Source organism: Typha latifolia, chromosome 6, assembly GCF_019914945.1.
Source record: "Typha latifolia isolate L0001 chromosome 6, TyphaL0001v2, whole genome shotgun sequence".
Lineage (NCBI taxonomy): Eukaryota > Viridiplantae > Streptophyta > Magnoliopsida > Poales > Typhaceae > Typha > Typha latifolia.
In genome coordinates, this window is record NC_133091.1 from 14,219,825 (window position 1) to 14,285,849 (window position 66,025).

Here is a 66,025-nt window from a genome sequence, read left to right on the forward strand (position 1 = left end):
ATGAGAGGTTGAGTAGAGCTTATGTCTTTTATACCATAAAAGAAGAGTTATGCTGACCACTATCACAATGAGATCACCTTTTTATATGCGACCTTCTAAAACAATTCATTTGAACAGAAAGCAAGAGACTTAACTAAAGTTGCTCAAGTTGACTGTAGAGAGTACAAAATTGCCACAGAACTTGCCACTTAAGGATGGAAAGTTGAGAGAAAATGTGTGGATGTGCAATGCTGTGGGCGCCCATGAGATAAGAATTGACATGTCTTCTGATGTTTCTGATTCAGCTTGCATATATATATATATATTCCTATTCTAATGAAAACTTTCAACAACTCTACTGTCTGCCTTCCACTTTGAGTGGATGAAGGTTAATTCTCCTATTAAAGAACTTGTTCATCATCTAGAAGATGCTCTCTTCTACAGCTGTCGAGTGGAGGAATGCTTTCTCCTTTTCTCTTCAGCAATTGTGGTCCTTTTTTCGATTTAGTTTTTTCTCAGATGTTAGCTCAGAGTAGATACTTCAGAAACCTATTCATCTAAGCTTTCCTCATTGCAACGTTCTTTCATAATTTAAACTGAAACCAGCTTTCCTTCAGACTTTGGATATCCTTTGTAAATTAATATACCCTTTTCTATTACACTGGTGATCACTCAGTTGGAATAATAAGTTTTTCCTTTTCCTTAGTTTCCTTTATGCTGGTTAATTAGCAGTCGGTCTATTTTAATGTCTTCTTTGTTACTTCCTTAATGGCCATTCTCTTTTTTTAATTTCAGCAATAGAAAGGTAAAAGTAACTACATACCAGAATCTCTTTCTCACCAAAAAGGAAAGAGAAAAAAACAAAGTAGATCTTGGGCCTTGTAACTATTAGATTGTTCGAAATCCTTTTGCTACTCACACACACAGAGTATCCTAGACTTGCATCTGGCCCACATCAATGAGTACCAATTTGTTAAACTTATCAATTGGGTGAAACCTATTATTTCTCAGGAATGAAAGAGCTTTTATTAAGTACTAGAAAGTGCCCTGTCTCATGATTTGTGGTATGCTTCACTGGCACACCTAGTTGAGATTGAAAGTGATGGGCCATTCTTTAAAGAAAACATGAACTCAAAGAATCCCCAAAGAATCATTCAAGGCAAATAGCAGGCAGAAATGACAGGAAGAGAGACAAAGTAAGACATAAGCAATAACAATGGAAACTAATGTTGGTCTTAGAAGCAATACAAGGGATTCAATTCTGACTCCAGTACTAGAATCCAGTTCCATTAAAAAAATTTGGCCAATATGTGGAGTTATGGACCCATTATCATATAAAACTTCTTCACCTTATCTTATATTCCAAATGTCCAATAATTGGCTTTTAGATTTCGAAATGCTCTAATGATATCTGTTAGCAATGTTTAGATTTTAGAATATGCTGAAAAATGAAAAATGTTTTTGGGCATATATGTCTCTCAATAGATATTCTAATCTCTTTTCTGACTGGGCTGTCTCATTGACTTGCCAAAAATTCTTCTTCTGAATTAATATCTAAAGCAAAACAAATGGAGTTTGGTGACAACACCTATGTGCTGGTTTTAACTGCCCCTTGATAAAGTTTGCACTAGAGTTATGGAGTTGTATTACCTCACATTGTTATCACGTTTCGCATGAGGGCTTAAATCTATTCTCTAGTCTTTCATATAAAAATTGTTCACAATCAAGTTTAGGTGGCGTGGAGTGTGTGACATGCTAAACAAAAGAAAACTCACAACCTATGTGATTAAGATAATAATAGAATAACAGTCATGAATGTGATTAAAGCAATGCTTCTTGTCTGTTTACTGAGGTGTAATTACATCTAGTGTTTCAATAAGCTTATAAATATCTCTATTAACCAAGAGTTCTTTGTCAGAGTGTGAACTTGTCAAGCAGTTGAAGCTTGGAAGGAAAAAATAATTGGACCAATAATTTCGTCCTATGGAATACTGTGGTAGCTATTTTAAAAGTGGCCGAATCTTGAAAGGGATAGATGGAAGGTAAGAAATTAGAGGCCATGAAGGGCCAGAGACTAACTCAACATTTTCAATTCTGAAACGCAAATCCATGGTAAGCGAGACCACAGCAAAACCTTTACGTTACGTTCCAATTGACAAAGCGCTTATGATACGGAACGCAACAAGGTATCATTTAAGAAATTTCCACTCCTTGGACAACTGTTTCCATAAATGGATTAAAAAAAAAAACTCATGTCTGATCTGACAGGTGATTTAGATGATGCTGTAAGTGTTGGTTCACAAATTTGTGTGCCTAATGTCAAAGTTGTCTACTATTCAAACTCAATAGACACTAAAAAGATAGGACTCGAAGAGAAGCAAGATTTTTATTTCTCCTAATTTACAAGCATATCTGAGTGATGAGATGGGGGCATCCTGAAAGGATGATCTCCTATCCTCCTCCCTAATTTTGACATCTCAGCAGTACAGATGGACATGAGGATGAAACTGCCTATGTGATTCTTGTATCAAAGAATAGATACATGGAAGAACTAAGCAGTCACAGAAGTCTCTATCGCAACCTTGCCCGAGTAGAGGACATCCTCAGATTTCTCAGCCTTCTCCCATAGCTCAGGCAATGCTTCCCTAATGTTGTGGATACTTTCCAATGCATAGTCTGCACCTTTGACTCTGTGTGACGTACCCACCTGGATCATCAAATCAAGTAGGCGAATGTGCATGTTATCATGTTCAGATTAATCAGAATAAGGGAAAGTTGGAAGCCAATGGCAAATCTTAGTAGTAGAAGGATTTACCAATACTGTGTGTAGGCCGATGTGTTTTCCTGACTGTACGTTGCGGACACTGTCCTCGAAGAAAATCTGTCAAACAATATGATCCATAAAACAAAAATTATTAAAAAGTCACAAGGTATAAATATTGAATTAAGCAGGTAAATATTAAAGTTAGAATGAAGGAATCCTCACTGTTCTTTGAGGGTCAATATTAGCAATTTTCAAAGCATGCTCCATTGCTTCTACATACGGTTTGCATATAATTGGTGTCTTTGGGAGCTCAAGACCAACATCTGGCCTAGAGAAGTGTCCAATGATATCAAAGATTTCAGTTTCCGTGCGCGTCTCACAGGAGGAAGGAGGATTAAGAGTCTCAAAGCAAATAATTCCTTCAAAACAGTCTTCTAAGCCAAGCCTCTTAAGGACTACAGCAGCATGGACCTTGTCAGCATTTGTGAATATCTGCATGATAGCAATAGCACATCAATCAACTATATCAAAACTGGGATAGAACTGTTTATCAGTCCACGCTATAGAACCAAAACAACTTACAACTTTGCGAACTGGCAGGCTCAAAAGAATGTTCCTGAGAACAGGATCAGGCTTTAAATTCTCATAAGGTAATCTCCCATGAACAAAGCTGTTAAAACGGACAAGAAGTCAGAATACATGCATTTTGTAGAATTATGAAGAATGACATTAGAAAAGCTGAGGAAAATACCTGTGGTAATCATCGTAATCAAACTCGTAGCCAATAGCCTGGATAATTAGCAGAAACAATATAGCATATGAAAATGATTCTTCAAAACAAATAAAAACATAAGCACAAATTTCAGAACTCTGAAAGAGAGAATCAGCAAACTCTGTACCCTTAAGCCAGCCATTGTCGTCCCGTAGTTCTTATACAGTAGATTGCATAAGGTATCAATCTTGCTCTCCTCAATGCCAAGCTTCTCAACCATATAATCTGAAACACAAGTTATATGGACTTAGCCAACACTTCCTATATATGATTATAACAACATCAAAAGAAGAGAACCAAAAAGATTTTGTATACCTCCAATATTCTTCCGGCAGTTGGTTGCGATGCCAGAACTCAAAGGATATAGAGTATCATCAAGGTCTACATAATAAGAAACATGAACAAGATTAAAACTTCCCCTAAACTTGCTGAATATTAGGGATAAAACTTTTATAAGAACTGTACAATAATGCATACCAAAGAGAAGGCAATCATATTTTGGCCTCTGAACTTGTTGGTATTCCATCTTGGTCTATAAAACCTTCACAAAACAAAAACACCCAAATGTCAAAAATTAAGATAAAAGAAAGTTACAAAATCTATTAACAATCAAATCAATTATGCACTCATAACCCTTTTGGGATCGGATGTATTATTTGAGAATAACCCAAATCCCAAAATCTAAAAAAGTTTGAATCTTTAAGCTTCTACCACCAAAATCCCAAGAAATTTATCAACAAGTCCAAGCAAATTTATCAACTTTGTAAAACTTCCACGGCCATGGAATGATGGAAGCTAAACGTACCGGATTCAAACAGCCGAGAGATCTCAATGCAATGCCGAAGCAACCGAGAGAGATCTCCGGCGAAATCTAGCGTTTTCTAAATAGGACGAGAGGAATAGATTATAGAGGCGATCAAAGGCGAAGGCGAAGGGAAGGGGGAAGAGGAGTGGAAGCAGAGCAGGGGTTTAAATAGGCAAGCCGTTGCCCCCTACTAACCCCAATTTGGCCAATTAATTAATCACACATTAGTTTAATCTTATCGTTATATTAATGGATATTTAATTAATTTAGGGACGAGTTGGCAGGAGGAGCTGTTCGGATCCAACATTGCCAGCTGTCAGCTTGTCATTAGCTGGATGATAGCTTCTCGATGCCCCAATCAGCACGCCCTTCCGATTCACATTTCCCGAAATACCCCTCTCGTGTGAACGCATTCTAACGGTTTCACCGCCGTTACAAAATTCGTCCACGGAGTTTATAATTGACCATTAAACCAAGTCATGTTTATTAAGCACTACCAAACCATTAGCTGTTTATTAATTAGCCTAACGTTTGATTTAGGAACGAGTCAAATGCACCATGCAATTGACTATCCTTGTTATTATTATCTTTTGGAATCAATTTTGTATGCAAATAAAAATAAAAATTATTAATGATAATAAAATTTATCCAAAAGCCTAAAAGCCCAAAAGCTAGATATGGACTAAATAAAGGTTCAACCTCTGATACTTGTTTTAAGCGATTGCGCTGTCGAGCTATTCCTCTAATCTAACTGCATTGTCGAGTTATTAATCGAATCGAGTCAAGCCACCAAACCACCAAATAATTTCTTCACAGTATTATGTGGGGTTGGAGTTAAAAAATTTTTTTTAATAGAATGGTAAAATTAGATCGTATTAGAGGCAATAATTGAGGAATTATTCAGGCTGTGGATTTTGTACAAATCGGGGTGTAGGAAATTAGGTACATGCCGGATTGTAATTAATTCTAAAATTGGGATAAGAAATGGTTCCTAATGATTTGGGATGTGGTTCTTGGTTGTACAAAGTTCCAATCATCTGGGTTCCCAGAATATGTACCAATAATTGATGCATAAAGTCTAGGTTGTCATATATTTAATGGAAGACAACGTGGCAGATGGGTGTTGGCCGTGGTGATCAAAGTGGAGAACTACACGTGGCATGCATGGCTAGTAGTAGTGAATAAGTGGACTCAAATTCCATGTCGCTGGCCACTATCACCTCTCATCTTTTAATAGGTGGTTTGAATTCTCTTGCAATAATCCATGGCTATCAAAGAAAGCACTACAAGTGGCTCTAAATATCCCCCAATAATAAATCTAAATTTTGGACACGAATGTATCATAAAGTTTTGGGATTACCAGAGCTTCACATGATTCATAATCTTAAGGGTTTAAGCTCAAAGCTTAAGATGATAGGGATGTTTATGATCACTAATTAGAGTCCATTGCATGACGACACGTGGTTGCCCTTTTCCACACTTCACTTGTGCTTACGTGTGGGCTGACGTCAATACGAAGTATGGCTTAATGACAACCCCCTCATAATATTTTACTAATTACTTTGGAAGTAGTAGTAAAAGAAAAATATTTGGAGTCAAAATTTGCTTACTCGAAATTTTTCATTATATATATGCATTATGTATATTTTTATTGATTTATTGAGGTGTTGGTGGTTGTGGAGTTGTATGATTGATGAGATAAGATCGAGTTATTATTAAGAAATAGTTAGATGACAAAAAAAAATTATTGCCACTAAGTGTGCTCCTATAATTAAAGATAAGGATCACAATTATTATAATAGTGTAATTAGCAATCATTGCATAGTAGTAACTAATTTGGAAAACACTAGATTTCCACAGTATTGGGGAAGCTTATGGAAGAAGTACAAGAATTAAAAATTAATATTTTACAAAGATATGATCTAACATTAGTCCTTCACAGTTAAATTAACTCATATATATATATATATATATATATGAGTTAATTTCCACCATCAAATGAGCTGTTTCAGATGCAACAAAGGCTGCTACATGATGATGATGGCCCATTAATTCTAACAACTTCTGAGACACTTATCCTTGCTGTTGAGAAACTAAAGCTAGCAAAGCTCCGCAGAATGGAGAACATAGGATTGATCATAGGAATGAATTAGAGAGGACCAGTGAGCAATTCCAGACATCATAATAGTGATGCCATCCTCTAAAGGCTTATGTGAATATGTGATACTTAGTCTTCATTGGGAGGAGATGGGCAATCATGCACTAATTGTGTGCACATATATATATATATTAATATATATATGGTCACATTCTCTTTGGACAACAACTCGTTTTCCTGGTTGATTTGTCTGAAGAATGGAGATGAAAAGATTCAGGTTGGTGAGAAAGGTCTATCAGATTCATAGGCAATCATATGGATGGCATAAAATTATAAGCTTGACTGCTATGTGCTGTCTTAAAGCTGGCTAGGCTTATGATTAATAAGATGCAATACTATTCGGATCCAAATAAACCAAACCCGACTATTCCCCGCTTTCCTCTCTCTCTCTCTCTCTCTCTCTCGGACCCGAAAACAAACACCTTGGCCGCAAATCATGCCCTTCTCCCTCGTCTCAATCCTCTTTCCCTCGCAATCTTTTTGGGTTAATTAATTGTAGGCGGAATGCGGAATTGATGGTGGTGGGCTTTGAGGCAGACTACGTGAATAAGGTCAGGGAAAAGCTGACTCCTTTTTAAAGTAATTTTTAGATGTTTACTCCAATTGAGAATAACGTGTAGCATTGCTGAATGCGTGATGATTGATGAATGTGGAATTAAGTTAGTGTACTAATACCACAAAATTCTCCTCTTTAAGAGAGTGTCTTGGGATATAGATATATGCTAAATTCTCCTCTTTATTCTGATGAGAGATTAGATAGAAATAGGTATGTGCAATCTACTTCGCTTTCAGATAGAAGAAGTGGTGTTCTCTGTCACTAGATCCTTTTCTTTAGGAGATTTAGAGCTCGGAGTTCTTTGTTGTTCCCTTCTCAATTTTCCTTCCTTTGTTTCCTTCTTTCATATGCTTTTGCTTGTAGATATTCAAGGTACTTTGCCAGAGGAACTTTCTCCTGGACCATAACCTTATCTAATAGACATCATTGTGTAGTATGTGATTGTGAAATTGTGTTGGTCGAGCTTTCTCGGTTGTGTGATTTAAATCCTGCCTAGGAGTTCTACATTTAGTCACTGAATGCGATGTCGTAACAGAAAGATTAGGTCAACCATGGCTGTAAAGCTGGTAGATTGGTAATAGTATCATTTAGTCATTGAATGTAGGAGGATCATATAGCTCCCCCTCGCTTGAGCTTACAGTTTTGGAGGCTAGAACTCTGAAATCTAGAAAAGAAAGCCAAACTGAAGGTGCCCAGAAGTCACAAAATACCAGCTTCTAGTAATGTACATATGATAATAATGAACATATGTACATACAGATTACAGCACTCTGTACTCATACATCCTTACGTATACTTTTATCTTCCTCATGGTCTCATGGTGTAATAAAGATGGAGGGGGGGGGGGGGGTTTATCCTTCTTTTATCGTTGCAATTCTGACTCGCTACTTCTGTAGTGTAGAATTGCTATTGTTTCTGCTAGTCTTCAACTTGTATAGTTCTAGTGCTAGCCCTTGTTCCTAGAATGTGTCCTCTCAGATAATGTTTGACAGAATGCTCAAATCTATGTAAGGAGTGCTGGGCCATGAGAATGAGGAATAGGAAGGAGAGGATGCTTGAGACGACGAGTAAGGATCAAGCGAAGAGGTTGTCGAGCTGCATGGTTTTCTGACCAGCAAGGGCACAATATCTTCTAAAAGCCCTTGTGGGCTATGGCTATTGTCTTCAAGAAGCTCATACTGCATAGTGTCCAAGGTGTCATCTCTGTTAACTGGATTTAGAACAACCTCCTCCAGGAGGTAATTCCCTTGTGGGCTTCCCTCTCCGCCAAGTTTTGGCTGTGACTGGTTCAACATTATAGTTGGTGAGCTCTGCATTGAGGGTTCCTTAGGCAGGCAATCAGAAATTTGATCCTCATGGCCTATCGGGTTGATTCTGGGTTTCTTAGGCAGATTAAATCCTGTGTTAGAGTTCTCGTGGGGCTTCGACAGAAGGAAATGGGAGTAGGTATAATGTAGATGGAGGCCTTCATAAGTGACGATGAGTGTCTCTGGATCTTCCGTCGATCTCTCCACTTGTTTCTTGGCGTTGCAGCGTGGATTGGTGCATCTGTAATAACTCCTATACCCAGACAAGAAAAACATCAGATAAGATGAAGAGTTGAAGGTATGCTCGTTCTTGCTATGAAAGTTAATTCGATTGGGATTAACTATAAGAAATCAGAAGATGGTTTTTGTTCCACTGGAAATATTCTGATGTGCTCTATAAATATTAACTTCTAGGTTTCAGTAAGTTTACAGAAATAGAAGGTGGGAGCATTAATTCTTCTTTAGTTGCCATCTTCATGCACAACAACATATTTGTATAGAGTGGAATTGAGAGCACGCATTTAGAAGTTAGAACAGACTGGAGTATTAATTCAGGAGGATGGTGGGGTGCACCTTATTGATTGTTTTACCCACATGAAGGAAGTATTTGAGAGGAAGTTATGCATTCAACGGGAAGAAGAGTCATTTCATTCTTGTTGCACCTACCTGTGCATTTCTACCATGGAACTTTAGATGCAACCTTTAATGCTCATAGTATCTCTGAGAATACGAGGTGCTGAAGAAGGAAAAGCTAAGCAACACAGAGGGGATGGGATTCTTTTTATAGTTCACTGACAGTTGCAATTATAGCCTTTCTTCTCCTTGTGACTCTTAATGGGTGAATTGGGACATCTAAGTTGTTTGAAATCTGAAACAACCTCACAAGATGATAGTACTGAGAAGTGAGAATTGAAATTATTTGAAGAGTAATCATGTAGTTATGTTGATTTAAAACCCAATTAGTCAGGTATGTTGTAATCTACCGTGTTTCCCTTTCCACTCTAGGATCATTAAAGAAAATCAAGCGTCACATCTTTTAGCTGAACGAAAGCATAGAAAGAATATGCATTAGTGACTTATACAACTGTAGATGATTTGAACATAGTAAAAGAGAGTTTGTATGACATGTCAGATGAAAGTCTTAAATTAACATGTATGAAGAAAATGACCTTGGATTAGGGCTGTTCTTGATCGATTTCTGCCCATACTTTCTCCACTTATAGCCATCATCAGTGAGCCCATTACCACTGGTCTTGATCTTTAGTGTATATTTATTGTCAATCTTGGTCAATCCCTTCTCCGGTAAAGATACTCTGCAAACAGAAACAATTAGAACTACGGCAATCAATGTATTAATTGTCTTCGTCGCAATCAGAGGATGCTCAAACAAGAAAGTTTCACAAACTTACGAGGGTCGAGAACCGGGCTGGCCGTCTGAGTCATTGATCTGCCATGTAAATGATAGTGCACTCTCTATATCACCTATAGTTGGACCTGAGTAGACGGTGGAGATAAGCTTGTTCATTAAAGATTCGCGATCTGCAACCTCTGGTGAGAGGAAGAGAGATGTCGTATCATCGTCGAGGAACTCTCTCATGAGTTCTTCCTCCAACCCCTCCAGCCAAATTGATCTCTGACTCATCCAACTTTCTCAATAAACTTGATACAGAGAAGAAGGTTTAGGAAGAGTAGATTGGAGCACAAGGGAGGAGACAAAGGGATAAGAGTAGTTTCTGAATACTTCATGCAATTCGGAGCATTTTATAGCATCAGTCCAAGAAAGAGAAAAATTTTCACCATCTCAGTTACCAACATACCCTCGTGATAATTAATGTGTGACCTCTATCAGAGAATCATATATAGCTATCTATTTTTTTTTTACCAAAGTGTGATTCTTTATTATGGCCGGTTTACCTCTAGTAGACCAAAACCACCTGGAAACACCACCTGTTCAACTAAGGCAATTGTCAACCACTAAAGTGTGTGTGTGTGTGTGTGTGTGTGTGTGTGTGTTAGCCTCTGCATCAACTAAGGATAGACCCTTTCAACTAATGCATGTACTCTTCCATTGTTAATCTCTGCATCAACTAACTGCTATCCAGATTTAGTGCAATAGCTTGTAGTGTGGACTAAGATGCATTTCTTAGGAACATTCTCTAAACTCGGTATGTGTCTCTTTCCAATCAAGCAACCACCACACTAGCCCTCTTAATATTAATTGAGCGGCCTCATTACCTAACCATCTATCTTCCTTTTACTATTACATTGGGGTTGACTTTGAGGTAGAGGGGGGTAAAGAACAAGGATGGAAAATGTTGAGGGAAAAAACAAAAGTAATTAAAGAGGAGAAGAGAGAGGGGGGAAGAGGACAAGGGGTTGACCAGCAGTAATGGTGGGGATGAGATGAGATGAGATGAGGGTTTAGGGGTTGTGGAGGAAGCGGAGATAAAAAGGAAAAGAGTCAGCGGGTGTTGGATTCGGTACGAGCAATGGGTGATTGGAAGGATAGGAGGTCAACGAAGAGGTGGGTCCTGGCGTGCTGTTTGCTTTAGGTGGCAATTGCATGCAGCTTGTCGGCTCGTGTCACGAGTTACTTATGAAGCAGTTGGCCATGTCTGATGTCTACTACCCACAAAGATCCATTCCCTTGTAGTCTGCGTGTGCATGAGACATTACTAATAGATTTCTTCTACTTACTTTGGCTTATACAAAGCAACTAGGGAACATAAGAGAAGAGAAGAGAAGAGATAGAGAGATCTGTATCGCATTTCTTCATTTTTAATCCTCTTTTAATTTCCCGTGATTTGAGACCAACCAATACCATCAATCAATAGGTACTCTATAATTTGGCATCACGAGTCACAAATTTCCTATTTTCTTCCCTTTAATCTGCATGAGGTAACGCATGCCATTGGATTCTTGGACACATCTCACCGACATGCATGCGGTAGAATAATCCTTTTTTTTTAAAAAAAAAGTTTGAATCATTTGCCCAATTTTTGCTTCCACATCCTCCGTAAAGCTTTTTGGGGCCATTTAGTGAGAGGCCCCACTGTGATGCACGTGAATGAGGAGTAGACTAGATTTAATGGTGAACGATCATTACAATGGGTGTGGACTGTGGACTTAGTCAACTAAAGTAAACATAAGCCGGCCTAATTCGGTTTGTTGGACTCCAAAAAAAGCCCATTAATTGAGAGATGGAGCTATGGATCTAGTAGTATCCCAGCCCAACCCAGCCCAGCCCAGCCCAGCCCAAAGGATATGCATGGCACGTACGATTCAGGTAACCCCATTTTACACAACGGACAGACATCGTCGTTGTGGCCAGTGGCCGCCTTGGAATTATCAGGTAGCCTCCATCTGATATTAAAGTAGATATCTAGAAATCTCTGTCTTGATGTGTCTGAGCTGGAAGGTGAGGTAAGCAAAGGTACCCCCTCGGGCTTTACTTTTGTTTCTAGTACTGAGAGAGGGATTAGAGAGGGGGTGGTAATGATGTCCGCTTGGACGACGTGGCTCTAAAAGTGTTGCAGCCAAGACACCCAGAAAATAAGTGCTGACTTGACATGTTGGCATCGACGTCGAACAGACGGATGGATGGATGGATGGATGGATGACTCATCACTACAGCGAATCCTACCCACGAACTAGCTTCAAACTATATTATATATAATTTATAGATTTAGTTTTGATAGAAATATGCTATTCTATGCTTGTAGAGGAGAATAGAGATAACAAATCAAAGCTAAAGCGTAGCTTTGAGTTTTGGCGGTTTGGGTTGTCAACTCCTCGCAGGTTAGAATGCTTGTAGGAAACGCAACAGTTACCATATATTTTATTTACAAACAGTAGGGGTCTTGGAGACTGGAGTGCCCTATACCTTGTTCACTTTCTCCTTCTTCAACTCTCACCTTTCCCTCAACGGAAAGTTCTCTTACGCATACATTTATGTGTATATCGCCGGCCCACTATACAATTTAATTCTCTCTCTCTCTCTCTCTAATTTATATATGAATAATATGTGTCTTTGTTTCTCTCGTTTTCTGCATTTAAATTTTTGGTGATCCTTGGACGTCTCTAGCAAGTGGCCGAGGTCAGCAAGAAGTAAAAGTCTTTGATTTTTTTGGGTACCATGGATTGCGATGTATAACTGTTGCTGTTGAGTGTACTATATTTCTCTGACAACCCCTCCCTCCCCCCCCCCTCTCTCTCTCTCTCTCTCTCTCTCTAGAAAGTTATCCCCACCACCTTATATTGGCCTTAACACCTACCTATATTTATACCCTGCTCTCCTCCCTCTTAAGTTCAAACCCACCATTCTCATGCATGCCTTCTCCTTCTAGTTCATGCTCTCCTATGAGAAACGTGTATTTTTTTTTAACCATCTTCTTTCTTTACCCACATGACCGAGCTATCTTTGCTCTCCACCACTTATCATTGTTTGCCTACACGTAATGTTGGTCCTCTTTCCTTAGTCTGGTCAGTTTTCCAGTACTTTAGTTGTCGTTGATGGAAGAACAAGCCACAAGCCACAAGCCACAAGCCAGTCATTGTTTTCTGCTGCGGCAGCATCAAGATTCACAAGCTCTTGCCGAAGAAAGTCTCACATTCTATCTGATCTTATCCGGCACTCAGTCAGAGATGGATACTGAGAAAAGAAATTTGAGAATCTTGATGATGCTGCATCAGCAATAAATGACTATATAATATAGAAAGATACATTTCTAACGCATGCTTATGGAGCTATCCAAGGAACACATAAAAGATGCGCACAGGTGAGGAAATACCCTCAACTCCTCGCATTCTTCTCTTTCTCTCATGCTAATTTACCTCAGATGATCTCTTTTTTTAGTACCGCACGATTATTAAAGCACCTGTACTGACTCGGCTAGCTCTTGAGCAGTGTGGCCCGTCGCGCTAAGCTGTACGTAATGGAATATCCGAGCAAAACGAGGCAAATGTTTTCTTATTATTGTTGTTTATAATAATATTATTTTGGAGGCATCTTTTTTATTTTATTCTATTTGACACTTGGATGCATGCATATAGCCCATATAGGAATAAAGAAGGATCTAATTCCGTAGATCTCTTTGTAGACGGCAGCTTTTCTCTTCTCTGGGTCGCACGTTGCAGGAAAAGCAATCATCATGGCTCAAATTTTTTTTCCCCGTACCCTGGATTCATGGGCTTGTCTGCTTGTTTCCTGGGTGCTTTTCTGATTTATTTTTATTATGATTATTTTTTGTGAGTCCCTTTGTGCTATCTCTTCTTGGCATTTTATTTGTGCTTCATTGTTGCGATGTGGATGTAAGTTGGATAAGTAATGCTGCTGCAGAAAAATAAATGAAAAAGTTTTGGCTTTTCTACAATCTAAATATCTTTCTAAGTCGAAGAAGCAGCATTGCTGTGAGCATGAACTGAACTCTTAGCTGGGCCGAAATATGTGATGCTTCCTCTAAACCATATTACTCGGCTCTCTACTAGAGAGCCCAAAGCAGAGGATTAATTTGACTTTATAAGAATAAAAAGTAGCTGCCACCTAATAAGGTTGGTACTCCTGATACTAATCATATACTTTGTCTTTCTCGTGTACGGGCACAATTATCACGTGGGGAGTTACGCCATGATAATTAGATGGCACCTTTTCCTACCAATTAATGTTAATTAGCCCCTAATTGTCCTTAACGTACTATTGCATGATTGGAAATCGTGTCATCCTGTCGAGATTTTGACTGGTCAACCAATCCAATCCAATCCAACCCTCTTTTCTTTTTTTTTCTTAATTTTCTCCATCAACCCGTTTGCATGGTAAAGGACACGTGGTGGTAGGGACAGCGACCAGTGGCCTTTTCCCACCGTCTGATTACGACACCACGTGGAACTATCCCTGTACAGGCTTCACACCCCCACCCCCCCTCTCTAGAATACACAGATGGAAAGCAGACGTCTCTTCGAGTCGCGATCTGCCACGTTCAGATCTCCTCATCCGTTGACGGTTGACCGATGCGGTCCAACTTGGGCCCACGTCGCTCAGCTTATGGGTGGGCCCCCATGCACAGTGAGATTGATATAATTGTGTACGACTCCCGTCGTTTTAACACGGCAACAATCATGCATGCATATATGTATATATACTTGGACGGTTCGTCTTTGAACACCTTGATACCGTATTCGTCATACCTTCACTCTAGTTATCATCTTTTCTTCAGATTTTTATTTCTTTATTTTATTCCTCTCTCTTTTTTTTTTTCTTCTGTTTTTTGTTGCAGGGAAAAAAAATGTCATTCTGTTATTATTTATTTATTTTCGAAATTTAGTTTATGAAAATTTCACATGGGCTGTGTGTTTGTGGTCCATTTTGATGGATTCATGAAGGAAATAAAACGTGAAGCTTTGTTGGGGGGATCCATTTGGGCTGAGGCACGTGGCGCGGCGCGAAGGCCCACCATCGATGGCCCATTTGAATAATGCTTGCATAATTAATAATATTGCTTCGTTGCAAAACAACCACAAGTACGATTCCAGTATTAATTCTCCACCTCCAATTTCATCTTATAAATACCAAACCCCCTCCACTTCCCCATCTCATATCTTCTCTTCTCATCTCATCTCTTCTCATCTTAATCGCCTAGCTATCTCCAATCCACCCAAACCCAAACATCTCTATATATCTCAGATGGAGGTGTACACGGATGAGAAGTGGAAGCTATCGAAGAAGGGGAGCAGGAGAGAAATGAAGAGTAGTAGGATTAGTACGAGTCCAAGGCCTTTCTCTAGGAGATGCTCATGCCTTATTAAGGAGCAGAAGGCTCGGTTTTATATCATGCGACGCTGCGTTACCATGCTAATTTGTTGGAGAGATTACCCTTAATTTGCATTTTTTTATATATTAGTTTCTTGTATATTTTTAACTTTTAATTTTACCTTCTTTGACTCTCTCTTGTAACTTGTAGGGGAGGAGTATATATATATATATATATGGAGATGGATATTTTATGTCTTATTTTAGGTCAATTTTATCTACATTGGTGGGCATAGTGAAATGGTGATGATGATAGTATTCAGCATTACAAGCTACATTATTGCTTTTTTGTTATTTATTAAAGTGTACGATGTAATAGCCTCGGTCACTGTACAATATGCATTATGGAATCAAAACAGCGTGAGGGTTGCAGTGGTATCGAGAAGATATATGGATTAAAAAAAAAAAAGAGTTATTGTCTTTGTTACGATTAGTACTTTGGATCTCGGTAAACATCTCCTAAAATAATAATTAGTAGAATTGACGTGGGATAAAGGCCTCAAGGGGGACCAGTACAGTAATACATTAATTCAGTCATGGAACCACGCCTCCTAAAGTTATCTTTTGGAGAGCAAAGTGCATTACTTGCATCATTCTCTTCATACAAATGTCAAAAAAAGGAGAGGGAAAAAAGAAGAGGGGGACAAATATTACTGCGTAAAACTCTCCCAAAGTATACACCATAAAGATATGCCTGAAAATTTATCAGCAAAAATTAAACATTCCAGTCTATGACATCCTGATAGTGCTCAATAGTATTTACTATTCCACACAAGATTCTTGCTTCTCATTCTGTTTTGCAATATAAATACTACATTAAAAATTCCTACAATTGATAAGAAAGACATGGGGGGGCAACCAAGTAAGAATCAGATGCTTTTGGGTCCAGAAGGAGATAATTCGTATCCGCAAACTGTTCTCCGGAACTTGTCATTGACTAAATAGTATTGATAGGTAGCTAAACCATGTAGCAAGCATCTATTTCGCCATTACCGTTTCCCTGCCACACAGTTGCTGCCCTATGTTTACAGACGGGGCATGTACCTCGCTGGCGCAACCATGGATCGATGCAATTGGTGTGAAACTGGAAAGGAATGCAGAAAATCTTATTATTAATTAATCCATCAAGAATGAAAGCAATAGAGGGTAAGTCGAATAAAACATGATTTTAGCCATCAACTTATATTTCCGAAATCAAAACCTCAAAACTGAAAAGATAATCCTCACTTATTATTTTTTTTTTTTTGTGGTATAAGTTCATAAGTTATAGAACATAGGAGTATCTCACAAAAAGTAAAAGTTGAAACAGAGTTACTACCAATGCAAAGGTAAAGATGACCTACACATAAGGGAGATTCAGAATACTGAACAGGAAATACAATTTGATATATCTAAGATGACAGAATTGTGGTGAAATACTCTCCTACTAATGTATCAAATGAACATCTTATTGTTGAACTTATGCCGATGTGCTTTGCATGCACTGCCGTAGATCATGATCAACAATGTGTTTTCTCCTGAACAATAATTACCTGGTGCAAGCATGGTAAACTTCTTATTAGTTCTCCCACATTGACTTGCTCCAAGCAAACGCTGCATGTCAGCTCATCTTCTGAGGTTTTGCTAGTCCCATCTGCTCTGCTACTATCTTGCCTTTTCTGCTCAGCAGAAATGGAACAGATAAGAGAAGTGCTTCACTAAAAAATAAGGACTACACTGGATTCACCTTGCTGAGTTGACGACAGCCAATTTATACATAGGTGCCACATTAAAAAGCAAGTGAATAACCAAAGGATAAGTTCCATAAAATAATAGTTATACAATTGGAAAGACAAAATAATCAGGGAACAGGAAAAGAACAACAATAAAGATTCTTCTCTCTATTTATACAGTACTATTTTTTTTTATTAAAAAAAAAAACAAAAGTTTCCAAAGATCTCTACATATTTGGTACTAAGAGAACCATAATGATTTCCAAGCCCCATGTTATACACATCCACAAGGAACAAGGAAAAAAAATATATTCGTAGAGTCTTTTGAGGAACTTATCAGTCACTGCAAGAGAAACCGCCACATTTAAGAAATTCAGGATAGAGTGCTAAATGCTACCTCATTTGCAGATCCAGAAGATGATGATGATTGTGCCAGAGATGATCCACTGCTGCTGAAACAACAAATTCAAATGGAACTCTTATACAAACTACTAATTTCTTCAGTAAAATCCCAAGATTATATACAACTTTTGAAGGAAAAGAGTAAGTCAATTTCATTGCTCAACATGCTAAAGCAAGGAAATAAGTCAATAACATTAGAAAAAATGCTAAAGCAAGAAAGAGAGTTCTATCGTGCCTTTGTCGGGTAGAGGCAATTCCTTGGAGTGGCTGAACTTTGTATTTATGAACAGGCAAAGCATTTATCTCTTCCTCACTCATAGAAGGAGCACATGGACTGTTGTCAGAGTCTAAGGCTCTCAAGGCATCATAATCTGCAAGAAAATAAGGCAAGTGAAGGGGTTAATCCAATAGAAGAAATCCAATCCATGTTGATGCAAATAGTGAAAATCTATAGAACACCATAACCTAAATCATCAAACTCCCGGTCTAAAAGTGCGAGTTGGAGTCTAAGGCTTTGTAACCGCCCTCTTGTTGCGAAGGATATAGATGGCGGCACATGCAACCGAAGCTCAGTATGCCCAAGCAAACCGCTAGCAGCATGAGCTTGAGCTTGTGCTTGAAGTTGCTGACACGTAGCATACATCCTAAGGCTAGTCGCCAGTAGAAACACACCCAAAACTAGCCAAAGCTACAAGAACATATATCTTAATCACAATTTTAGAACATAAAAATTGAGCAACATCTGAAATCTGCTGTGACAAATAAGTACCAGAAAGTTTGGCGACATCTGATGAGAGTTCAGAATCATGAATAGCATGAGAACTGCCAAAAGGTAATGTTCAACAACAGTAACCAGAAAAATTTAAGCAGAGGTTAGAGGGAAAAAGAAAAGGCGATCATTTATATTTCATAGCTCAGAGATTTCACCTGTGACAAGAAACGCCATAGAATTGGAATTCACTGGCCGACCTCCTGCATGTATTCGCTATGTACCCAGAAAGAAAATTACTCATAATTCATATAATCTAGCATCAAAATGGCAACTTTGTAAGTATGCAGAAGAATTAAATACCATGGTGCGCCTCTCCGGGATAAACCCCGGGAACCCACTTTCGATATCAGCCCTGCTTCCCCGGAAAACGAAGCTCATGGTGACAAATGGTACCTACCAAAATAAAAATACTTTTTGCTCTTTGCGGTAGGTGAGAATCCAACAGCCATGGAGAAATTTCATTAAGATTACGATAGAAGGAACTTAAAAAGAAGGCATCTTTCAGCGAATTTTACCATGCAAAACGAATCCTCTAACTAAAATTCTAATTAGAAATCAGACGATTCCAGGCAACTCCAAAGTATGTCTAGCTCCCACTATTCAGAATTTTCCAGCAAAAACCCAGAAACATCGGTTATCAGGGGAAAACAATAACATCCCATTCGAATTCGATCAACCACGGAAACATAAGATTTACGAGAATTCGAAATATCAGAGAGACTTACCAATTGCGAGGCAACAGACGACTTCTCAGAGGAACATTTTCACCTTTACGTTCCAAAAATAAAAGGAAAAGTCTTCGTATGGTCACGAGAGAGAGAGAGAGAGAGAGAGAGAGAGAGGTGAAAAGGAAAATAAAAGAGGTTGTGCAGGTGTCCCTACGGTACAATCTAAGGTTTCAGATTCGGAAACATGAGGTGGAAGTTATCCAGATAATTCAAAACCGTTAATAATAACGAGAATTAGAATGAGTAGTTGGATGTGGTTTAACCGCCGCACCTGTCACTTCCATTAGCATCAACCAACCAAAATTTGCATCACTTGTTGGAATTAAAGACTTAGGATTAAACCACAATTAAATCCTACTATAAGCTTGTAACGAATTGTAGCCAACCAGCCATATGCTTGTAATACACAAATATTAATTATGTTGTTAGCCTTGTGGCAACCCATAATGCCACTAGTACTATACTCGTAAAATTTACAAAAAACTATAATCCTAGATTAGTAGTAGTCCAATTACAAGGTAATGACACAAGACTAGTGGCATTTAGAGATGGAGACCGAGTCGTTGGGTGGCCAAATCGCACCTAGCGGGTGCGAACCCGACCCGACCATTCTCGAGATCGTACTCGACCCAAACGTTTTGCTGGTGGTGGTGCCCGATAATGTACGCCGAGAGGGGCACCAGATCCGAGTTCCCGAACGTGAAGCACCATACCGCGTCCCCGCCTCTCCTCTCGCCTTCTACCCGATATAGTAACCGGTCGCTGGTGACTATCACCTCTGCCCCGCGGAGCACGAGAACCACCTCCGGCAACCTCAACGTGGGCGGCTCCTTGTCGTTTGGTACTTTGAAGCATAGGTCAAAGGCGCCCTGGAAGACGAAGTCAGGCTCGTCGAGAACGGGAAGGATTCCTTTCGTCTGTTTTAAAAATTCGATTTTGAGAGCGGTGTAGGCTTCCCCAAGGAGGAAGGTGAACTGGGTCCCGGAGTCAACCATGGTCTGGCCGGCGCCGGTGTGGTCGGGGACGAGGACGGACTTGGGGATGGGGAGGAGGGTGGAGGAGACGCGGATGCCTTCCAATTGGATGGAGTAGGCGACGCGATCGAAGTAAGGGAGGGGGAGAGAGATCTGGATGAGCGGGGTGTAGTTTAGGCTCAGTCTTAGACCGCCGGCGGCGGTGGTAACGCCGCCGAGGACGAGGACGCCGGAGTCGTCGCGGTCGGAGATGCAGTAGGAGAAACGGGTGGTTCGAGTCTGGGTGACGAAGGAGAGGGCCCCGCGGTTCATGCCCAATAGCCCAGAGGTGGAGGCGGAGGCGGAGGCGGAGGTGGAGTCGAAGGCGGAGGAGACGCAGGCGAAGAGGGCGGATGGAACCGAAAGGGAACCGCCGAGGCGGAACGAGTCGGCGGCGAGGGAGCCGTCGTAGGAGGAGGCGTCGGCGTAGGAGAGGGACACGTGGCACGCGCCGCTGGTGGACGGGTCGCAGGAAGGCGGGATTGGGAGGTCGCGCGCTTGGGATTGGCAAGTTGGGGAGGAGCAGGGGAGAGGGCGGTAGGAGTAAGAGGCGTTCGGTTTGAAGGAGGAAGGAGAGGAGCCATTGCAGAGGAGCCATGAGAGCTCGCTTCCGGTGTCAAGGACCATGGATACGTTCTGAGGCGGCGTGCCCACGGAGATTGAGACCATGAGAGTGACATTGTGGTGGAAGAGGAGCTTGTTGGGTTGGCGTGGGATGGGCAAAGATTGCACCTTTTTGCTTCTTAGAGGCAAGATCAGGGGCTTAGCTTCTACCCCTAATTCAACAGAGGCGAGGAGGAGGAGGAGGAGGAGGAGGAGGTATCGAAGAGTAGGAGAAGAGAGACGAAGTGCCATCTGGGTCTTGCTTGTTTGGAGTAATGGGGTTGAATGGAAGGGTAAAGATTTGAACTTGGAAAGGAGATGAAGTGAGATACCAGCATAGGACGAGGGGAGAAGAAAGAATAATAATAATGATAATAACAGCATAGGGAAGAGTGATGTGATGTGATCTTTGGCAGGGCGGTTTGGTGGAGGTGAGTGAGGATCCAGAGGAAGAGAAGGGAAGAGAAGGGGTTGGTGGTGAACTCTAGAGAGAGAGAGAGAGAGAGAGAGAGAGAGAGAGAGAGAGCTATCTCAGTTTACTGTGTGTGTCTGTGACTATTTAAGTATTGACGTGTATTGAATATGTGGAAACAGATACTTATAATATATATAGCAGACTAGTGCTAGATTTGATGATCTTTGTGTTAGGCAATGGTCTCGTTTGGATTAAGACCTTGCAATAAATACCAAGTGATGACCTTGCAGTGAAAAATAAAATAAAAATAATAATAATAAAAAGAAGAAGAAGAAGATTGGATGGTGATGGGCATCAAAAATCTCCATGCCAGAAGCAAGGCATCCTTAACAACAACAACAACAACAACAACAAGGCATATGACTGATGACTCCCCATTACTCCCATGTACACTCATGTGCCATGCCAAACCTTAATTGTACGAAGCTATAAAAACCATGTGTCAAAGTCCCATTCGTGGCTCCACTGTCTGGTGTTACTAGTGCAACTCGAGATCACGGTAAAGCTGTCTCGCACTGCATCTGAATCTGGGCAAGGCTTCCATTTTCCAGTTTAGCGACATTGGCAATCTCAGTGGGCCATTTTTAGACGATAAAAACATATGCCCCTTAATCTAAAACCCTAAACCCTAAACCCAATCAATCTCCAACAGAGTCCTCATTATCGATATTGTCAACCATCCCTCCAAGGGACCCACGTTTCTACCAACGATATATTATAATCAATTGTACATGCATTGCAGCTGGCTCTATTAGATTTGGGAAAACACAACGTTACCATTAATAATCCCAAAATTTTGAACAGAGAGAGAGATAGCTAATTCTTCAATGTATGTACAAACGAGAGAGTGGCATAATACAACTCCGGAAAACACGGAGAATCGTGGAGCATTCACAAAATATAATAAAATCAATTAAAGTTGGAACAGACGCCACATTCCAGTCCTCTGTAAGTGGACTATAAAACATCACCTCCCATGTGGAGTTAGTTTAGAGATGTTCGCTGTATTGGATGCACCATGCGATGGGCATTCAAGAGTTGCGTTAATTCCTACGGACTTGTATCTTTGTGGGGGCTGAAACGATAACTTTTATTAACTCCTTTTGTAATAACTAAGCTTTGTCTCATTACAAGGTTAAAAAGGTTCACTTCGAGGATGTCGGTTGCCTGTCTTCTGCTACATAGAGCAAAAGAAACTACTTTTCTCGAGTGTTTTGAGATCTGCCACATACTTTCAACATTCTTAACTATGTAAGAATTATATATTATATAAAGTTGCCACTACTTCAATATATACTGCAGTTGGCCTTCAGCATTGGCAAGAATGTGATGGGATGGATTGATATCCCCACACAGCACGTTGAAACAGAAGAAAAGTGAAAAAGTTTTCTTTTTTTTCCTTCCAATGAATGATGATCAGACACAACCGAAGCTGAAAGGGAGGGGAAAAAAAAAAAGAATCTCAGTTGTCTACCTCATTGATGATGTGTGCATGCATAGTTGCACCAATTGGTGGTTAACACGTCTGTGATCGCTTTGCCACCAAAAAGAGAGTCGAGAGCTCGGATCCATGCAATGCAATGCATTGGGACATATGGTATCTATCATTTCAAATCCACGAGAGGGAGATGAGTTTGGTCCAAGTCTAGATTCTTCAGACATGGATTTCAGACCTATCTAATTGATTTAAGAGTAGGTATTTAAGTAGACTCATAGAATAAAGTCCTTGCCTTTTATTCTGATGACATCCACAAGTTACATTCTGGTGAATTATAGCTCTCAAGGAGTGAAGACAGAGAGAGAGAAAAAAATCATCTGATGGTTTACTCTAAAGCCCAAAAAACCAGAGACAGAAACAATTAATTCAGATGGTCAGATGGTAAACTGTAACACAAAATACTTCTTAATTTGAGTACTATAACTGCCACTACCATTTTTCATCACATTCCAAGAAGCTAAATCCACTTCTTCTGCTTGTGTAGGTACCTTTAAAACAACAAGGATAGGAAATGACTCCTCCTGAGATCATAGAAGATTTAGACAAAACAAAGTGTCTTCCAGCTTGTCAAAGTGAGTAATAAAGAGATCAACCAAACTGAAGGGCACAAGAAATTAATAAATTTTGGAGCTACAAGGCATCAGATCATATGCAGAATCAGGTACTTCATTAAGGCCATGGCAGGACCACTGCAACCTCGGTTCACTGATAGAGTACCGCAGAAACTATTATTACAATCACACATTGAGACTTCTAATGTTTATGATTTGCGCAATCCATCCAGAATCTGTTAAGCAACCATCAGCAACATATAATTTTTGAAGCACTGGAGTTTCCAACTTCCAAGTAATGGATAATGAAGCTGCTGGGATTTAGTTGCATTAAGTTTTCGTCAGATCCTTCCTGATTTGTCTTCAGATAATCCAGAGCTTAGGACTACTCCACCAGCAATAATAATGAATAGTACATCCATAAACCAACAAGCATGTCTGTGCATAACCATTTAAGAAGTTGGACCACCTCTTTGTCGGTAATATCCTCCCGCTACAGTGCTACCGATTCTGTAACCGTCCTATGGGCATCAGAAGAATAAGATAAAACTGTTAGAGATTATGAAAGATACGCTATTTGTAAGAGTAAGAAGAGAGTATTAGCAAAACAATTAAATTGAGATACAAAGCCCAGAATAAAGAGCATGTGGGCGAATTCGCAAAGTTGCATTTAGTAATATTCACTTTGGTTGGAATCACCTAAATCTTTCTAACAGAAAGTGATTCACTACCAACTTATTAGCCCAATGGTAGCCTTTCTATACTGACCATTGATCTAGAATTTTACAAGAATCAACTCGCCTTTTTGGAACACAAATATAAGTGAACTTGCACATGATGGAAAGGATCAAGTCTGAACCTACTTCCCTAGGTGTCTTGATGCATGTTCAACTGAACTTTGCTGCATAAAGTAATTTCTTTCAACTAAAGATTGTTGGTAGATATTAATTTTATCACATGGTAGATCCAATGAATAGATTGGATTTCTAGTTATGCAGCAGATTACACAGGATAGGCATGAGTACCACTATGAACTTTTCTCAGTCATATGAAATTTCTAACTCAAATTATTTTGTAAGTTTACCTATATTTTGTGAAAAGAATACTTCCACATACATGGTATGGTTTTATGTTGCTTTATTGCTAAGGCAAGAAAAATGCCAATAAGGCAGTCACAACACATATATTAGACAAACCAAATCTATACAGAAATTATAAGAATAAGTTGTCTGTACTGAATTGATGGTACCACAAACAGGAAAAAAAACATTCTGAAAATTATAACTCCTACAACATTTATAAGTTAAACTGGTATTATAGAAGGCAATAATTGATCATTACCAGGGTGGAAAACAAATTCTTAATATCTTGAACCAGACATCCAAAGTAACTAGGAACAAGAATGCTAAAATAACATTCCAACTAAACAAGAAAATATAAAACAACTCCTAAATGATTAATGCAGTTGGCTGATGTAGTTCAACCACCTGACAGGAAAACACACTATCTACCAGCAAAAAAGAGAAATGATCAGATAACTCCAATACCCAACAGAACATTGAAGTTATCCTACAGAGAAATAGGAGCTAGATATGATTAAGTAGAAGAAAAATCAATGAACATAACCATGAGATAATCATGTCAAGAATGATATTTTAGATGGTCCCGTTTAATTGTACGTGCTATATATTTTGAGATCGAAATCATATTGCAGACTTCCATGAGTTATGGATTTGGTGATCAAGAATTCTCTTAAACACAAAGTGATGTAGGAACTTTATTTATATCTGTGACTGGTTGAAAAATCTAGCTATGTGGTATTTATGCACCTCTTATCTAACTCTGAGACACTTGAAGTTTGTGTTCCCACCAATGTACATGGCTAAGCTATGCAAGTATTTCACGAATACCAACAACAATGGCAAACAGAACAAAATCGCCAAGATTCCTGGCATGGTTGAGAATCTCTATGCCCCAACTCTATTACAGCACGTGTAATAAGTGATCCGTTATAGTGATTAACAAAATCACCAAGATTCCTGGCATGGATGAAGGAAATCTATGTACATGCAAAGGGAGAAAAGAAGTCTGTTCATCTAAATTGATCCATAGATAGAACACAAGTAGTGGAAATAAGAGAAACTTCAGTAAATATGAGAAGGATTGCATGAAATGTATAACACAATCTGAATGGGCACATAAGTATACGATGAATCATATGAAACTCTGAAAGAAAAAAAGAACTTACAATAAGACAAGTATCATCCTAAACAAAAGGTCCATTGCAGAACTAAAGCTTCATCATTATCTTTCACAAGTAACTTGAAAAGGTTCCTAAAGAAGTTCTTATTAATGAATACAATTTGGGATAATGCCTCTTCTTTTCGGGTCTGTTCTATTTACAGTAGAAATTCAGGAAATGAACAAAAAAGAGATTCATCTTGTACACAGCCTCCATTTTCCTTTCTTACATGAGATAAAAGAACAGTAACAAGTCAAGGACTGATAGAGACCTGAACATAAAATGGAAATGGAATTTTCATTTTTCGCCTAATCCACGTTTCACCTTCGTGAAGTCCTGCTAAAAACTGAACTTATCAAGGGCCTGAGTGAAGATGCCGACCTGGATAACGATCTCGACCTAGAAGAAGAGGAAGAAGATGGCAACTGCCTAAAACAAGCAAATAGATGGCGAAAAACACCACCAATCCCACCCCTCTCCCTTGATCGACTCCCTCTAGATGTCCACGAGATCCTCCTCGGCACACCGCTATCGTTAAACCCACCATCCATCTCTGTGTAAACAACCGGAAGCTCCCTTTCCCCTGCTCTCCTCCCTCCCGAGAACCTCCCAACTGCAAATCCACCGCCGGGAAGCCTCCAAATAGTTAATCCCACGGTCTCCTCCTCGTTCCCATCCACAGCTCCCTGCCCATCAACGTCCAATTCCGCTGCACCTCTCCGACCTTCGTCTGTTGGCATCTCGTGGCGGCAAACTGGACATGAGTTCCTGAGTGAGAGCCATGGCAAAATGCAATCTTGGTGGTATAAGTGTTTGCAGGGCATCTCCCTGGTCTCCATCCCGAGCATGAAAGGCTCCTTGCAGACGGCACAGTGGAAGTCCATGCCGATGTGGTCGGCAGCGATCTCTATAGTCGGCATCGACTCAATAGCGGCCTTTGAAGCCGGGGGCTGCTCACATCCTCTTGCTGCCCCGAGTCCGTTGATCTCGAACTGCGCGAGTTGGTCGAGAAGCCGTTCGAATCCCGACCCCATCAAGAATTCCGACATGCTCTCAGGCAAAGGGCGGAGACCCGATCCGGCGCCGTCGTCGTAGTAGAGCTCAAAGCTACCTGCGGCGTCGCGATCCGCGGCACGTCCACCACCGCCATTAGAGGGGCTGCGGAGGACGATGACCGGATTGAAAGGCGATCGCTCGCCAGCAGCGGTCCGGTTTCGGCTAAGCCTGAGGCCGGTGGTGTAAGGGGCCAGAGGAGAGGTGGCTCCACCTGCGGTGACAGGAATACGGCGGCGACGGAGGTCGGTGGAGACCGTGGTTGGGCGAGGGGTGACGTCCACCTCCTCGAGGAAGCCGCCATCGCATTCGGGGCACACGATGACGTCCCGGGGCGAAACCCTAACGAAACGGCTGCAGTTGTAGCACCAGTACGACGACGCCGTCGCCATCGGTGGAGAAGACGACGACATCGAGACCCTAAAAACTCAAGCTTTCTTCCCACCCAAATTGGCGAATAGATCTGGAAAAGGTACAGAAAACTCCGATTTTTCTTGCCCGATTTGTTCGAACAATCCGATCACCGACAAAGATCTTTCCAAAATTTCCAACGAATTCCTTTTCCCCCTATCGAAGAAGAGACGAAACCCCAAGATCCGGTGAGAAATTTGGGGCGACGATGGATGGAGAGGGAGGCGAGATGGGGAAGGGGGTCTTAATCCACAGCGGCTGAACCGCGTGCGCAAGCATGGCGTATTTTAGACGCGAATGGCGTTAACGATGCGTCCACGTGGAGGGTTCGCATTGGTTGAAGTAAACGGCGTTAGCTTTGGCGGCGCGAACTAGTCCAAGTGCGGTCAAACTGGAGTACTAGAATCTAAGCCGAGCCGCATCGGCGGCGGGTTGATCTTGTGCCGGTCTTCGCCCTAAGACGGCGAAGTCCTCATTTCGAATTACCGTAATGCCCCTAATCATTAACAGATCTCCCACTCCAATCCTAGCATTGTACCTCATCTCTTTATAAAAAATGAACAAACATAATCTTAAAATTAGATTTGAGCTTACACTGTTCGAATGCAAAGCTTCCTTAAGATCATGAAGGATAGAATGGTAAATGTGCTAGATTTTCCTGGTGTCGTGTTCGGACAGCCTGGCGCGGGTTTTGCGGCTCTAACTCCTCCGGACATGTCAGCACAAAAACTATAAAATATAAAGTTAATTGCGGGTACAGCTCCACCAAAACGCAGTTTCCAGACACACCCAAAACCGCACCACATTAGGTGGTCACTCTCGAAGAGACCCTTACAACTAGTGTAATTGCGAGTCCCTATTCCGGTGCAGGTTGCATGATTATCATAATGCATAGGATAAAGCCACCTTAATGGGCGAAAGAGGCGTCGCAGCCTTTGGAACGGTGCCAGACTGATGAATGGGATCGTCTACAATACCAGCAGCCAGAAGCTACTACAATCGATTATTTGCCAATTTCTAACTGGATTTCGAAGCGAGTACTTGAAATCGGGACCTGCAGAAGATCCACTACCGGATTCCTTTCGTCGGAAGGTGAAGGAGACGTACGTTTTGCTTTAGGAGATGCCGGGGTTCTGCCCTCCACTAGCTATCTCTCACCATTCCAAAAAGGAGTATTCTTTTATTTTTCTCTTTAATTTTTTATTCTTCTTTTGTTCCCCCCCACTCCTTTTATGCATGAGGCTTTTCTTTTTCTTTTTTCTTTTTTCTTTTTTCTTTTTTCTTTTTTCTTTTTTCTTTCTTTTACCCTTTGAGACAAGAGATAGTTGACTGCACGTGGGACCACGACGATGACACGTGTGAAGATGCTCACTACGAGGCACTCCATCTCCATAACCTGAGTGCTAAGCTTAGTCAAAATATGAACGGGTGATTGCTTCGTTTATTCGATCTATTGTGGTTTGTTCTGTTCTCCGTTTAAGGTTCTGATGCGATGCATTGGCTCTTGAACAATGCCTTGGTACAGTGGAACGATATAAGATATATAATAACAATGACTTGGTACAGTGGAACGATGTAAGATATATAGATTCTCTTATTCTTTAAAGACAATGAATTAATCGTCCACCTTTTTGAGTCATGTGATTTAATTTACATGCACCGGAGAATATTTGTACCTAATCATCTGAATAATAAATGAAAGTGTAACTGGTAGATAAACTTAGGGTGCATGAATCATGCATGTAGTACAAAAATCCAACCTCTTGGTTCCTTCCTGTCTAGGTTCTTCTCTCTGTGCTCCTGAATTTGCTGTAAATATACACAAATTGTTCTTTACCATTTGATTCTTTAATTCAGAGTCGGGTTTGTGGTTTTTGGGTTATCGCGTACGAATCCGCTTTAAAATCCGATAGGAAATGGGTCGGAGCCTAGCCTAGATGTTGCCCGCAAAACCTTCAAGAAGACTCCAGCGTTATCCTTAACTGTTTCTATCTGTTTTAAACTATTCTCGCACCCCTATTCCCCCCCTCGTTGGATAACTAACTATTCGCTATTCCGACGGGAATAAGAATAGGAATTGAGAATGGCGGGCTACGGGTTGAAATGGGCCGGATTGCTCAAATGGAGCCTCTCCTATGCAGATGGCACTCGCCCTCCTTGCCCAGTCAGGTATTCCTCTCTTTAGATTTCTTGGGTTCTTCTTGCAATATCCGCATGGATTCGATAAGCTTGGATAGTGATCTTTTGTTGCTATCCTCCTTTTGGGTCATAGCGAGGAGCGCAGGAGATGGTTCATAGAAGCCATGCAAGCCCGGACCGTTAACGTCGTGAATCGGATGAAAGAGATCGCTTTGGTGATGAGAACTCCGGAGGATGTTTTGGAGGCGCAAGGGATTACTCCTTCCGATATCGAAGGTAGTTTCATGGATTACTTGTTCCCTCTTTTTAGCCTCTACTGCAAAGATTCGAATGAAGAGTAGAGTGACTAACTGGAAACTGATGTAGTAAATTTATAAACGAGACAAAGATAGATTCTTTACTTTTTTTCTTCCGGTCACCTTAAAGTGATAGGAATCAGTCATGATGTTATATTGCTTATGTCGGAACTTTTTTTTGGTCTTTTTGTTGTAAAATTCTTTAAAATAGTATCATGGTTCTGTTTCATTTCAGAGACAAAGGATAGATAGTCAAAATGTTAGAGTTTCTCTTTTTGTGAAGAATAGTTGTACGGTTCTGTTTCATTTCAGAAACGAATTTTTTATTCTTTTCAGTGTGAAATTTGAGAGGTTCAAGAATTCAGTAGTATGTATGAATTGTTTTTTTTTTCCTAACTATAGAATTAGATTTAAAGACGAGCACTTACTTTTATGTGAGTAGTGTACCTTATTATGGATTCTTTCTGATTGAAACTGAAATATGTCCATTTCGGGTGTATTGTGGAAAGTTGAAAGCTTGATTTTAATTGACAGACAGCTTTTGTAGATATGTGATAAATGAAGTTTATAAATCATAGGCAATAAGTTCTTGAAGACTATTATCTCCTGTTCAATTGATGCTCAACTACTCAAGTCAACATTTCTTGATTGTTGCAGATATGTTGATCGAGTTAAAAGAACTTGTTGAACCTATTGATGCAGCAAATGGTATTTTCTTGCTTTTCTGCATATCTTTCTTCTTTTATCCTCTACATATGGAAATCACAGCAAGGAACTTATATATTTTATTCCTTATGACTTTAGGTGTACTTGCAATATGTTAGCCCAGTCTGCTGAAAAGAATTATATCTTTCAGATTTTCACTTCTAACGACTTCTATGTTAGAAATTTTATCATTTTATCTTTAGGAAAGGCTTTTTTTTTTCTAAACTAAATCATAGGAATAAGCATAATGGAATTCAGTTCTGAGTGTCTGCAATTTCTGGGTGTAATTGAGATCTAATATACATCCTCCTGGCATTCTTTACTAATAAAGACTGACCATGGCTTTTCTGTGAAAGCAGTGCTTTCTTCTATATATGATGTAGAGGTAGCATCTGGAGATTCCTGTAGATATGCAAATCAAGTGTTCACTTTCGTGAAAATTGAAATGATTTTAGAATAGTTTCAACAGGAGGCATCAACGAATTGCTTTTGAATTTCTTATGATAAAGCATTGTTCCTTCTCTTACGCTCTCACTGCACGTGATCCACGATCTCCGTTACAAATAACTGAACAAGTAAAGAAAGATAAAGAAAGAAAGAAATATTCCTATTTCTATTTATCTTTATATCTGTAATAACGGTTTCCTGAGCGCGCAGCAGCAGCTTTGTTCTTCAAGCTTTCCAACTTGCTTCATAGTTGTAATCAACTAAGATACTTCAGTAGTAGTATTTCTGTTAGTTGAAGTAATTACGGGTAAAATCTTTGTTGTTGATTATTTAAAAGAATGATTGACATTACTACCTTGCTGTTTAGCTATTCTGTTGGCTCTCTCTAAAGAAATAGTATTTCATGAATTCCCCTGTTTTATTCTGATTTGACAAGTATTAGTGTTAGTTGTAAGCTGTGTAACTTTCCCTCATTGACTTTTGGCAATTAGAAAATTACTTATTCTCATCTTATTGATGAGTTGTTTAGATCAGAACAGTAATGAATTCATTAGTACCTAATTTTTTTTTCTCACTTCTTTTGAAACACACAAGACCTGCACCTCGTTGGTGGCTTACTTCCTCTTCTCAGCTACCTAAGAAAACCAAATGCTTGTATTCGAGCCAAAGCTGCCGAAGTTGTCTCTGTTACTGTGCATAACAATGCTAGGAATCAACAGTTTGTCAATGAAGCCGGTGGACTTGAGCCTCTCTTGTCAAATTTTACTTCAGATCCTGATATGACTGTTCGTACAGAAGCTCTTGGTGCAATTTCCTGTGAGTATATAATGTAATGCAAGTAGGATGTTCTCAAGGACTTAAATATGTTAGCTCATGCTGACTTGGTGCTTGAGGTTGATCAATTTCCCTACTTGACTTTCAGCCTTAATTCGGAACAATAAGTCAGGAATTGCTGCATTTCGTCTGGCAAATGGTTATGCAGGATTAAGAGATGCATTGAGTTCAGACAGTGTCAAATGTCAAAGGTCTTGCCTTTTCATTTCCTGCTTGACGAGTATCAGATTATCATCTGATATCTTGAATGTTGAAATTTTTTCTTTGCTAATATCTATAATACCATATTAGCTGCTAACATATTCATGCTTCTTCAAAGTGTTATTGATGTATTTTCCCTGCATGCAAGCATATGGCATGTTCTATTAGTTTGTAGATAGGATAATTTCATCTCATGCCAATTGTGATGAATGAAACTGATTATCCTTTTCTTATGCTGTTGAATTGTTGATATTTCAAAAAAAAAACAAAAAAAAACCCCGTGATATTTGGGTGGTACTAACATGCACAATTCTTTCTGCTGCCAGAAAGGCTGCAAGTCTGATTCAGTATCTACTTCAGGAGGACAGCTCAGATTGTAGTGTTGTCATGGAACTAGGTTTTCACCGGCTGATGATGCATCTGGTCTCAAGCAATGACTCTGGTGTAAGAGAAGCTGCATTAGGGGGTCTTTTGGAGCTTGCTCGGAAAGAAAGCAGGATTTTATTAGCTCAAGAAGGTAAGCTTAGGCAACTTCTGCGAAACCGTATGGAGAGCATCAAGTCCATGTCTCCCAGTGATCTTGCTGCGGCCAGGGAAGAGAGGCAACTTGTGGATTCCCTGTGGAGTGCATGCTACCACGAGCCATCTTTACTTCGCAAGGAAGGCCTCCTTGTGCTTCCAGGAGAGGATTTATCCGAGCCACCACCTGATGTTGCCGGCAAATTCTTCGAGCCACCGCTTTGTGCATGGACTTCCAATCCAGCCAATGAAACTAAGAAACAGAATTCATTACTGTTAGGGCCTGGACCTCCAGGTGGAATGACGGACTACCCAGGCGACAACTGATGAACTAATCTCTGGCGATGAAAGAATGCTTTGGTTGTTGTTGCTCTACATGTACCGAATCGAGGATAGCTGTTCCTATAGATTGTGTCTTGACGTAGATAGCTAGAGGTAAATATGTTCAGTAGTGCATTTTGTGTTCATATATGTCCACGATATCCTATGTTAAATCTTGTGCTAGCCTGTTGTATATGGTCTTCAGAGTAAAAAAAATAAAATAAAGTTGAATGGTACTCAGACGTTCCATGTTATTGATTGTAGAGTTGTAAAAGTTAAAAAATTTCTCCAACATTACAAGAGTATGCTTCATTTTCCCGACGTTGTAGGCTTGCATTTCTAAATACCGAGTCAGCTGTCACCATGCTGAGAATATAAGTCGTATCCAGTCTGCAACTAAGATTTACTACTGCCAGCATGGCTGGATACCTCTGAAAATAACCGTTACACGGGGTTGTCTGAAAAGATTAGTAATTCAAGCCTCACTTGTGTGATAAGGACAGCTACTTTCTTTTGCCACCTTGGAAGTGGAATAAGGGATCCTTATTCCAGAGTTGAAGTGGAATAGGTGATGAAAAAAGTTTTCAGAAGAAACGAAAATATCTCACATCAACAATGACAATAATAATATTGTGATACTGAGTAAGGGATAAAATATTTTATCCTACTGACCGGGGGAGTAAAAATATCGTATATAAAAACGAGATATGTGGTGGTGGATAAAAGAATAGTAGTTAAGAATTAGTAATTAGAAAAAGGAAATACATAAATTTTAAATCGTGAAAACCAAACCAATATCTTTTATATCCACAAGTCTACGTGTATCTAATTCTTAATTAAATTAAACAAATAGAGCTAAAGTCGACTTGATTGAGACCGCCAGAAAGGAAAGGAAAGTAAAACGAATCTCGCTCATAGCGGTCACGTAAAAAAAAAGTAATGGCAGTTTGATGCAAAACACCCTCAGAAGTCTTGTAATTATTAAACCACGAGAAAAAGAAGGGCCTGGAAAAAGGGCAAAAGCGAATCAAAAATATCCTACTGACCGGTCCACGTGTACATTCGGACACCCGTATTCGTGGCACCTCCATCTGCACTTTTTACTTTCCCCACCCCCGATCTTTTTCCTTTTTATTTACACAAATATCCTTCGGACTTGCAAATATCTCACCCACCTCCACCTCCACCTCCACCTCCACCTCCGCCTCCGCCTCCGCCGCTACTAGCACTTACTACCCTCCTCTTCTTCTCAATTGACGCCCCAGTAACCCTAGATCTCCGGATTATGGAGGATGACTCCGGCGACGGAGATCTCGACCGCCTCGTCTCGGTCGACTGCGACGAGGAAGAAAGAGTCCTCGAGTGGGAATCCGGTCTCCCCGACGCCGACGACCTCACCCCGCTCTCCCAGACCTTAATCACGCCGGAGATCGCCGCAGCCTTCCGCATCTCGCCAGAGCCGGCCCGGACCCTCGGCGAAGTCCACCGCGCATCCCGCCACACCCTCGTCAATCTCCGCCGCCACTCCTCCCCAAACCCCTCCAACTCCGCTGCCGGAGCCACCGTTGAAGATGCCGCCGATTCCTCCGCCGTAGGAGGAGAAGACAGCTCGGCGAAAACCCTAAAGCGGCCCCGGCTGGTGTGGACGCCGCAGCTCCACAAGCGATTCGTTGAGGTGGTGGCCCATTTGGGGATCAAGAACGCGGTGCCGAAGACGATCATGCAATTGATGAACGTGGAAGGGCTCACGAGGGAGAACGTGGCGAGCCATCTCCAAAAGTACCGCCTTTACCTGAAGAGGATGCAGGGGTTGTCGAACGAGGAGGCGTCGCCCTCCGATCACCTCTTCGCGTCGACGCCGGTGCCGATGCAGGGATTGCACGAGCAGCAAGTATCCATGGCGATGCCTTACGCGGTACCAACGATGATCCCAATGCAAGCCTACGGGATCGGGCCTCACCCCCAGATGGGGATGGGGATGGGGATGGGGATGGGGATGATGAACAATTACCACCACCAGGGACAGGGCGGCGGTGCGTATATTGGATTTGGATCGATTGCTCCGTATCCTCCTCATGTTAGGCCGTCGAATGATAGATAATAAGAGATGGAATAATTCTTCTGATTCAAATTATAATACAAAAAGGAATGGACTTTGTGATCTGTTGCGTGGATTGCTTCTTCATCTGCTATATATGTTAGACTCTAACCAGTTTGCTAGCAAGGTTATTGCTGCTTGATGATGCATCTTCTTTATCTTCTTGCTTGAGCTATTAAGTAGATTCTTTTTTTTTTTTAAAAAAAATATTTTAAAACTCTCATTTTTATTATTATGACTAATAATGAACTTTTTCTTCTTTTTCTATGCAGAATAAAGTCTTGATAGATCCTTCAGATAGTAATGTATTAGATCTATAATTCCTGCGTTTGAAACATCATCGGGATATCCCTACTCATGCCTGTGTGTATCTCGTGGAAATGAAGGATAAAACAGAACAATGCCACTTTTCGTGCATTTTGGTATTCTAAAATTTGCTTCTCCTGATTCTTTTTAGGCACTGCACAGATTGTTGGAAATAAATGCTGATTTCCTTTCTATCTTTCTTTTTTTTAATTTATATTTAAGGCTTGTTGCCATTAATATTTGTGTTGCATTAAATTTATTATTAGCGGGAAGTCATCCATTTCATTTTTAAGGGCTGAATTTCCTAATACTTGAATGATGTTTTCTTTCCTGATATTTTACTCTCCATCTTTCTCTAGATAATCCTCTATAAGAAAGCTTTTGCAGTCACAGACTGGGATATATGACAAATATATATATATATATATATATATATATATGAGAATACAAGATATTTAGATATAAGAAAGTTGAATAGTTTCTTCTGTGGCAATTCTTAAGGCCTAAGGTGCTACATGTTGTATTGTTGAAGGATTTTACCTTCTAATCTGTCAGTGCACTTCACTGTTAACACTTGATAATGGCTGCTTATACAAACTTATCTGCCTGTGGACCATTACTTGCAGTAGCTGCCCACTGGGGCTTCATATTGCTATTTCGATACGCCAGCAAGCTTATTTGCTTCCAACAATGCTCACACCACGAGAAAGCTAAGGAGGATTTTGTTAGGATTTAGGAGGTCGAATAATGTATACTTGGGTGGTGAAGAATGTGAAATAGGCATAAAATGATTCATGATCATTTGCACAAAGTGTCTCTGATAAAGGATTTGCTGATTCCTATTTCCTGATTAGTGCGTCTCAGTTTACTAATTTAAAGATTTTCTGGTCCATTTTATCTGTTTTCAATTCCTGAAGCTATGGGTTATGAGATTTTAGTACGCTTCATGGAAGTTATTTGAATTTCAAAATTTGTAACAGGTGGTATATGGAAGAATATGTATGTTACTTGGTGTTTTTGTATTTCAGTGATTTCTTGAGAGGGAAGAACTACTTTATGAGAAAAATGCTGTTCTATTCTTTGACCTTGCTTTTGCCTTCTCAATAAACTGTCTGTTTTTTCTTTTCTAAAATTATAACATTCTCATTTCTGTTTTCAAGGCGGATACTGCTGGATAGTGTAAAAGTTTGACGTAATTTTTGATCGTACTAAGTATGTCGCTATTTTTTCTCCATTTTAAAATTTAAATATAAATTTAGATGAGTTTTATCAAATCTAGCTGAAAATTATTATCTGATTTAATGATTTTGTTTTAGTCGAATCGTAGAACTTTTCTAGATTCGTATTTAAATTTTAAAGCCAACCGGAAGGTTGGAAAAAATGGTGAGAGACTCTCAAGTACGGTTCACACACATTCCCTTTTGTGTTACAGTGTGCTGGTACAGTTCCAGAGACTGCTCGAGTGATTACGATGGTACTGCAATAATTTGAAGGTGATACCACCCTATGTGTGCTAGTTTGGCTTTCAATCTGTGTCGTTTTATTACGTAGACGGTACTCTTTCTTGTACAGAAAGTTGTCTATCGGGGAAATTTGTAGAACTAAAATCTCTCTGTTTCATTCCATTTAGCACACAGAAACAATGAGATTAGATGAGAATTCTTTTTCTTTTTTCATGCTTGCTTTGAATGACTCGACCGAAGACCTGGACAAGTTTTTTCACTCTGGATAATATAGCAATAGTACATTGAGAACCAAAAAGAAATCAAGATCCATGAACTATCAGGTTTAGTCATTGCAATTCGAGACATACCATAAATGCTATAGCATGAAAAGGTAATAAAAAATGGTTACATTGACGTCTCTTTGGCTAATAGAAAGATGCATTTAATTGGGCAAACTAAGAAAAGGATTCTGTTCTCCCATAAGAAACTGGACTGCAGGAACAAGATTTTATTTGACTCCGCAGTTCTTGCATTGCCAAAATCAACAGGAACCCTATAATTTTCTCGCGGGAAATACTCTGAGCTTTAATTTAACATGGTTGCAATCTTTCAGAACTTGGTAGCTTTTTGGGCCTCCTCTATATGCTCACCTAAACCATACATGAAAAAATTGGCAGCTTCCTTGTAGCTAGAGACGAGATCACTCAAAATCTCTCTCCAAATCTGAAGAACACTGCACCACTACCAGCATTGTGATCAATGGCATACTCTGCTCTCACCAACCCGAGTTTGACACCGACACCATATGCCGAGCCCTGCCCAGAGCGGCGGAAGAACTCTGTTGGGTTCCCTTTCACATCCTTCGAACTGCCTAGATCATTCCCATGTTCTGCAAATGCATATACATGGGTATTCTTCACAGGGATCCGCAGCTCAGCAGCAAGCTGGGTAGGCAAAATAATGGTCAGCTTTAAGGCATCGCCAAAAGAATGATTATGAATATCAATTAATCACCAAAATCAAACTCACTCAGATTGCAGAGGAGCATTATCTCATCTTAACATAACCATTTCATGAGATCTGAAACAAGCACAGAGAGTATACATATACTCAAACTCACCTCAAGAATATTCCTGCAAGCACCTAATTCTCCCATGTTGTAGCCCCTCACCGAGTAAGGCCCTCCAAGTGTGAAAGCATCATAGCTGGGGAGATCACCCACACAACCTCCATAATGACCATGGAGCACTAGAATAGGAGGTGGTGGCTTGCCGGCACCTTCTTCTACTTTATTCAACTGTATGAAGCGGGTTATTGTAAGCTGATGACGGTTGAAGAATGGGAACTTCATTCCAATCCCGAGGCCTTGGTCTAACTGCATTAAACAAGAACATGGTTGTTAAAAAATGTCTGTACAATAAAACAAGTTCCTTATCACACAGGCAAAAGTTGCCTTTACACAGGCCAAGAAAGTAAAATTAAAATTATCAAGCTCCATTTCTACAGGAGTATTAGTTTGACAAGTACTTTCTTATATTCACTTGGAATTTTCTAATATCAATGAATCCCAAATATCTTTTAAAATCTTTTTGTCAGACAATCAAATCCCTCCATGAGAATGTCGTAAATAAAAGATTGCTCCCACACATCATACTGATGACATTATCCTTCACATATAACCAGCTATTAGATGATGACTCCATCTTTCCTTCAAACAATGTAGCTCACTGACCTTGATGTCCAAATATTTAAATTCTTAGCATGCTAGCACAAAAAGCTATTTTTACCATTCAAAATCACAGTGGCATCAAGCAGCTCATACCTGAAAAACATCTCTTTCACCAACAACTGCACCATTTACGAACTTGGTGTTGTCACGAGTAATATTTGCCTGGGCAAATGCCATGCGGTCTATACCAGTACCACTAAGTGTTGTAGGAGGTCCATCCACGCTTAGGCCCCCGCTAGGCAGCACTCGAGAACCATGAGTACAAATACCACTAGTTTCATCACGTGTCGTGATCTCTTCCACCACAAGTCCATAAGTTAATTTGCTCTGACGTGTCAAGTTCTGTATGCAAAGAGTGCATGATTAGAAGATCAACATACATTTCCAACAGTGAACTTTCAGGAGAGGAAGGATAAGGGAAAGAATCTTAGCAGAATCTGGCAGCTACCTCTGTTACATTGGATTTAAGTCCAACTCTATCAATCCATACAGGTGGAACTTCATCTGCACCTGGTCCACTGGTGAAGACAGGACTCATCTTCCGACTGTTAAAGCAGCTAGTCCGGAAGGTGCGGTTACGAGGGTCATAGACACCATCAAGATATGGATGCACATACTCAAGCTTGAATGACAAATCATCCTGAAAATATATACACGCATCTAAAAAAAATCAACCAAGCTAAATGAATAATCAAAATCAACAATAGCTAAACTTTTAATCAAGGTGGAATTATAGCATGTTTTATTCCCTAATGAATCATTTCGAATAAAGGTAATCAATTGAATAGAAGGAACTAACACCCTGACTATATAGAACAAAAAATATCTTCCAATAGTGCAGGAGAAACTATCTACTACAATATCATTCAGCAGTTTATTCACTAAACTAAAAACTAGAGAAGAGGCGTGTTCTTCTCACACAAAAAGGAGAAAAAAGAATCAGTTTGACAAAAAAGAGTAGTCATCTTGCAGAAAGAGAATGTACTGGCCGAATTTACAAGTTTGACTACCAACAAACCTGAGGATTGAGCAGATTGCTGGATGTCACAGAACCAATTATAGATCTGTTCAAGCCTTTGATGTTCCGATGCTCAAATGATACAGTTCCACCAGGTTGAATTGATGCCTGAAATTAAGTATGCTCTTAAGTTATGAGGGCAGTCCATCTTTCATTATTTTGTATGCAATATTGTTTTACTTACAGTTGTAATTTACCAAACTACATAAGAAGATATATTTTAAGTTTTTAACAGCATATATAAAAACATAGAGAAAAACTACCAGAGTAGGTCGTCCTTGACGCCCAGGTACAATACTCCACTCTGTGCTTACTTCAGCTGATTTCTGTTCCAGTTCTTTAAGCTTAATTTCAACTATTATTCCTCCATCATTCTTTTCATCAGGTCGTGGATTCACTTCTATGTTGGAAAATAGTGCAAGTGAATTTATATTCCTCAAAGCTTGCTTCCCTGCTTCAATATTGAAGACATGTCCAGGTCGAAGCTGCACCAGATTATCAAAAGAGTTAGAACTTAGAATAATACCAAACCCATACGGCGACACCAAATGCAGCAGTAAAGAATAACTCAGATTACAAGAGATGTAGTCATTAGATAAGCTGGCGGATCAGAGCAGTTGATCACTACTTAACTACTTAACTATTTAACTTATTTAACAATCTTGGCAAGCATTTATTATACAGTGAGGACATCTTCATGGATTTACAGCTCATCGAGTAGCGAAAAGAAATTCATGTTCTTGCTCTCACTTAAAAAAAAAATTTGCATTTTTCATATCAACCCAACAGTCGAGCATCTCTTGCGAAGTTTTCTAAACTGTTTTTAATTACATGTCTGACACAACAGGTCTAGGAAGTAAAAGCTGCAACCATGATCACACTTTGATTTCCTATTATATTCATTCTTGCCCCACAACAGATACTGAGATATGCTTATCTAGATCAGTGAATCATGCAGTAGAGGTTATCTAACCAACCACAACCACATCACTGGCACACCTATGACCCAAATTACAAAAGAAAAGCAATTCTCAGAGTCTAAAATGACCTTTTTGAACAAGATAAACTTCACCTTCCAACTCTCGATCAAAGGAAAAGCATTATAGTAATGCTCTATTCCAATTCCACCAGTGCTCTATGAAAAACTGGGTTTTCCTATTCTATTCATTCTTGCCCCACAACAGATACTGAGATATGCTTATCTAGATCAGTGAATCATGCAGTAGAGGTTATCTAACCAACCACAACCACATCACTGGCACACCTATGACCCAAATTACAAAAGAAAAGCAATTCTCAGAGTCTAAAATGACCTTTTTGAACAAGATAAACTTCACCTTCCAACTCTCGATCAAAGGAAAAGCATTATAGTAATGCTCTATTCCAATTCCACCAGTGCTCTATGAAAAACTGGGTTTTCCTATTCTATTCATTCTTGCCCCACAACAGATACTGAGATATGCTTATCTAGATCAGTGAATCATGCAGTAGAGGTTATCTAACCAACCACAACCACATCACTGGCACACCTATGACCCAAATTACAAAAGAAAAGCAATTCTCAGAGTCTAAAATGACCTTTTTGAACAAGATAAACTTCGCCTTCCAACTCTCGATCAAAGGAAAAGCATTATAGTAATGCTCTATTCCAATTCCACCAGTGCTCTATGAAAAACTGGGTTTTCCTATTCTATTCATTCTTGCCCCACAACAGATACTGAGATATGCTTATCTAGATCAGTGAATCATGCAGTAGAGGTTATCTAACCAACCACAACCACATCACTGGCACACCTATGACCCAAATTACAAAAGAAAAGCAATTCTCAGAGTCTAAAATGACCTTTTTGAACAAGATAAACTTCGCCTTCCAACTCTCGATCAAAGGAAAAGCATTATAGTAATGCTCTATTCCAATTCCACCAGTGCTCTATGAAAAACTGGGTTTTCAGAAATGTGGTTACCTGCTTGGGTAGCTCTCGGCGGATGACTGGAAGTTGGGTGTTCCCTTCAACGACATTCCCGAGCTTATCCTGGAACTGGATAACAAGCTGCGTGATGTCCCCCTCGACGACCTCACAGACCACCTCCCTGGTATTCAAATTCCCAAAATTAACCACTTGGGCGCACGCATACCCTTCGTCATTGTACCACTTCTGCACCCGATCCCGGATCCTCTGCAACAGCCTCGCGCTCAGTTTCCCCTGCTCTCTTAGCATCTGCATCACCTCTCTTTGCACTGGCACTGGCAAAAGACAAGACCTCGATCGCTCAATCCTTCTCCGGTAGTCTCTCTCCTGGCTCCGGAAGTAGTCCATCTTCTCCCTATCAGTCATGTCAGGGTCCATCTCCATCTGCTTCGTCTGCGGCATCAACCCCACATTGATGCACCTGAATGCGTCCGCCGACTGCCACGTGCTCTCCGTGAAAGAAACCGTCAGGGCGAGCGAGCCGTCCGGCTTCGTCTTCCCCTCGAGATCCACCTTCTCGAACATGCCGCAGGTGGCGAGGCTCTCAAGCTCCTTCTGGAGCTGGGCCTTGGTGTAGACGCCGCCAGGGCGGAGGGAGACCATCTCGAAGAAGGAGTCCTCAGTGCCGGAGCCTACCGAGCCGCGGCGCCGGTCGAAGAAGAGGATCTCGGAGATCTTGTACCGTTTCAATCCACTAAGCTTGGCGAGCTGGACTATAATGTTCGCCGGAAGACCGTGGGAGTCCCACTCCGGTAAGCCGGAGCCAGCGCCGCTGCCATCTTCCTCCCTCGCATTCGCGACGAGAGGGGAGAGGATGTGAGACCAGAAACCACCGCCGTCACCGCCACCTCCGCCGCCGCCACCGAACCAACCGCCACCGCCACCGGCGGAGCCGGGAGGACGGGGAGGGCCAGAGGAGGAGAGGTGGAGGAGGAAGACGCCTCCGGTGGCGGCTGCAGCGGCGGCCACGGAGAAGAGTTTTACGGTTTTGCGGCTGTTCGATACAGGCGGGGATCTAGGTTCGTGGAATTGGGCGATGGAAGCGGAGGCCGAGGGGGGGAGGCGATGGCAGTGGCGGGAGGGAGGCGGCGCTGCGCTGCCGATCTGAGCGCTGAGGATTTGCCCCGCCACGCAGAAAGCCATGGAATGGGCGGAAATGGGATAGAAGGAAGAGGATTTGGAGAGACCTTTTGTTGCTCTGCTATTCTCGTAAAAAGAGAGCAAAACAAGATGAGGTGGTGAAGTTACCGTCATAAGTGACGAGATCCCAAATGAGACCAACTTTGAGGTTTAGGGTTTAGAGTTGGGCCTGGGCCGGAACCGGGAAATGGACGGTCCGTACAGTGTGGCCCGGCCTCCTATTAAGTTTAATAAAAGCCTGATAATAATAAAATTAACTCTGCATTATTTTATAAGACGGCAACTAAAATTGCCGTATTCGTATTCCGAAGAAATCCGCAACGTCGCATCTAACAACCGATTCTCTTCTTACGCTACGCGTGTGAAGGCGATCGCATCGCATGCGGCGCACCTCCCCTTTGCTTGTATAACGAGACGAGAGCCATAACGGAGAAGATGGTGGTAAGATGCTCCTGCTCCGCCGCCACTGCCTTGCTCCTCCTCTCCTCCGCCTATGTCCCACCTATGTCTCGGCATCTTATTCCACTTCCCGTATCGAAGACGACCTACAACTACCTCTCTTCTCTCCTTACGCCTTCGTCCGGGTCCTCTCCTCCGCCGCCAAGTCCTCGTCTTTATCCACCGGAGAGCAACTGCATTCTTCCGTAGTCAAGCTTGGCTTCAGTACCAACCTCTTCATTAACACTGCTTTACTCACTTTGTACTGCAACTGTCGCAGATTTCGCGTAGCCCAGCAGCTGTTTGACGAAATGCCTGAACGGAACGGAGTGACTTGGAATACTCTCATTTATGGCCACTCGCAATCTCATGCGCCAATCCTTGCAGTTGAATTTTTTGTAAAGATGGCCTCTTTGGGAATTTCTCTAAGCCCCTCGTCTGTGTCTAGCGTTTTGGTTGCGTGTTCGAAATTGGAGGCTATGGAGAATGGAATGATGCTGCATTGTGTTGGTTTTAAGTGTGGATTTGGGTCTAATGTAGTGGTGGGAACTGCGTTGGTGGATATGTACTCAAAGTGTCACGATGTGGGTGCTGCAAGGAGATTGTTTGATGAGATGGCAGAGAGGAATGTGATCACTTGGACAACGTTGGTTAGTGCGTATGCTCTGGAATATAGGCCTAATGATGCCATGTTGTTTGTTAGGGAGATGAGGCAGCATGGTGTTGGATTGAACGAAGTGACTTATAATAGTCTTCTCAGCTCATTCTCGAAGTTTGAAGATTTGTTTCATGGGAGGCAAGTTCATTCTCTTGTGATAAGAGAAGGGTTGGAAGATGACCCCTATATTGTTGTCACACTCATTACCATGTACTCAAAATGTGGCAGTTCAGAGGATTTCAGTAAGTTGTGTAGTAGTTTCCGTAGCCATGATCAGGTCTCTTGCAACTCTATCATTTCAGGGTTTTCTCATCTGGGAGATGGCAAGCAAGTGCTTCAGAGATTCTTACAAATGAGAAGGGAGAATATCCATGTGGACTTGTTCACCTTTGCGAGTGTCTTGAGGGCTATTGCAATTCTTTCGGCGCTTGAGGAAGGGAAGCAAATCCACGCACTCATTTTCAAGACTGGGCATGCCTCTAATGTATGTGTTCAGAACGGACTTGTTTCAATGTATGCGAAATGTGGTGCAATATATCATTGTAAGCAGGTGTTCTCTTCAATGGACGAACCTGACTTGGTTTCTTGGAACTCGCTGCTATCTGGATGTGCCCAACATGGATTTGGCAGGGAGGCTGTTGCATTGTTTGAGCAGATGAGAATAAACAAAGTTAGGCCTGATGGCACCACCTTCCTATCTGTGCTCACAGCTTGTAGTCATGTTGGACTTGTGGAGAAAGGGCTTGAATACTTCTACTCGATGAAAGAAGGTGCAGAGATTGTAGCAGGAGTAGAGCATTATGCTTGTGTTGTCGATCTTCTTGGTAGAGCAGGCTATCTCATGGAAGCAGAATCTTTTGTTAATGATATGCCTATAAAACCTGGAGTATCTGTGTACAGAGCTCTTCTTAGTGCATGTCAAATTCATGGGAATGTAGAGATTGCAAAACGTGCAGCTGAGGACCTTTTTCAGCTCTGTCCAGATGATCCTTCTACTCATGTGTTGTTGTCAAATTCCTTTGCAGCTGATGGCTCTTGGGACAATGCAGCTGGGATACGCAAAATTATGAGGGGAAAGGGGTTGAAGAAGAAGCCAGCTTCAAGTTGGGTTGAGAATCGAATAGCTGTTGCATGAATTCGTGATGATTTTGTTGTTGCTATGAATGCAGAGCTCCAATTGATAACTATGACCATTGCAGAGAAAAAAAGGCTTCCAATTTTGACTGATGACTTCTACTGAGATGAGTTTGACTGTAGTAAACAGTGCTTGGCTGAACGAACAAGGTTCTACATCCCATCTATTGGATATATATATAGTATAGAATGAAATGAATTGTTCAGCAAGACTCGCTCTCTTACAAAGCTTGAGGCAGCCAAAATTGTCCCAGGAGAACGGTTAAGTGTGTATGCTTCGAATTTAAACAGTTTGATGTACTAGATGGGATTGAAAAAACTGATGCAAATAACTTTGAGAGACTTGACCTTTTCAAATTACAAGCTTCACACTGGTTTAGTTGTTCATACACGCTGTAAATCACATAGGGTGTATATGGTTTCATTTACCAATGCTGTGGTAATAACTTGTAAGATTCTTCATCTTTGCAAGTTCATTCTCTATTGAGGTTATCTATTTGCATGACAATTCTATTATGCATTTCTACTCGATGAGGCATAGCATCTTGTGATGGTTGGTAGCAAGGGGCCGGGTAGTAAGTAGCTTTTTGTTTTGTGAGCATTCGGGCTTTTGTTGGGAAAAAGGAAGCGGTGCATCTTTCTTTCTTCCCTGTGGTTTGTTTATTACTGTTAAGTACCAATGTTCTTTCATATACCATCTTCTAAATGAGATATATTAAGAGATCATAGACCACAAAATCTACTGGGTTTTAATCGCACGTATGCGACGGTCAAAATGCCGCGTGTGGACTTAACCAGAGAACGAAAGAAAGAACTTAATTAAAAAAATTGCCGCGTGTGGCCAACTAGCATCGTCCAATTACCCAACCATAGGCTTCGGCCACGGATTTTTACTGAGCCAAACAACCTGTATACGTACTCACCACTCCTTTCAAAGCCATCTCCATTAGACTCGGAAGATAGATGACTCCTCCCTTTCTCTCTTCACCCGCATAAGATTTATCCTTGTATTATATAACTATTTGAATTCCAAACACCCAATTAATATACATTCGATTATTCTCTATTCAATGATGGACGTCAACGTTGCTGCTGCTGCTACTACTGCTACCAATGAAACAGAAGAATTCAAGAAAATGGAGGCCAAGAAGCCTCCGAGTAGGCTGCAGAAACATGCCCCGGCGTCCCTCCAGCTCGGGGCTTTCGATGGCTCACGTTCGTGGGAGAAGGGCGACCTGGCGCGCACGGCTATCCCGTTGTTGTCTCCGTTAATTGTCTCTCCGTCGCCGCCGTTGTGGGATGGTGAAGGAGGAGGTGGTGCTGATCATAAGGATGCGGGGAAGGATGAGGAGATCAGTCCGCTGCCACAGCTAAATGGATGGCGGCATCCAGCTTTGCCGGCGGTGGTGATGGAGCCGGTGTCCCTCGTGCCAATTCTACAGTCGCAGTGCACCCTGGTTCATAACGTGTTATGAACCAATGTTTTGTCCGGATACTAATTCTTTTTTCCTTTTTCTTCTCGTTTGGATGTCCAGATAATTTTTAAATATATATTTATATATATATATATATAACGTTGAGCTACTGCTACTGAGCAGCCCAACCAACGCATAAAATCTTAGAGAAGTGGAAATATTTGGGAGAGAATTATGGATATTCGAGTGTTAATATCTAATGACTGTCGTCTATCCTATTCTCCCCCTTATCCTCTCCATAGGATCTCTACTTGCCAATAAAAGTAACAACTAAACATGCTTGCCGACCGCGAAGGAAAAAGCCACCCTTGTAGATATATAATTATTGGTATTTCCCTGTCGAAAATAAATCGAGTATTTAAACTGCTCATCATGGTTTATGTATCCATTCAACAAATTATGGGTATGCACATCGTTTGAAGCATTCTTTCATAGTTAACTTACCATATGGACAGATTCGATGGAACCATTCAGCCCATCAAAATGATAACATAGCAATTCTACCATCAACACTTCGGATAATATGACTGCACATCATAATATCATTTCTCATCGATGCCAAAAAAAGATGCCACGATGGCAAAGATGGAAATATAAGAAGTCTGGAATTTGCTAAGACAATTGCTCTCTCATGTCATAGGAAATCAGAAGCAGCATTTACAACAAAATAATAACCCCTCGCAGTTCATTTGGCGAAGTTTCCTCTTTTCTGAAACACCCCCAGGGCATCAATAGGGCATGCACTAAACAAATTTTATAACGCCTTTATCTCAAGCCCAAGTATGTCGATATAGCGACAAGGGAAGTCCTAAGGAGCTTCCTGGTAGTCAAATTAGAAGTCAAACTCACCTGTGGCCTGCAACAAATATTATTTTTTAAATGAATTAGATGTTTAAAAAAAGACAATTGAAGAAAGAACCTGTTAAACAGTTACGAGTAGGACTGGAGGAGTAGTTGTTGCATCATCAAGATCATAAAGATAAGGTGAGGATTTTAGATCATAATTATCAAATAACTTGTTTCGGTATCCAAAGCCATCTCAAATATGGGATGATACGAAGATATTAGCAAAGATGTCCCAGAAAGTACAAAAAAGACGGTGCAGAAATTTTGACCTTATATCCCCCTTCTACACACCTTATTGAATAGGATATCCCTGCCATTCAGATGCATTATTCCATCCTTCAAAGTGCACTTCCATCTGCTTTTTGTCCGTGTCACCTACTCCATGCAACAAAAGGAAAGCCATTAAGACAAGCGAGCATTAGTTTAAAATGCTATTCCTCTGAAACATGGAAGCATCAATGACCTTGTCAAATTGCGCTAGAACCAAATGTTGTGTGTTAGGTTCTTCTTCCCCTTGCTCGAGGTCATCTAAATCATCGTCATCGTCATCATCTTCATTAAGAGGTGGCTCATCGTCATCACCGCCTTCATTTTTTGAAGGCTTCGGTGTGCCAACTGAGGGTGTGGGAGCACGAAGATCCCCTAATAACATAAAACAAGTATAATGAATGTCAGATTAAAAGAAGACTTGCCGAGCCATACCTAGATTATGATATAGTTTAATGAAAATACTTACCATGATCTCCAGGAGTATTATAGTCTTCAGTTGGGACTCCTTGGAATTGAAACAACTTCAAAAGAAGGAAAAAAAAAACCAAGTGAGTACGAGATATTTAAGAAAACAAATATGTGAGAACAATTAATGCAATTGAAATTGTCAATACGTCATATTCATCATGGATCCCATCCTTCTGAGGAAGCTCTTGATTTGCTCTCACTTCTTTATAGGACAGTCTTTTCTCCATTGAAAATTTGGGAAGATGTCTAGATGAATGTTGGACTTGATTTACCTGATTAATGGAAAGGGAGAAATATCAGATTTCCCACAAGATAGCAGCTAAATTAGCATGCCTATTAATAGAAAAATAACATTGAATGCATGAATGAATTTAATATATAGCAGATGCACCTCGTGAATGCAAACCACCTGCTGTGCACTGCTAACTGTATATCAAAAGTGAATCGAATTATCAAAGAGAAGGCCTTCTTTGGCATCAAATTAAATTATCTAAGAAACAGGGTTTAATGCTTTTGTTCCGTTTCCTTTGAATATTGCAAAAACAACGCAAGCTAGGTAAAAATAATTTGATTCTTTTAAGAAAAAGAAAACATGAAATAATGTTCAATTAGCATGATAAAGTAGAATGAAAAATGGGAGAAGACGCAAAGCTGGCATTACAGCACCGAGAAAGTCACAGTTTCTGCACCAAAAGGAGAAAGAAGAAGGCATGCATGAGGTTGGAAGAAGGGGGGACTACACCACTAATAGGAAAGATGAAGAGATTGACCAAAAAGACGGTATGACTGCTGGTCGTGGAATAGGATGGGCATTTGGCAAGTTTTCAGATGTGAATTTTTTCACTTCTGTAAAATTAGACAACCCAATAACAAGTGATTCCAACACAAGCATGGACTAGTGTATCTAACCACACTAATCTGCACAAATATGCTTTTGAAATGAAACTGAAGAAAATAGAGAAGGAAATTCATGCAAAGAACGGCATATGCATAATCCATTGATAAAAGACATTAAATCCAGTGCAGTGACCACTGCAGATGGCACCGATAATTTCAACAACTTTAAGGCAGTTCCGTGTCTCATTGTTCCAGAACTATTTCAGAATTTTGTGAATTTATCTAAAGTCATAGAGTATAATGCCCAAACGGAGACAATGAAGAACACTCACAACGAGCTGCTTAATTTGTTAAATGAGACAAAAAGTGGAAAATGACAAAAAACAAACATGGGTAGGAATGAAAAATAGAAATCGTGATGAAGGACATTAACCTAAGGAGGCATTAATGTCGGGAGAAAAAAGTGAAGCACTGCGACAGACTACAAATAATGGACCACAGGGTTTGCTGTTTGATTGTATGGAAATAGAATTTTCTTACAACGGTTTGCTCGGTCATGGATGTAGGAGAATAATGCACTAAAATTAATTGGGCCGACAATAGAAAAAGAAGTCTTTATGTCTTGTTACTGAGGACCTCGTTTCAAACAAAAAAAAAAATTTGCTGCCTGGGAGCTTTACCAGACTACAAAAATGATTAGGAAGAATGAAAACAAAAACCAGCAGTAAAAATGGTGATTGAAAGTGATAATGATTTGGGATAAATTTGGCATCCAAATATATTGCAACGAATAATCCTTAGAAAGAACACTGAAAGTAATATTAGGAAGCAGACAAAAGCTCTTAAGAACTATATTGCACCAAAAAAATTACGGTACATGGTCCATACTTCAGCTGAACAACAGACATGAACTAAAATGTTTGATAGGAAAGGTACTTATTAACCAAAGATATGGAAAGATCTAATAGGAGAACTTTTTCCTGTTCATGCTCTTTCAATTTTTTATTGGAGCAGTTCACTGGACTGGGGAAACTATAGCATGTTAGCGCAACCAAGACAGCACAAAGTCTTGAACAGTTTCCCCAAAAAAAACAACCCTTCTTATTTGGGCTTATAGAATTAAACTAGTATATACTACTAAAGCACAACAATGCAAGTGATTAGCATCCCTATCACCAACCAATGTGCATGAGAATGAATCAGAAATTACTTCATAGATATGGATAAGTCATGATGAGGCAAATGATTTTGCAGAGCAGAAGTTTCGAGAGCAAATTATAAAACTTAAAGCAATTCATCCGTGGTTTTCCTTTAGATTCATGGATCATCCCAGAACACATAAGAGCCTCTTAATTATTACTACTCAGTGCTTTTCATAAAGAGTGAAACAACCAGGTTGGTAATTACTTATGATAATCACTATGCCTTGTGTTGGTAAGAACTGAAATATGAAGGTGCAAAAACCTGAATAATGATGATAATGAAAGAAGAAAAAGAAAAGTAAATACAGAAGGCTGAAAGTAGCATGCCGTGATATACTAATTTTGGCCAATACCTCTGGTGGAGAAAACTCAATTATTGCATCACCACTTCCATCTTGTTGTGGCATATAACCACCAGAAGCTGGATGAGAAGGATAGTCATCCCTCTTGCGCTTCCCAGAGGACGGCATGAAAAAATCCTGAAAGGCCACATATGCAAACTCCAATTTAGACTTCGCCCCCTCAATAACCTACCTTATAAGATGATAAGATATTCTAAAAGGAAATTATAATTTTGTTGGAATGTATCAAGAACATTCTGTGTCAAACTTCTGAAAAATAGATTTGCACAAACTTCTGAAAAATAGATTTGCACAAACTTCTGAAATTGTTCCATCCAAAAGCTTCTCCAGGTAATAACCAAAAATTCTTGAAAAAGCAAACAACGGGACAAATGTTTACTGACTCTAGCTATTAGCATGGTATGGCAAACTCAAAGCAAAGGCTCAAGGAACGGTGTACCTGAGTCATATTTTGATGGGGACCTCCTCTGTCTGCCTCTTCACGCCCTTCAACATAAGCTGACATTCATCACCAATTAAGGACATCTCATTACTCTCATCACCCACTTCAAGATGCTATATAATCATAAGGTGAACAAAATTTCCATTTGCATAACTAAATATACAAGGTACTTCGTACTCACCAACATTAACATCAACCCCCAAAGGCCTTTGGTTCATCCAAGGAGAAGGTGATTGCTGAGAAGAAGAAGTCAAACCAAATATCAATGAATCGAAAACCATCTACTAACAAAATGAAACACTACCCAAGTACCCACTAGTTGCATTCATTACCTCTGCCGGCATACTACCATTTACCATGTTTAACTAAACATAAAATCCTACAAGCAATGTTCATCCACCAATCCATCAATTACCGTACCATGTATGGACTAGGCCTTCCACCTTTGAGATCAGTATTAGTCCTCATATCATTCAACGGAGAAGGTGCATAATCAGAAGGGCCTGTTGGAATGTTATACATCCCCTGATCTATTCCTGGTAGCGGAGTTTGAATCGGCGTCTGCAATGGTGTCTGCACAACTCAAAAGAACCAACTTATTAGAAATGTGAATCAATCCCAAATACTAAATCAACTTCCGAATCGCAGCTAAGAATGAGTGCTCACAGGCGGAAACAGCATCTCAGCCGTTGGGGTCTCGTACTCCTCCGTTGGGCCCTCGTACGGCACATTCAGATCATGGACCGGGGTGATCGGTCCGCCCGGCTTCGGGATCGACGATCTATCGATCGTGCCGCTGATGGCTCCACACTGCATCATCTTCATCTCCCATAACTGGAATTGTCCAACAAGTCATCGAGTAAGACAGGGAAACGAAATCCAACCAGAGAAACGGGCAAAGCCTAACTTTCTTACCATAAACGGAAAAAAGCTGAGAGGAGGAGATTACCGCTTGGAGCTCATTAAGAACATTCTCTCCGGCACCGTAACTGATGAACTCGTCTCGCACCTTGCTGACGACGTCGTCGATGACATGGACATAGACGTTGGAGACGTTGCTCGCCATCGCCCCCAAATCGACAGAGCTCGGGAGGGATCGCGGAGAAGCAGAAGACCGTGGGAGTGATAAGAAAGAGAGATGAATTCGAATCGGAGAAGAAACGAGAGTAGATTCGACGATTCGAGAGGGTTTTGGAGGGTCTAGGGTTTCGAGCTCCGCGATGAGTAGGGCGGAGAGAGAGAGAGAAGGGGGCGGGGGGAGGACGGGAGGGGTCGCGGACGAGAAAGCTGGAGTTAAGAGGAGAATATAAATAGGTTTGCATCCGTGAGGAGAGGTGGGGACACGTGTCGACATACGGGAGATACTGAGGCGGGGATGCGGCATCCAAGAAAAATGAGCCCAGGCGACCGCCATATATATATACACACACACTCACACATGTCTCTGATAGAGATCTGAGGAGGATTCCAAATCTTAAAGCATCTGTTACTCGAGTAGAAGTGGGCCACGTACAGCCATTGGCCGAGGCTTGTGGACTCAACTTCCAACTAGGCCCAATATTATGAATCAGATGGCCCAGAGTAATAATGTTGGGTTGCAAATGGATCTTGGAAGGACCATGGGCTTTCATAAGTTCATCAAGAAAACAAGAGGGGGATAGGATGGAGCAAATAATTCTATTCAATTTTCTTTTCTCACACCAGCTACTATTGACAACTTAAACGAAGAATTGAAGAAGGAAGGGAATTTTAAACAAGAAGCCAATACCGCATTTTCCAAATCAACAACAAAGATTTATTTACAAGAATTCAGGGACCAATTCGTATTAAGCAACCCAATAATGCATCAAACTTGTCTTCTTCACGACCCACGTCGCTGTTCATGGTACCAGCACATGCAACTGAGACCGACGAGCACCTCCACCACCGCCGCCTCCGTCTTCTCCCTATCCGCAAACTGCAGCGTTTGCAGCATCAAAGCTCGCGCCTTCATATCAAACCTCTGTTGCCTGTCCATGTTTCTCTCCTCGTGCCACCTCACCGTGTCCCTCGCCACCGGTCCCAGCCATCTCACTATCCTCTCCACCGCCTCCTTCCACCCCGCAACCATCCCCTCGTCCGCCTTCGGTGCCGCCTCCTTCCTCCACCACTCCCTCAGCTTCGCCTTCACTGCCGCCCGTACTCTTATCGGGAGCATCTCGTACATTTCCTCCCTCGTCGCCGCCTCGCCGTCGTCGGATTCCACCGCCCCTGACCCCAAAGCTAGCACCTTTTCCGCCGCCACGATCACGTTCGCGTACCGCAGCGCCATGCCCGAGCCCCCGACCGATGTCGGAGAAGGTTGTAGAAGCTTGGAGAGATCCGAATTGGGCTTCAAAATTGCATCTTTGGGCCTGGACAGGGGAGCCGAGAACCTAATGTCCGCGCCCATGGCAAACGGCCGCTCCAATGGCCCGGAGGAATGCATCGTTCTCGGGCTATAGTGCCGATACCGGCTCGTTAACGAGGGCAGACCGGGCACGAATTGGGCGAAAACGGAGCAGATGCGAAGTAAGATTGCGAGAACCGAATTCACCATGAGCCCCACCGCTTTATCGAAGGTCTCGCTCCAAAGCGACTCCTCCATGAGGCGCCGAACTCTTTGTCGCTGGGTTTTGAGCTCACGCCGTAACGGGATGGCCGGATCGGGCTGCTGTAACGGTATCGGACCGCTGAATCGCTTCCACTGCTCCATCTTCCTCTCCGATTGTTCCAATTCGTTGAGGGTATCCATCTCAGAGTACAGCTTTGCTGTCACGGGGACGTACCGCTCCATTTTCTTGACTCTCTTATCGTAGTTCTTGGCCAACCCGGCCCGATCGAGATCAGCGAGGCCTCCGGCTTTGGCGTCGGCATAGAAGCGCTCGAAACCGCGTGGGATGGCGGCGCGGCAGCGGAGGCCAAGGCGGGCTACGGCGGAGGCGGCGCGGTCGAGATCGCCGACGAACTCGGCGCAGGCGAGGCGGAGGAGGTGGGACTGGTCCGCGGAGACGAGGTAGGCGATGCCCTCAGAGCGCATCGTATCGGATCGGAGGCGGCGGAGCTCCGAGTCCGATAAGGAACGGTGGAGGGAGACGAGGCGGGCCATCGCGGCGGCCGCCTCGAAGGCGAGGATCCCGAGGCAATCGGACCGTGTCGGATCTGAGCCGGAGACAAGCCGCGCTCGGAACCCGGATAGCCAATGCTTCGGCGCCACCATGGAATAAGAATAGGAAGAAGAAAAGAAACTTATCTCGCCTGTCCAGTTGCACTTATGCAAAGAATAGGACTGGAGATAATAAAGGGATCGTGGATTTGTTATATGCTTCTCGGCTACTACGCGGTTGGTTATTCGAACAGACTTGACACGGAAGGAGGAGGCAGCATTAATAATAATAATGGGCAGGAGAGAGGAGAGGATAAAGCGGAAGACGTCAACGACGGACGGATAAGGGAAGAGTTTATCGACGCTGGTTACCGTTTCATCGCTGGACAGTAAGTACCAAGTAGTCCAAGTAATCCAAGTAATCCCCCCCCGCTCCGCTATTCTCGTGGTATTTGAATAAGTTTCATGGTTAATTAGGCCAGCACGTTATAAATATAGCTTAAGCTTTCTTCAGTAGACGGCCCAGTGGATTTGACTAACTCAATGCTCAATTAAAAGACAAGAAAAACAAGGAATAGCTAACGAGCTATACACAACTAAGCTTAATTAGGTCAAATCCCCACTTCTTTAATTTGTATAGAATCCTTCCAATTATGGAGGTTAGCAATGGCCAATGGGCTTACTTGGAAGTTGCCGACCTGCCGTGTACTCTGCTGTTTTCACGTGCCTCGCCAAACATATTACACATAGTTAGTTGGTTGAACTCATCATTGCAAGGGCCAGCCAGTTCCAGTTTGTCTCCTCCCTCGGACTCAACCCAACTCATCAAAAAAGTAATGTTTCCAGTTTATTTTACCTCTTCGATCCTTTCCTAGTAATGTATAATTAATTGAGTTCCTCCTCTCGTAGGGACATAAATTTTTTTGTTAGAAATTGGAGGAAAGCTCCAGGAAATTGAGGTAGAAATTTCATGTCGACCTTTCCTTTTCTGAATTGCTCATGCCCATGGACTGTAGTTGTTGTGGCCTGCATTTTGGACTGAATCGGTCAATTGCAACGCAACATAAAAATAATCTTCTTTTTTTTTTTTTTTAATTAAAAAAAAAGTCATACCCACAGATACAATACTTAATTATAGTTGAATTAGTTGAAATAGTTGCATAGTTGGAGCTCGAGTAACTAACTACTGTTGTTAAACGAACTTTATGAAAATGGATTTTATATTGCCTTAAGTAAAATAAAATACTTCAGTTTGTCTAGGTTGAGACTAATAAGGAATTAGTCAAAAAAAGAAGCAAAAGGGGAATAATTATATTTTGTGAATCAGATTCAGAATATTGAGCAACTAGAAGACAGCGTAGCGTTATCACATTCAAACTTTGATTTCGTCGAGATAAGAATTTTAAGGTGGATTATATAATAATAATAAGTTTGATTTACCTGAAAACAGCATATCAAATTCGAAGGTTTCCTGAAGAGAGAAACACCCCAACTCCGAGGCAGGCTTAAGCTGTAAGGCCCGTGACCCAACCCGAGTAGAAAGCTCATATTAGCCCAAATATAGGCCCATTCGACGAAATCCCAAGGTTGCCATTCCGCAAGTGTGCTGGATCTTTCGATAGGCTTTCGACCGAAACCCTTCTCCTTGCTTAGTAGAAGCCGTTCCGAGTTTTTCTTCTTCTTCCTCAAACCCTAGACGACGATGTCGGGCGGATTCTTTCGGGTAGGCGAAATCCTACTTTATTATTTCCTTCCCCCCTTGATTTCTATCTTTGCTCTCAGTTTACTCGTTCTCGAGTCGATCTGATAGGGTTTTGAGCGGTTTTTATTGTCTCCGATTCCAGGGTACCTCTGCGGATCAGGACACTCGCTTCTCCAACAAGCAGGCGAAGCTGCTCAAGACTCAGAAGTTCGCAGCAGAGCTTGATCACCTGGTCAGTGCTCATTCTTTCGACTAGTGTTTTAGAGGATTGGAGAGGCTGATGTAATTTGAGCGCTTGTGCTTCTTTACCAGGGGTTTCTATACTTGAAACCTTCGTCTTGGTTAAAAGTTGAGATTTTTTTTTTTTTGAGTGTCGTGTTGATCTTTAGGTGGATATGACGAAGGTGAAGATAGATGTGATACGACCATGGATCGCAACCAGGTCGACCGAGCTCCTAGGATTCGAGGATGAAGTCCTCATTAACTTCGTCTACGGACTTCTTGATGGAAAGGCAAGTTTTTTAGTTTCCAATGACTCATCTGGAATCTCTTGTTGGTTTATTAATTGGAAATTTTCATACAGGAAGTGGACGGGAAACAGATACAGATTCAGTTGACGGGATTTATGGAGAAGAATACTGGAAAGTTTATGAAGGAGCTTTGGAGCCTCCTTCTCAGTGCACAGAAAAATGCCAGTGGAGTTCCACAGCAGTTTTTGGATGCAAAGGAGCAGGAGACTTTAAAGAGAAAGGTATTTATACTATATTTCTGTCAGGAGTATCTGATTTGTCTTGCGTTGTGTTCATCGGGCTTTTCCTTTTTCCTAGGTAGAGAATGATAGGATTACTCAAGAGATCCAGAAGAGAAGAGAGGAGGGAAAGGAGGTAGAACAGCAGAGGCCCAGGAGGATGGTAATTTGAGTTTTCTGAGCTGAATTGCTTTACTTGTTTGAAGAACTTTTTGTCGTGACTTTTTGTCTTTCTGATGCCATTCAGAGCTAGCTTCTCCGATTATTTGGGTTCATATCATTCTTTACCTCAAACTACTGCTGTAGGACGAGGAGTCTGACAACCCAAGATCTTCTGAAGCTGCTGTTCCCACTTCTGCTACAAAGGATTCTAATACTCACCTAGACAAAGAGAGAAAGGTGAACAGGAGGCATGGTTCAAGGTCAAAGAACCGGTCAGTATTCAAATGCCTTGCCGCTATTATGTTGTTATTTTGTTTCTTAACATTATTTGTAAGCATTGGCTTGTTCCTTCGTGTTTCCTTTTTCTTCTCTAGTTGTTCTCAAAATGATGAGCTCGTTTGGATTTGCAAGATTTATGGACAACCGGTATCATGTCTGGACTCATAATGTTGCAACAAACTCTTCTGCTACTTTCCTGCTAGGATGTAGTATTTTTTATGAATTTCCTATGATAGGAGTCAAAGTGAATATTCACCTTTCTTCCTAAAACGACAAGAGGCAAAGTAGAGCACCTTCTGATTGTCTGCAGATATATGTGTTGTGTAGTTGATTCACATTCTTCTGCACATATCATTTTATCCTTCTAGGTTCACCATCTTGAGAAGAAGGTTTTGATATAAGGAGTTGATTTTCTTGAACCAAATTTTAGATACTCTATTTTGTGAATTTATAATATTTCAGAATATTGGCTGCCGAACATCACATGCCTCTGTTGAATATTAGTTTGTTAGCCAACGGAGGATGCCCTTTATTTGTCTACTAAGTTTCTTTGTCGTAAATTTAGACCGCACTACCTGCATATAGTTGCATCTATCAGTGCACATTGATGTAGAAATCGGGTCAAAGTAGCGTCACAGTTTTTGTGGACGGCCACTCTGTTGGCTTTGTTTTTCATTTGAAATACTCACCATATAAGTGAATAATGTGTGTAAAGAACCATAAGGTTAATCAAAGAACTTGCCATTGCCTTTTATGCTCTCTTTCATTTTCTAGTTCTAACTGAACTTCTATTCTGTGAAAAGATACTTTTTTAATAAAAAAATCCATCTGTTATCAGGCCAGACAATTCTCATTGACATCTTTTTGTTAACATTGTATGTGTTTCTAGTTAATTTAGTGCATATTCTATTTTTTCCAACTTCAGTCATCTGATAGATCTTTTTCCAGCATGTAGGCATTTTCCACTATTGGTTGTAGCATATGATTTTTACAAATGGTCTCATAAGGTAATTTTTTGTCTAAAATTTTATATTCTATGTTTTTGGTTTGACACATTAACTGGATGGTTACCTTATATTGGAGATTACAATGTCTTTTATGCTTACAAGTTACAAGTGAGTCAATCAAATGAATTTTTCTGTCATTGAGCTAGTTTTGTGCATGAGCCGAATTATTTATCCTCTTCTTAGGCATTCTGGATCTCCAAGTTCAGACGATCATACTCCTCTTCGTAGGTACAACCTTTTTCCCGGATCGTGTTATATGTTCCTTTTGTTTTCAAATCTTGTTTCACTTTCTAAAATTTCAGTCAGAGTTGCAAAATGACTCCCTTTTCTTATTCAGGGAAGGTCATAAGTCAAGAAGCGTATCTGTCTCACCACACTTTCAAAAGCGATCTGTTTCCCCTAGGAGGCGCTCTCGATCTCCAACTAGATGGTCCCAATCATCTGATAGGCGGTACAGATCACCACGTCGTTCCATATCTCCTCGCAGGCATTCACCCCGCAACAATAAGTCACCTATGAGGCGAACATCAGCCCGTGCTAGGAGAAGCTCACCATCAATATCAAGAAATAGATCTCCCTCTCCCTTTCGACGCAGATATCCTTATGCACAAAGAAAATCTCCATCATATTTGCATCGCAGATCACCTCCTGTGTGGCGGAGGCCCCCATCACATGCGCCCGGACGATCACCCTCTCCTACAACTCACAAGTCTCCTGTTCGGCAAAGGTCCTTGTCTTCAGCAAGTCGTGGTTCATTGTCTCCGACAAGAGACATGTCCCCTTCCCCAATGCGACGGAGGTCGCCAATTCTAGCAAGACGGCGGTCCCCATCTCCTTTGAGGAGATCTCCTCAACCTGGGTCACCAGAGTATCGAAAGAGGTCACATGTGCCTTCACCTAGGAGTCGTGCTGCAAACCCTCGTATCTTTCCACGAGAAAGAAGGTAATGATGCTAATAGGAGCTATGTACTGTTCTGTTTTTTTTTTTCTTATGTGGTATCTTTCCGGATGTTTGAAACTTGGTACATGTGCAGGACTAGAAGCCCCTATAATAGTCGGAGTCCTAGACGTCCATCTCGTAGTAGATTAAGTGGGGAGCCAGATAGACACACAAATGGTGATCATCGTAGTAGGGACGAATCCATGTCTCAAAAGTACTAACTTTCACATTTCTTTTTGCATGGCTTGTTTGTCATTCATATTTGGATGAGAAATTGCAAATAGTACACCTTTCTTATTCCAGCTTTTACAATCTGTCAGGAGTCAAGAAAGAAGATCATCTGCTTACCATACTGATGATCGTCCTTCTGAGAAGCACAAAACTTCAGAGTTTATTACACAGAAAATGCCAATAACTTTGAGGTCTCCCCAGCGTGACTCAATTGATGAAAAGGACATCCATAACAGAAAGCATTCTTTACCTTCAGAATTATCACCAAATCTACCAGAGTCCCCTACTTGTTTGGAAAAATTTCCAAGGGATAACAGGTACCTCTGATCATCCATTCACTACATGTCTAATGTATTTTCTAGTATCCAGAGATGCTGATTAATATTATTGGTTGGTTGTCTGAAGATCTTGTAACCTTAAGAGTCCTGTTAAAGACACCAGGAAACAATTGCATCATCATGACTTCCCAGAAGCAAGTAGAGAAGAGCAACACTAGTCGTGCTAGTCTAGCGTGTTATGTTGTAGTCTTCTTTGAGGACTTTTCTCATGGTAAAGAATGTGCCAAAGCAAACAAAAAGATGTGTAGGATTGATTCGTCAAACAGGAAAAATGAAGATTTATCAAGTGTACACCAAAAGGTCTTGGCTGATCACTTTGGTCTTGAAGATTATTCTCCTAATAAATCAACTGAATATGATCATATTAGAGCTACCCAAGGTCATCCCCATAGTCTAAGATTTTAGAAAGACCGGACTTGAACAGAAAAAAGAAGTGATTATTATTTATTTTTACTTTTCACTCATTTTTCTCTTGCATATGGTTTTTCATCATTTTTTTCTGCCTCTCTTTTGCTTCTTAACCAATAAATTTGATTTTAAAAGAAATACAAGGCACAAGCTCATTCTATCATCTGTTTCATTTGGGTTTTTGTACATTAATGCTTTAAAATTTTACCTGTCAGTTGAGTGGGGCTTCAACTTTTAATGTATAGTTTTCCTAGTATGGAGAGTCAGCTTTCTTCGCTAAACAACAATAAAATGAATTTTTTGAGCCTTTCTTTCGTGTTTCTATAATGATGTGAGAAGCATTCCTTTGTGGCAGTAATCAAAAGAAATTTGTACATCAACCTTCAGAATCATCAGAAGAACATGGTTCTAGAAGGAGAAAAGAAGAATCACATTCTCGTGAGGGTGCCTATGGTAGGAATCAATCTGGTAAGTGACTTGCTAAATATTTGTTCTCGACACAAGAAAGGATAATAATGAGCTATTCATGGCTTGCCTTATGCAGTTAATGTGGGAAAGCAATCTTACTCAAAGGAACTGGAATATGAGAAAGGCTCTGTTAGGAAAAATGTTGATTCTGATTCTGAAGAGTCTGAAATTCATGAAGATCATGGTATGGAAAAAGGAAGGCACAAAAGGTCCAATAAGCACAAAAGACACTTGGATGATATTTCTGGGTCTGATTCCGGGAGAGATGATAAGGCGAAGAAGAGGAGAAGGAAGGAAGAGAGAAGGTTAAGAAAGGAGGAGAAGCAGCGGAGGCGTGAAGAGAGGCATCACAGAAAGTTGGAACGTCATGCGAGCAAGCAAAAATTGAAGCCTGTGGATACGGTCACCCCCCCTTCAGATCTGGAAGAAAAATACCATACTAATGAATCAGATGGTGAAGATGTCATCAGAAAAGGTTCTAGCATAAATGATGCAGAAGGAAGAAAACTTGACCACAAAAGGCTTGAGGTCGAGCTACGAGAAAAGGCACTTGAATCTCTTAGAGCAAAGAAATCTAGTTACTAAGTTCCACTTGTTATTTATTTGTTTTTCGTTATGAATTTTCATTTAAGAGTTACACTTTGCGAAACTGAAGGATTCGATTAAACAGCGTGTCGTGTAATGTATGCCATGCTATCTGTGGCAGTTGATACATGTCCGTAAACTGAGGATTTCCAAAGATGTTATCTTGATCCAGATTTGTCCTGATGTAGCTGCTAGATTTACGTGGTAATGTCTGGTTTACCTTGTTTGTTGGCATATGGAAGTCTTAATTACTTCCAAAATCAAGCCTAGCTATTAGCTAGCCTTGGGTAGTGAATATTTTATTCTCTTCTAAGATACCGAAGCTCTTGTCATAAGGGGGTGATGTGACACTATTGCCTTTTAGACTTCTGGCAACTCAATAATTTCGAGGGAAGAGGCAATCCACCGTCGCTACAGTCCGACTTTTAGCTTAAGACCTATCCAAAAGATAAATTTAGACTATATCATTGCAAAAATTTTAATAAGATAGGTTTTCTTCTTCTTCTTCTTTCTTCTCTACTAGTCTTCTTGAATAAGATATTATCCTGTCCTTATTAGTGTATCATTGAAACGTTCTAATCGCAGACTAGATTTGGACATCCAAAAGCAAAACTGTTAAGGTGCATGCATGAGAAAGTACCGAGCAACTTGAGTGATAACAATCAGTCATCAACTTCATCATCTTCTTTTTTCTTCTTCTTCTTTTTCAAACTGTTGAAAGATCCATAACCCAATAGAAAACCAACCCAGAACAAACAAAAAAGAAAAGAAAGAAACAGCTGCTCACATTGAAGAAGCCCTAATGACTTGGTCCCCTACTCTCCCTGTTCACAGTCAGGTCAAGAATCCTGTAGCCTTCTCAGACAAGTTGCAGCATTTCTCCCTCCCTCCCTCTCTCTCTCTCTCTCTCTCTCTCTCTCTCTCTCTCTCTCTCTCTCTCTCTCTCTCTCTCTCTCTAATATTGCAGAAGCTGCACTGCCATAAAAACAACGACACACACAGTTGAATTCAACCATGGATGCCACGGGACAAGATCCATTCAATCGAGTTAGGCAAGATGGCCCATTTGTTGCACAGAGGATAAGACTGGTGGCACGAGGTGATTCCAGCCCTCACCATTACCTTCCATGCACCTCATCTTTCATGTGGAGCCCACTCACCTAACCTTCTTCAACTTATCTCCCTCTTGCCCATCATATTTCCCTTGTTCTATGGTTATAGATTGGCCAATGTTGTTTGCATGCTCCTACTAATCCTATATATTTAAGATTTTAGATCATCTATTTATTAGGGCATTACATGATCCAATGATCCACTTGCTCAAAAAAAAAAAAAAAAAAAAAAAAAAAAAAAAACGAAACCCTGATGTTAATTTTCTCAACGAACACTTATCGTATAGATGAGTTAAAATAAACTCTAGATGCAAAACAATCTTAATATATTTTAGTTTCCAAAAGCAACCCATTATGTTTTAAGTTATTAAAAGCAAACTGCAAGATGAATATCCATATGATAGGTAGGATATGAATGGTCTTATATTTCTTGGGCCATCTGATGATTTAATTAGTTGACCCACCTGATCATCTTAGGTTTTCCTTCTTTCCTTTAGAAATTCTGAAATCTTTCTTTATCGATGGAGTTGTTTTGTCTATATACATGTATCATTTATCGTTATCAAATTCCCAAGCACTGACCCTTCCGAATATAAATACTTATTTATCTCCACGACCCACAGAAGTCATTAAAAGCGATATAAGAACCACTCCCCAATGTGACAGAAGTTTATTATACTGGGGAACAAAAATCTTCGAGTGCAGCCAAAAATGGAAACACTAGGGAAGATGATGCCGTTAAGTTCTATTGACTTCTCGTAGCTGAATGGATTCTGCATGTGCTCTTTGACTTGAAAGCATTTTAGATAATTATGCTGTGTACTTTGGTTCATGTACCTTCCTCCTTTGGATTCTTTGAGAAAGACAGCAAATTAATTTTAATGCCTTATTATTGAATGATTTCAAGTTCTACGCCTTTGCTCGTCTTCCATGATCGAGATATATTTATATATATATATATATATTTTTATTTATTTATTTATTTATTTATTTATGTCAAAGTGAAGTGAGACAAATTTTGGTATATATATATAATCGACATCTACAAGAAAAGCTGGATTGAAATATACAAAAGTATTACACACAAAATACTCACTTTCCTAATAAACAGCTGCTTATTATTAATTTGTTACGCATTAAAACTACATGTTAATTATCTAGCTGCGGAAATTAAAGATAAGAGAAATATATTGCAGTCAGTTTGATCTCTGAATTGAAGTACTCTTATATAGGTAAGATAAGTATACCCTAGTTTAAGGCATCATCAGCTACAAACTATCTGTAATCAATATTGACATCAGAATATAGGCAAAGTGAAGAAACTTGATACAACTTGTGAAGGTGCTAATATATGTTCACATATGCATATTCCTAAGATGTAAAGTTTAAGAATATGGTAGCCATTAAAAGGAAACTGCTGCGCCAGATCATAATTAAACAAGTTTCTTTGATGCGCATGGAATTATTGTCAACATATCTGATGTACCAAAACTAAGGGATGATCAGAAGAATCCACCAATTAACTTTAACAATGCCATGAAGCTTCATTCAGATCAATAAAAGATGTAATGTGAACAAGCTAGCTAGAGGTATGTGGAAATTAGTGCAAGATTCCAGTGGCCCAAGCAAAATTTGAATTCCTAGCTACTAATATCATTGCTCATATCATGGAACTCAAAGATAAAACTAGACAACCAAGAGGATGAATCAAGCATGCACATTGAAGTCCCGACATTGATTTATACAAATGTATTCCTACAATAACAATGCAACAGTGAGCTCTTCATATTCTAGAGTCCATGAACGCAAGCTGAAACTTATTAAAACAAACCACGAATACTTTTTACTTTGTGCATCCTATATATCTCAATGACAATTGAGAACTTATATTTCAAAGGATGGCGTTCATCACTAAGGCAATTGCTAGAATTAAGTTAGAATGGAGAAACAAATACAATCATCATAAAGAAATACTACCGACCAATCTAGGTATTAAAATTATCAAGTCTAAAACCCAAAATAACACCTCATAGTATTCTTGTCAAATGATTTAGTAGTCTTACATGTCCAAACTGCATGTTGCAAATATGTAGGCCCCTTAATTAAGTAGATGGAAATAAGACACCAATACTAATTTGACTGGGATGCAACAGAACCCTTGTCCATATGCTTGACCTTAATAATTAACAAAGGTAAATGCAAGGCAAAAGGTCACCTTGCCCAACAGTAAATTTTGGTGATTAATACTGCAATGAGTCAGTTCTAAGTCTTCATCAATGTTCCCTTTGGACCTACAAACTCACCTAATGCCAGTCTTTGTCCTTTCTTTAGGTAAAAATAATATTGCCTCACTTCAAGTATGATATATAAACTGAAACAAGACTAGAGTTTTCGTGCTTAAGTGAATAACTAGATAGACACATGAAATACTAGCAACGAATTAAGTGGGAGTTGGACAAGTTGTTAGAAGGAAGGAAGGAAATGGGGGTGGTTGGTGGATGCTAATTTGTCTGACCTAATAGCGAGACGTAGCTAACTTTCCTTAATAGGCTAAACTTTCCACGGCATAAAAATTTGAAGGACCCCATGCATGAGTGAACGTCTTCTCTCTTTGATGTGAAAGCGTGCTGCAATCCAAACCCTCACAACCCCCTACACTCTCGACAGAAATAGAAAGACACAAGTTGTAGCACAATACAATACATTGCATCAAGACTTTATATAAGAATAAACCTCTCTACAATCATTATCCTTCTTAGTTCCTAGCTAGCTAGCCTGCCTCCTCACCCTTCATGAATATATCCCACAAGAAATCATCGCAACCACAGTAACCAACCCAATCTTTTATATATCCTTTCCTATACACCATGAACTCTTTAATTAGTATATATATATATATATATATATATATATATATATGGGTTATTACTATTTTCATCATTTCTTAACATGCAATAAGCTCTCATATGCAGTCGTGATCATTTATTAGCAGGGGCCCAAACAATTACCAAATATCACTATAATCACCAAACCCCTTCCCACCAACCCACCTCCACCACAGTACTCCAAATTTAATTAAGCTCCATGGATATATATATATATATATATATATATATATATATATATATATATATATATATATATATATATGTATCGAAATTGAGTAACAAAGATTGATATATGGCTGAGTAAATATTGAAGCAATTAATTAAGACAACCCTATATTCTAGAGCTAATGATACATAGTTATGCTTACAAGAACAATAGATTAACGACATGAAAATTAAGATGAGCGCACTACTGAAGCTCCAAAAGAGTACTATTAATTGCTAGAGATAGGAAAACAAATTTCATACCACACTAAAATGGAGGATGTTTTAATTTTGAGAGGAAGAAAGACTTAGTAGGATGGCGGTGGTCGCGGACCGGCGGAAGCCCAGGCGCCGAACACCTCGTGCGCCAACTGACCGTTAGCAATCAGATTCGGCGGCAAGTTGTATAGCGGCATATCTACTGCTGCGCTGTTCATTCCTCCCCCTCCTCCTCCTCCTCCTCCTCCTGCGTTCTGCGGGACCTGCATCACCTCCGACCCAGGTGCCGCCGCCGTAGCAGCCTCGGATTCTTCGTCGCCGAGTGGCAACCTCTCGTATGTTGCGTTTGTGAACGTCGCCGCGATCACCATCACCGGCCCTGAGGCGACCAGCTCGCCGACGACGCTACCGCCCACGACCTGCCCCTGCCCGCCGGCGAGGTAGACGGCGAGGCCCGTCGCCCCCGCGGGCGAGGGAGCCGGCAGGAACGCCCCGGAGAGTGACAGGATCTCGAACCTCCCGTGGAGTGTGACGACAGCTCCGGGAGGCGCGGCCGGCTGCCGGAGGGTGACGTTGGTGACGACGCCGCTGCCGCTGAGGACGGATACGCCTCGCTGCCGGCGGCGGGCGAAGGCAGCGATAGCGTCCATGATGTCCGTGCCGGACGCGATCTCGAGCACGTGAGATCTTAGCGCGTTGGGGCTCTCCCGGGTGATGATGATCGGCGGCTTGGGCTTGTTCTTGGATCCGGGCGGGCGGCCTCGCGGGCGGCGCCCGGAGGATCCGGATCCCATAGCAGAGGTAGGGTCTGCGGCGGAGGGGGAGTGGTCGTCGCCCGGGTTGGAGTCGTCGAGGTGGTTGGTGGTGTTACTCCCGCTGCTGTTGGGCGTCGTAGGATTGGGATCGCTATTGCTGTTGTTGTCTCGGCGGAGAGGGGAGAGGTGGGTGAGGTTGTGGTGGAGGTGGAGCGAAGGCGGAGTGACAGTGGCGGTGGAGGAGGTGACGACGGGGTCGACACCTCCCATGCCTACGGTGCCTGCCCACCACCTGTTCGCCAGTTCTCCTCACTGAGTAAAACCCCTACTACTAACTCAACTGTAGAGATCGATGTATATATAGATAGATTTGCTGAAGATAATTGACAGCCAAACCACTCTTCCTGCTATATACTTGCGATTCCCTCCTCCTTCTTCCCTTATCTCCTTCTCAGAGTCAAAAGTCGCGCCCAAATGAAGCAAAAGCAAAAAAGAATTTCTTTCATCCACTGAAGAATTAAGCTATGCTACTATCTATCTATCTATCTATCTATCTATCTATCTATGCTCCTCTCTCTCTCTCTCTCTCACCATATATCCCTTTGTTTGTAACTAATCTAAGGCATAAATCAATCAAAAGGGATGAGCTGGGGGTGGGGGGTTATAAGTAATAAGCAAGCTAGAGCTGGGGAGATGTGGGGGGTAACGTGCGCATGAGAAAGTGGGGGCGGAGTGCAAACACGCCACTGTCTCGAGTCCCGACACAGTATCCAGTGCCAATTAAGGTCCGAACAACACAACTCCCATTATATTTAATTCATTAATCCATTTAATTAAACCACCTTTCACCACCCAATACGTATCCTAATTAATTCCTTTTCTAATCTAATTAACCGCCCCCCTTACTAATCCCTCGCTTTCCTCTCTTAACCCTGTTATTAATATATAT

General features: G+C 41.0%; 13 protein-coding genes and 2 long non-coding RNA genes across 28 annotated transcripts; 6 read left to right on the forward strand and 9 right to left on the reverse strand.

Annotated features, from left to right (window-relative positions):
• Positions 1–2,340: 2,340 nt before the first annotated feature.
• LOC140791565 (uncharacterized protein C24B11.05-like) lies at positions 2,341–4,541 on the reverse strand. The gene is made up of 9 exons (XM_073142205.1): positions 4,321–4,541; positions 3,993–4,056; positions 3,831–3,896; positions 3,643–3,740; positions 3,495–3,532; positions 3,326–3,413; positions 2,966–3,235; positions 2,795–2,860; positions 2,341–2,686 (listed from the first exon to the last, which is right to left on the reverse strand). Exons 2-9 carry the CDS (start codon positions 4,039–4,041, stop codon positions 2,531–2,533), a joined length of 831 nt encoding a protein of 276 aa, XP_072998306.1. The 5' UTR covers positions 4,042–4,056; positions 4,321–4,541; the 3' UTR covers positions 2,341–2,530.
• A 2,297-nt stretch (positions 4,542–6,838) lies between these two features.
• On the forward strand, positions 6,839–15,347 carry LOC140791472 (uncharacterized). Its single transcript, XR_012109575.1, has 2 exons — positions 6,839–7,029; positions 15,298–15,347. It is a non-coding gene; the product is annotated as an uncharacterized lncRNA (long non-coding RNA).
• Positions 7,577–10,079, reverse strand: LOC140791470 (probable WRKY transcription factor 49). The gene is made up of 3 exons (XM_073142064.1): positions 9,751–10,079; positions 9,511–9,654; positions 7,577–8,594 (listed from the first exon to the last, which is right to left on the reverse strand). The coding sequence occupies exons 1-3, from the start codon at positions 9,981–9,983 to the stop codon at positions 8,009–8,011; spliced, it is 963 nt and encodes a 320-aa protein (XP_072998165.1). The 5' UTR covers positions 9,984–10,079; the 3' UTR covers positions 7,577–8,008.
• Positions 12,545–13,713, forward strand: LOC140791471 (uncharacterized). The gene is made up of 2 exons (XR_012109574.1): positions 12,545–13,119; positions 13,248–13,713. It is a non-coding gene; the product is annotated as an uncharacterized lncRNA (long non-coding RNA).
• Positions 15,348–15,820: 473 nt separating the features above from the next.
• Positions 15,821–18,874, reverse strand: LOC140791043 (E3 ubiquitin-protein ligase SDIR1-like). Of its 11 annotated transcripts, none has more exons than XM_073141400.1 (10): positions 18,758–18,874; positions 18,548–18,628; positions 18,333–18,425; positions 18,188–18,245; positions 18,030–18,082; positions 17,726–17,948; positions 17,496–17,631; positions 17,256–17,307; positions 16,679–16,804; positions 15,821–16,230 (listed from the first exon to the last, which is right to left on the reverse strand). In XM_073141400.1, the coding sequence occupies exons 2-10, from the start codon at positions 18,548–18,550 to the stop codon at positions 16,105–16,107; spliced, it is 870 nt and encodes a 289-aa protein (XP_072997501.1). In that variant the 5' UTR covers positions 18,551–18,628; positions 18,758–18,874; the 3' UTR covers positions 15,821–16,104. The 11 variants fall into 11 exon arrangements, with proteins under 11 accessions (XP_072997501.1, XP_072997499.1, XP_072997509.1 ...); XM_073141398.1 differs by having other exon boundaries at positions 17,256–17,310; XM_073141408.1 differs by having other exon boundaries at positions 18,333–18,442.
• A 222-nt stretch (positions 18,875–19,096) lies between these two features.
• Positions 19,097–21,003, reverse strand: LOC140791042 (aspartic proteinase PCS1-like). Its single transcript, XM_073141397.1, has one exon. It carries the CDS (start codon positions 20,758–20,760, stop codon positions 19,303–19,305), a length of 1,458 nt encoding a protein of 485 aa, XP_072997498.1. The 5' UTR covers positions 20,761–21,003; the 3' UTR covers positions 19,097–19,302.
• A 1,720-nt stretch (positions 21,004–22,723) lies between these two features.
• Positions 22,724–26,959, reverse strand: LOC140790811 (probable E3 ubiquitin-protein ligase RHC2A). Its single transcript, XM_073141090.1, has 2 exons — positions 25,414–26,959; positions 22,724–23,421 (listed from the first exon to the last, which is right to left on the reverse strand). Exon 1 carries the CDS (start codon positions 26,606–26,608, stop codon positions 25,463–25,465), a length of 1,146 nt encoding a protein of 381 aa, XP_072997191.1. The 5' UTR covers positions 26,609–26,959; the 3' UTR covers positions 22,724–23,421; positions 25,414–25,462.
• Positions 26,960–28,632: 1,673 nt separating this feature from the next.
• On the forward strand, positions 28,633–32,310 carry LOC140790897 (uncharacterized). 2 transcript variants are annotated; one of them, XM_073141209.1, is made up of 6 exons: positions 28,633–28,775; positions 28,879–29,021; positions 29,699–29,749; positions 30,788–31,009; positions 31,116–31,218; positions 31,555–32,310. In XM_073141209.1, the coding sequence occupies exons 1-6, from the start codon at positions 28,690–28,692 to the stop codon at positions 32,072–32,074; spliced, it is 1,125 nt and encodes a 374-aa protein (XP_072997310.1). In that variant the 5' UTR covers positions 28,633–28,689; the 3' UTR covers positions 32,075–32,310. The 2 variants fall into 2 exon arrangements, with proteins under 2 accessions (XP_072997310.1, XP_072997311.1); XM_073141210.1 differs by lacking the exon at positions 29,699–29,749.
• A 901-nt stretch (positions 32,311–33,211) lies between these two features.
• On the forward strand, positions 33,212–34,664 carry LOC140790845 (transcription factor PCL1-like). Its single transcript, XM_073141137.1, has 2 exons — positions 33,212–34,101; positions 34,439–34,664. Exons 1-2 carry the CDS (start codon positions 33,354–33,356, stop codon positions 34,441–34,443), a joined length of 753 nt encoding a protein of 250 aa, XP_072997238.1. The 5' UTR covers positions 33,212–33,353; the 3' UTR covers positions 34,444–34,664.
• Positions 34,665–36,219: 1,555 nt separating this feature from the next.
• Positions 36,220–41,856, reverse strand: LOC140790844 (protein TOC75-3, chloroplastic-like). The gene is made up of 7 exons (XM_073141135.1): positions 40,629–41,856; positions 38,928–39,149; positions 38,665–38,772; positions 38,095–38,286; positions 37,740–37,988; positions 37,038–37,292; positions 36,220–36,861 (listed from the first exon to the last, which is right to left on the reverse strand). Exons 1-7 carry the CDS (start codon positions 41,775–41,777, stop codon positions 36,622–36,624), a joined length of 2,415 nt encoding a protein of 804 aa, XP_072997236.1. The 5' UTR covers positions 41,778–41,856; the 3' UTR covers positions 36,220–36,621.
• A 231-nt stretch (positions 41,857–42,087) lies between these two features.
• Positions 42,088–44,496, forward strand: LOC140790218 (pentatricopeptide repeat-containing protein At1g11290, chloroplastic-like). Of its 2 annotated transcripts, XM_073140195.1 has the most exons (2): positions 42,088–42,215; positions 42,493–44,496. In XM_073140195.1, the coding sequence occupies exon 2, from the start codon at positions 42,524–42,526 to the stop codon at positions 44,003–44,005; it is 1,482 nt and encodes a 493-aa protein (XP_072996296.1). In that variant the 5' UTR covers positions 42,088–42,215; positions 42,493–42,523; the 3' UTR covers positions 44,006–44,496. The 2 variants fall into 2 exon arrangements, with proteins under 2 accessions (XP_072996296.1, XP_072996295.1); XM_073140194.1 differs by having other exon boundaries at positions 42,094–44,496.
• A 1,502-nt stretch (positions 44,497–45,998) lies between these two features.
• LOC140791559 (transcription initiation factor IIA large subunit-like) lies at positions 45,999–51,287 on the reverse strand. Its single transcript, XM_073142200.1, has 11 exons — positions 50,856–51,287; positions 50,573–50,740; positions 50,327–50,479; positions 50,088–50,142; positions 49,904–49,962; positions 49,456–49,581; positions 47,210–47,335; positions 47,062–47,116; positions 46,789–46,967; positions 46,617–46,700; positions 45,999–46,335 (listed from the first exon to the last, which is right to left on the reverse strand). Exons 1-11 carry the CDS (start codon positions 51,258–51,260, stop codon positions 46,312–46,314), a joined length of 1,434 nt encoding a protein of 477 aa, XP_072998301.1. The 5' UTR covers positions 51,261–51,287; the 3' UTR covers positions 45,999–46,311.
• A 366-nt stretch (positions 51,288–51,653) lies between these two features.
• LOC140790810 (protein PSK SIMULATOR 1-like) lies at positions 51,654–53,629 on the reverse strand. The gene has a single exon (XM_073141089.1). It carries the CDS (start codon positions 53,142–53,144, stop codon positions 51,768–51,770), a length of 1,377 nt encoding a protein of 458 aa, XP_072997190.1. The 5' UTR covers positions 53,145–53,629; the 3' UTR covers positions 51,654–51,767.
• Positions 53,630–54,598: 969 nt separating this feature from the next.
• On the forward strand, positions 54,599–60,069 carry LOC140790428 (uncharacterized). Of its 2 annotated transcripts, none has more exons than XM_073140515.1 (12): positions 54,599–54,753; positions 54,875–54,964; positions 55,122–55,248; positions 55,320–55,483; positions 55,560–55,643; positions 55,787–55,914; positions 57,112–57,156; positions 57,266–57,871; positions 57,963–58,082; positions 58,189–58,416; positions 59,201–59,313; positions 59,390–60,069. In XM_073140515.1, the coding sequence occupies exons 1-12, from the start codon at positions 54,733–54,735 to the stop codon at positions 59,896–59,898; spliced, it is 2,235 nt and encodes a 744-aa protein (XP_072996616.1). In that variant the 5' UTR covers positions 54,599–54,732; the 3' UTR covers positions 59,899–60,069. The 2 variants fall into 2 exon arrangements, with proteins under 2 accessions (XP_072996616.1, XP_072996617.1); XM_073140516.1 differs by having other exon boundaries at positions 55,122–55,244; positions 55,316–55,483.
• Positions 60,070–64,191: 4,122 nt separating this feature from the next.
• On the reverse strand, positions 64,192–65,823 carry LOC140791560 (AT-hook motif nuclear-localized protein 15-like). The gene has a single exon (XM_073142201.1). It carries the CDS (start codon positions 65,344–65,346, stop codon positions 64,411–64,413), a length of 936 nt encoding a protein of 311 aa, XP_072998302.1. The 5' UTR covers positions 65,347–65,823; the 3' UTR covers positions 64,192–64,410.
• Between the last annotated feature and the right edge of the window lie 202 nt (positions 65,824–66,025).

What these genes read in the sequence shown, in the direction of transcription:
- LOC140791565 (XM_073142205.1), bottom strand. Translation starts at nt 4,041, where the DNA reads ATGGAATACCAACAAGTTCAGAGGCCAAAATATGATTGCCTTCTCTTT. An exon ending in CGACAATGGCTGGCTTAAGG is followed by an intron (nt 3,533 to 3,642) that starts GTACAGAGTTTG and finishes CTAATTATCCAG; the next exon opens with GCTATTGGCTACGAGTTTGA. An exon ending in GCCTGCCAGTTCGCAAAGTT is followed by an intron (nt 3,236 to 3,325) that starts GTAAGTTGTTTT and finishes GCTATCATGCAG; the next exon opens with ATATTCACAAATGCTGACAA.
- LOC140791470 (XM_073142064.1), bottom strand. Translation starts at nt 9,983, where the DNA reads ATGAGTCAGAGATCAATTTGGCTGGAGGGGTTGGAGGAAGAACTCATG. An exon ending in CAGCCCGGTTCTCGACCCTC is followed by an intron (nt 9,655 to 9,750) that starts GTAAGTTTGTGA and finishes TTCTGTTTGCAG; the next exon opens with AGTATCTTTACCGGAGAAGG. An exon ending in AAGAACAGCCCTAATCCAAG is followed by an intron (nt 8,595 to 9,510) that starts GTCATTTTCTTC and finishes GTCTGGGTATAG; the next exon opens with GAGTTATTACAGATGCACCA.
- LOC140791043 (XM_073141398.1), bottom strand. An exon ending in TATGGCGTTTCTTGTCACAG is followed by an intron (nt 18,083 to 18,187) that starts GTGAAATCTCTG and finishes ACCTTTTGGCAG; the next exon opens with TTCTCATGCTATTCATGATT. An exon ending in CCGGGAGTTTGATGATTTAG is followed by an intron (nt 17,632 to 17,725) that starts GTTATGGTGTTC and finishes ATTTTCTTGCAG; the next exon opens with ATTATGATGCCTTGAGAGCC.
- LOC140791042 (XM_073141397.1), bottom strand. Translation starts at nt 20,760, where the DNA reads ATGCTGTTATTATCATTATTATTATTCTTTCTTCTCCCCTCGTCCTAT.
- LOC140790811 (XM_073141090.1), bottom strand. Translation starts at nt 26,608, where the DNA reads ATGTCGTCGTCTTCTCCACCGATGGCGACGGCGTCGTCGTACTGGTGC.
- LOC140790897 (XM_073141209.1), top strand. Translation starts at nt 28,690, where the DNA reads ATGGCGGGCTACGGGTTGAAATGGGCCGGATTGCTCAAATGGAGCCTC. An exon ending in CGCCCTCCTTGCCCAGTCAG is followed by an intron (nt 28,776 to 28,878) that starts GTATTCCTCTCT and finishes TTTGGGTCATAG; the next exon opens with CGAGGAGCGCAGGAGATGGT. An exon ending in TACTCCTTCCGATATCGAAG is followed by an intron (nt 29,022 to 29,698) that starts GTAGTTTCATGG and finishes TGATTGTTGCAG; the next exon opens with ATATGTTGATCGAGTTAAAA.
- LOC140790845 (XM_073141137.1), top strand. Translation starts at nt 33,354, where the DNA reads ATGGAGGATGACTCCGGCGACGGAGATCTCGACCGCCTCGTCTCGGTC.
- LOC140790844 (XM_073141135.1), bottom strand. Translation starts at nt 41,777, where the DNA reads ATGGCTTTCTGCGTGGCGGGGCAAATCCTCAGCGCTCAGATCGGCAGC. An exon ending in GCAATCTGCTCAATCCTCAG is followed by an intron (nt 38,287 to 38,664) that starts GTTTGTTGGTAG and finishes ATATATTTTCAG; the next exon opens with GATGATTTGTCATTCAAGCT. An exon ending in TTAAATCCAATGTAACAGAG is followed by an intron (nt 37,989 to 38,094) that starts GTAGCTGCCAGA and finishes CTTTGCATACAG; the next exon opens with AACTTGACACGTCAGAGCAA.
- LOC140790218 (XM_073140194.1), top strand. Translation starts at nt 42,221, where the DNA reads ATGCTCCTGCTCCGCCGCCACTGCCTTGCTCCTCCTCTCCTCCGCCTA.
- LOC140791559 (XM_073142200.1), bottom strand. Translation starts at nt 51,260, where the DNA reads ATGTCGACACGTGTCCCCACCTCTCCTCACGGATGCAAACCTATTTAT. An exon ending in TTCTTAATGAGCTCCAAGCG is followed by an intron (nt 50,741 to 50,855) that starts GTAATCTCCTCC and finishes GGACAATTCCAG; the next exon opens with TTATGGGAGATGAAGATGAT. An exon ending in GAAGGCCTAGTCCATACATG is followed by an intron (nt 50,143 to 50,326) that starts GTACGGTAATTG and finishes TCTTCTTCTCAG; the next exon opens with CAATCACCTTCTCCTTGGAT.
- LOC140790810 (XM_073141089.1), bottom strand. Translation starts at nt 53,144, where the DNA reads ATGGTGGCGCCGAAGCATTGGCTATCCGGGTTCCGAGCGCGGCTTGTC.
- LOC140790428 (XM_073140515.1), top strand. Translation starts at nt 54,733, where the DNA reads ATGTCGGGCGGATTCTTTCGG. An exon ending in AGCAGAGGCCCAGGAGGATG is followed by an intron (nt 55,644 to 55,786) that starts GTAATTTGAGTT and finishes CTACTGCTGTAG; the next exon opens with GACGAGGAGTCTGACAACCC. An exon ending in ATCTTTCCACGAGAAAGAAG is followed by an intron (nt 57,872 to 57,962) that starts GTAATGATGCTA and finishes GTACATGTGCAG; the next exon opens with GACTAGAAGCCCCTATAATA.
- LOC140791560 (XM_073142201.1), bottom strand. Translation starts at nt 65,346, where the DNA reads ATGGGAGGTGTCGACCCCGTCGTCACCTCCTCCACCGCCACTGTCACT.